Source organism: Porites lutea, chromosome 1 (assembly GCF_958299795.1).
Source record: "Porites lutea chromosome 1, jaPorLute2.1, whole genome shotgun sequence".
NCBI lineage: Eukaryota > Metazoa > Cnidaria > Anthozoa > Scleractinia > Poritidae > Porites > Porites lutea.
Genome location: NC_133201.1, coordinates 50,861,696 through 50,933,784, shown reverse-complemented (window position 1 = coordinate 50,933,784; position 72,089 = coordinate 50,861,696). Strand labels below are relative to the sequence as shown.

Sequence of the window (72,089 nt, the reverse complement as noted above, 5' to 3'; positions counted from 1 at the left end):
AACTCACAGAACCCTCAAAATTTAACGAGCGAAGTTTATTTTTTGCATGCGATACAATACATCACAGAACTACTTTCTAAAACCATAAGATTTGTTAAGCAGCCACGGACAAGACTAAAATTTTCTTATTTTATCTGACCTAAACTCAGTGTCTGCAAACGAGCAAAAAATCGAGCATTTTTTAATTGATCTACAGCGCACAACTAAAACGACAGAACAACTCTGACAGCCAAATTGCAGTCTACTATCATCCATGTAACCAAAACACTAATAATCATTTTGGGCCATTGAAACAGGAAGAAATTAGAAAACTCACATTTGTTATAGTTTCCAAGCTTTTTCTTGCAAACAGGCCGATCCCTTCGTGTTTGTTTTAAGTCCTCTTCGTGAATTTTCCTCCATATTTCGCTGTAAAGTATGTTGAGCAGCTGGAGGAAATATCAAAAAGCTCGAAATACTGCCTAGGTTACTTGTTCAAAGGGTAAAAAGTGCTGAACGATAGGATGAAACTAGAAAATAACAAAGCGACGCCATCTTGAAAATTCAGCACTCAGGAGGGACTGGCACTAGTAGCTGCATTCGATATCTAACAAAAATTGCAAATTTTACACGAGCACATAGAAAACTAGCCTCCCCACAGACAGAAATAAATGCGTGACAAACGAACCCCAAAGGACGTCTGCGGGGAGGCTAATAGAAAACCAAACCTAATATAGAAATGTAACCAGAAAGCGTCGAATTCATGTTAGAATTTTTCTTTATCGAACGTGGGCTATTACGAACTATTACCAGGAGCCTATGGGCTCCTGATTACCAGTTAGATAAAAAACAAAAAACAAACAAACCAGCTTATCAGCGACCTACTCCAGTCTTATTCCTTCTTCGATTACTTCTTTTAGTTGAATTTAGCTTTAGAAGAACGCCTGATCGCAGGTTAATTGGTGATTAACTGGCATTGCTTCATTCCCTCCTCATTTAGAGGTGTCCCGTGAATGTAGGTAATATTCAAGATCTATTTTGTCCCTTTATGAATCACTTAACTTCGCTCTCATGCGAGCTAGCTAGACTTGCTATGTATTAACCTCGCGAGTTTCGAAGCGTGCGGGCTAACCGCGGGCAGTGGATATTGCTTGCTGTAAAATTTGTAATAATTTTTATTACCAACTGTTTATTAAAATAAACATAGTACATACAGTTGAATCAGTTCTGCGGAGAGGGCATTTTAGGCCGCGAAGCGGCCAAGAGAGCCAGTGGACGAAGTACTTTTTTGAAAGTAAGCCTTCTAACTGATGATCCCATCACTGTCACTTCGCATTTCCATAAGGCAATAGACCTTCGAATGTTGACAAGAGCTGTCAAAATAAACTATTCCTAGCGTTTACCAGAATAGAATCTGGTATACCGGAAGGATCCCAAAGGAGCTTTTGTTAAAAAGTACCATTAAAGGAGTTTTTACGACTCTCACTCCGCACCCCTTCCCCTCATTGTTTTTCCTGCTCACTTCTTTTTCAGAATGTTCTTTGCACAGTCCACACAAGATAAACGCCACGTGTAGAGGGAACGCGCAAATTCTCTTCCAGATTGCGGTACTGTTTGCAGCTCAAAAACTTCACGGTTCCGCCGGTCGCATGTAAAGAAAAGGTGGATCCGTGCAAGTCTTTGGCCGTTCAAAAATTTGCAAAAGGGGTCTGAGTGTTAACTCGAGTTGGAACTTTTTCCATCACCGCTGATATTGATCATTGATAGAAGTCGTACACCAGGACGTTTACAGCCACTACGTTCCTTTTAGTTTACTGGTGTAGCTGTGAAAGAATTGACATCTCCTGCATCTCTTCGTCACTGGATTTGTCAAAAACACTCTCACTACGTTGTTTAACATAAGCAGTCCTTACATTTAGAGAAATTGTCAAGGTCTTGCCTTAAATTCAGGGGAGGCAATGATGACAGAAATGGAATTTATTCATCTCCTAGGGAGATATTTTCCAACGCCATTTCGATTGTTAATCTTTTCCACGGCGCTGTTGCAAAAAATGCGCGCGATTCAAACGAGATAGCACAAAATGTGCTAAAATTAGCAAATTTAATGGCTATGACATATATTTCAGGGGCAACCAACGACAATTTTCGGAAAATATCTATTCGGAAGACGATTTGCGATCTAGAATTTACGGAACATTTCATTGTAAAGTTCCTTGCTTGCCTGCCTCTCCTAGGATTTTCGAACATGTAAAAAATGGTATAATTGCCCATTTTTAACGGATTTTTACCCTTAAAAGGTCACCTAGAATTTTCGGAAGCCTTTTTTCTGGCTGAAATTTTCGAAAAGATAAGTTTCGATTCCTATAATTTTCGGATCACTAGACTTTCAGCTAGGAAATCCGAACAGATGAAAAATTTCTAGGGGATAAAAATATGCCTATATCTACCGTTTAAATACTAAAATACGTTTAACAATGCTATGTTTAAGTGGTTTTGAACTATCTTCTCGTTGGGTGCCCCTGATATTTCGATGAAGTCAACCCCATCCCTGGAAAAGGTATCCAGTTACGGTCTACTACCCCGATTTAGATAAATATGGCTCATGGTAGAGTATAAAAACGTAATTTTGTGCTATTTCGCAGCGTAATTAGCGTTGCTAGATAAGTCTGTCCGCCATCAGGAGCCCGTAAACCACAATTAAAACCAAAAAATGTATGAGTAAAGACTACACATCAATATTAATATTAATCTTGTAAAAATTCCAGTATGAGCCATTAAAATTGTTGAATGACCTTCTTCACCTCAGACATTCGTGTCAGTCAAGCGTGAATCGAAGTCCCTCATTTTGCCTTTTTGTTCAAAAAAACCTCTGACCTAGCAGCCCAGCTGCATCTTGCGCCCATCATCTGCCCCCAAAAGGCGAGGATCTGCCTCCTTTTTCATAGGAAATTCATAAATTGTCTACTAAAACACTGTGCAATATGGAAGCAAGGCTAATCTAAGCACTAAGAGCTGCTCAGATATCTCATAATTGGAAAAAAAAAACTAGTAAGAGAAATTGCTCAGAAATTATGCAAAAACTTGCTTGAAACGCAAAAAGTTGCTCGAAATACTAGAAGCTGCCAAAAAGTTGCCGAGCAACTTGTGGAAAGCCCTAGGGAGAAGCGGAGGGGGGGTGGGAGGCTACTCAATAAAGCATTGTTCGGAGAGGTTTCGCCCCGAGGTCCAGTCCCTTACCCTTATATATACTGTTTTTGACAAAAGGTACCCCTTTCGTGTATCTTCCATTAAAAAGTTGTACCCTTTTCATATATATGCTTCGTGAGAATAAATCGGTAAGAAAGGAGGTCTTCGGGCCATTTTCGTGTAACCTTTAACTGAATTAACATGTAAATGATATTGCCATAAGGCGTGTTTCTTCGAAGTATTTAATAAAAGGCCCTTTAAAATACTTAATGAAAGATTTTCCTCTCCTTTCACATACTTCAACTTCTGATTTCCCTACCCTTTGTTACATCTGATGCTTGAAAGAGGTACCATTCTGGCGAAGCCTTCCGGACTGTGAAAAGCGCATCATGAAATCATGAACAGGAGATGAGTGGACCTTCAGACATGGACGGTAATTGAAGGCTGACGCAAAAATAGATGATACTATAAAGATTCCAAAGAAAGACTTATACTGGATAACTCAAAAGGAAGTGAATGAAGAGTAAATGAAGACTGACTAAAGTCATGCCAGTTGGTCATCTTCACCACACCCTATCACTCCACCCAAAAAAAAAAACGACAACACAAAAAAGCTAAATTTAAGTAAAAGTAGTTATTGAAGAAGAAATAGGACTGTAGTAGGTAACTGATAAGCCGGTTTGTTTGTTTGTTTTTGTTTTTTAGCTATTTGGTAATTCATCACGTTGCGGACAAGACAGCTACTATATTCTAGTGCCAGTCCCTCCTGAGTGCTGAATTTTCAAGATGGCGTCGCTTTGTTATTTTCTAGTTTCATCCTGTTGTTCAGTACTTTTTGCCCTTTGTACATGTAACCAAGGCAGTATTTCGAGCTTTTTGATATTTCCTCCAGCTGCTGAACATACTTTACAGCGAAATATGGAAGAAAATTCACGAAGAGGACTTAAAACAAACACGAAGGGATCGGCCTGTTTGCAAGAAAAAGCTTGGAAACTATAACAAATGTGAGTTTTCTAATTTCTTCCTGTTTCAATGGCCCAAAATGATTATTAGTGTTTTGGTTACATGGATGATAGTAGACTGCAATTTGGCTGTCAGAGTTGTTCTGTCGTTTTAGTTGTGCGCTGTAGATCAATTAAAAAATGCTCGATTTTTTGCTCGTTTGCAGACACTGAGTTTAGGTCAGATAAAATAAGAAAATTTTAGTCTTGTCCGTGGCTGCTTAACAAATCTTATGGTTTTAGAAAGTAGTTCTATGATGTGTTGTATCGCATACAAAAAAGAAACTTCGCTCGTTAAATTTTGAGGGTTCTGTGAGTTTCAGAAAATGGTGAAAATTTGCTTATAAAAATGGCGTCCAAGGGAGTCGAATAAAGTGATGCTCGTATCTCTAATACAAGAGCAGTGAAGAACCTATGTTTATTATATTTGTCCATTACTCCACCAGACCTATCTATGATGTTAGTATGAACTTATTCTGTTGACCCCCCTCCGTTGACATTTTTAACATTTTGCCCGGTTTTCTCTGACAACCACTCTTAATATACGCGCGAGTTACTAGAGTGCCTCCTCGGGATTTCGCCTTCTGGGCGAAATCCCTGCGGGGGTAACAAACCATCTGGGTGGAAATCTTGTGCATAAAAACGAGACTATAAAATTTGACATCTTGGGAGAACGACAGGCTACACGGCTGTTATTTCCTGAAGCTTCCCAAACGAAACGGTGCAAACCATTTGATTTTCCAACCGCAATTTCCATTTCTTCCATGTACGGTAAGGGTAAGAAGTATCCAGACTCGTTGAGACCCCGCGCGCGCCTCAACCTAATTCCCAATCTTCTCTCACCCCAAAAAACACTTAAATAGCGACTGGGTACGAGTCTGAGGAGTATAATTCCCAAACCCGTAAGCACTGGGGTCGAGAGTGGCGGCCGCCATTGATGAATGGCGTTGACAACGAATGCGCAAGTCTAGGGATTTATATCAAGCATGGGTTTTATCAGTCGCATTTCTTACCTGTGGATATTTCTTTGTTCAGCCTGTTTTATTTATGTATACTTTGTTATTAATTACGAACTGTTTGGATCTCGTCGGCGGGCGACCCATTATTTGAGGTAAGTACTAGATTTAACATTTTGTTATATCATACATCGAGAATACCGACCTTAAGTTTAGGTGGACCGCTACATTGGGGACGGTGACTTTGGCCGCGACAGGTTGGGAAGGGTCCTCGTCGACATGGCGAAAGAAACAAGCTTTAAGTTTCAGTGGAGGTGACGGTCAAAGACTTTTCTTAACTTTATTGAAGGTTTGAGAATGAGTTCCCTGAAAGAGAAAGAGCTTTTGGTCGACTTTTATAATTATGATGGTGTCATATCACATGAGAAATTCGTTCTCCTGTACGATGAAATCTAGTTGACCGCTTTGTTGCTTGAAGGTGATTGTTCGTCGCTCCACTGAGCGTATTGGCGATCTACGTATTGCCAAATTTTCGCACGCTTCACAGTTCTTACGGCTGGAATTCGAGCCTACACAGCTCCAGGCTTGAAGCGGTAGGGCTCAGTTACAAGAACTTCTTTAGCAAGCTGAATATCGTGATCTTCAGTCCACTCCATCTTCATTAAAATAAGAACAAATTATTCAATAGGATTGACAAGTTGCGCGCAAAAATAAACAAGTTCCTTCATCCTGCTTTATAAAGGGCTTTATTTTGTCGAATAAATGTTAAGCAATTAACACGTAATTTCATTTTGTCCTTCAACTTAAGCAGAAAAAATGAACTAAAAACTTCGTGAATGGAAAAAAGGGTAAAAGTCGATGTTCAGATGGTGAGAGAATACCTAAATGTGATTATTTTATCGCTGGGAATTCTAATCCTGCAGTTGTGCCACTTTCTGCTGTTATATTTTGATTATATCATAAAATATTGTTTAAGTAAGTAATTGAAAAAGGTTTACCATTTGAAGTAAACTAGACACTCTAGCAACAGATTAAAGCGGTATTCTGTTAAAATGAAGATGTTTTGAAGACGAAAACAGGAAGAAAAAGCTCACATTCTCGAGACACCGCCGCACTCAGCTTTTTCACCGTCGCGACGTGCAGACGACGTACAGTCGGGGGACATAAGTATTCGTCACCTTCAATATGGCGGCGTTTGTTTACATTTTGCGCTAGTTTTAACACCATTTGCGGCAAACCTAACTTTAAAATCACCTTAATATTTGGTGAGATGACCCTTCATTTCAATTACATGATTTAGGCGGTCAGGTATGGACTGGTAAAGGTTTCTTATATAATCCAATTCGATGTTCCGCCACACGCTCTGGATTTCAAGCAGGAGATCATTTTTGGTAGTGATATCTACCGCGGACTTTTGTAGCTCTCTCTTCTTGTAGAGACAGATATTTTCTATTATATTTAAATCTAGTGATTGTGCTGGCTATTCCATTGAGGTTACTTCGTTTTGATCGTTATAATTTTCTACAGTGTGGCCTCTCTGAACAGGCGCATTGTCATCCATGAACAAGTAGTCTTTTCCTTCAAAATACCAGACAACTACCGGCCATAAGTTCTTGTCTAGGATTTCAATGTACTTGGCAGAGTTGATGTTGCCTTCAACTGCAGTCAGAGTTCCAACACCATCATAACAAATACATCCCCAGATCATCAAACTTATCTTTCGTTCAGAGCGAGAACAGATAAGATGTGGGTTGTACTTTTCGTCGTCTTTTCGCCAAATGTCAACACGGTTGTTTGTACCGAGCACAATCTGACTTTCATCTGAAAATATTTCTTTTTTCCAGTAGTTGTCTACTGTCCGACCTCTTCGCTCTTTACACCACTTAACCCGCTTTTTTCGATTCGCTTCCCGAAGCACCATTTTCTTTTTCGCTCTTAAACCTTCTTTTATATCCTTCCGAATGCAACACCCTTTCCACGGTTTTCTGGCTGAAAGTATTTGTTTTGCACTCGTTTAGCGTTGCAGTAATGTCCTGTAAGGTAAGTCGTCTGTTACTTTTAACCAAACGCTTTAAAGCATTTCTGTCTCTATTTGTGAAGCTCCTTTTCCTGCCACTTCGCGTCAAAGTCTCCACTATGCCAATCCTTCGGTACTTGCTTAGAACGCTCGTGATAGTCGTTCTTGCAATGTTAAGGTGGCTCCGTAATTAATACAAGAGCATTTTGCTGTGACAAATTTTCGGTCATAACTTTTTGGTTTTTAACGCGATGGCTGCGAAACTTTACAAAAAGCAACAGATATCATTCGGCAATAATACGAAATATTCCGATTTCATTGATGGTAAATATTTCTTGAGAAATTAGCGCTTAAAAGAACCCTACTGTTCAAAGAAAATCGCGTCTAGTAAAAAAATTTGCTGATATTTTTTAGTGAAATTTCTGGTATCGGCTTTAATTGATACAATAAATATGCCAGAGGAATTTCAGAAAAATCGTTGAAGCAGAAGTCCGTAACTAAAAGTCGCTCAAAATTCAGCTCTGAAATTGTTTTGGAATTTCAAAAATAAATTACTATCAGGTAGAAGGAGCCACCAGTTTGAATTTTCGGGACAAGTAAATTCAACGTTTGCTAATTCTTAAAACAAAAGCCGATTGCCTATCGTGCTATTCTTTAAAAGGTACTTTTTAGTTTTAGAAGATTTATAAATTGCTCCCAAACTTGGTCTGAACTAGAATGACTTGTTCTTCGACAGTTTTAAAATATCCCTTGGCAGTTTTGGCTCAAACTCCCGCTGCATACATTTTGATGTATTGCAATGCATTTTCAACGACTTTTACTGCTGTTCGTTGCTTCCAACTCAGGAAAAAAGTATTGACATTGGACGCTACCTCGTATCAGAGCTCAGAAAGAACTGTCCAGCACCTTTGTTTATGACTACAAAATGAGCACGAGCGGCAGTTCTGCGAGGAATTCGCACCTCACCCAGGGGGGACGAACGACAGTGATGACCATGCCTGTAAACCGAATAACATCACAGTGCAAAATAAAATTATCCCTAAAATACTGCCCGTGAATAAATTTACAACTCGGAAATTTTTGTCACTCCTTCCTTCAATGAATGGGTATTTTTTTCTTGATTATTATGTTTTGGTCTGCAATACATGTTTATACGGATCGGTTCACATACATGGGCATCATTGTCATTCGTCCCCCCTGGCTGAGGTGCGAATTCCTCGCAGAGCTGCCGCTCGTGCTCATTTTCTGGTCATAAACAAAGGTGCTGGACAGTTCTATCTGAGCTTCGATACAAGGTAGCTTACAATCCCAATACCTTTTTCCCGAATTGGAAACAACGTACAGCAAGAAAAGCCGTTGAGGATGCATTGCAATACATCAAAATGTATGTAGCGGGAGTTTGAACCAAAACTGCCAAGGGATATTTTGAAATGTCGAGGAACAAGTCATTCGACGTCAGAGCAAAGTTTGGAGCAATTTATAGTGCTTCTAAAACTGAAAAGTACCTTTTAAAGAATAGCACGATAGGCAATCGGCTTCTGTTTTCAGAATTAGCAAACACTGAATTTACTTGTCCCGAAAATTGAAACTGGTGTCTCCTTCTTCCTGATAGTAATTTATTTTTAAAATTCCAAAACAATTTCAGAGCTGAATTTTGAGCGACTTTTAGTTACGGACTTCTGCTCCAACGATTTTTCTGAAATTCCTCTGTCATATTTATTATATCAATTAAAGCCGATACCAGAAATTTCAGTAAAAAATATCAGCAAAATTTTTTACTAGACGCGATTTTCTTTGAACAGTAGGGTCCTTTTAAGCGCTAATTTCTCAAGAAATATTTACCAGCAATGAAATCGGAATATTTCGTATTATTGCCGAATGATATCTGTTGTTTTTTGCAAAGTTTCGCAGCCATCGCGTTGAAATCGAAAAAGTTATGACGGAAAATTTGTCACAGCTAAATGCTCTTGTATTAATTACGGCGCCACCTTAAACATTCTTGACAGTTCCGCTTTGTTTTGCACGGTGCGGTCCGGAAAAAAATCTTGTCGAGTCAAGATGACAGTTTTATTGTCTTTTGAAGAAAAAACAGATGACGCTCCAGCGTGCTCATAATCGGGACACTGTCCCTTTAATGTTGAATGACTGAATAAGCGAGGTGTCAAAACACAAACAGCTCTTATTTCTTTTCTTTCGGGAACTATGCAGTGTTTTTCGTGCTCTTGGTCGGATGTTTCTTTCTTTCTATTTTTGCTAATTTAATCCCGCCTTTATTGACCAAACGCGCGCCCTACATCAAGCTTTCCTGTTGACAGTGCGCACAACGGGGTTAAAATTTCGCGCGTCTTTTTTGGAAGTGACGAATACTTATGTCCCTTGACTGTAGGTTGGATGGCTGAGATGTATGCTAATTAGCCCCAAATCGGGCAACTTTTATTTCCGGTTGCTGTCCTCCACCTTACCGTCCACCCTAACTTAAGGTCCGTAATAGCTTATGTACGTCATATGGGAAGTTTGACTAGAACCAAGATTGTGCTTAGGGTCGGTCGCCTTTTCTCGCGTGGGGGTAATTTTCTCGCGCGCTCGCGTTTCGCTCGCTCTACTATCCCTGAGGAAAAATGGGGGACTACTCGTAGTCTATAGCGCGTGGGTCATATCGCGGGTACTCTGTTGGAGTTTCACGCGTCTCCTCAAGCAAGGGGAAAACAATACATGTATAACAATAATGCACTGTTGACATTCCTGAAAGGTCAATGTGACGCAGTGTTCGATTAGATCATTCGTTGCATGAATGATGCCCTACTAGTCAGTAAAAAAAACCACTTCTTATACTAACAAGACGCCTAAAGTCGTTTCCGTGGGATGCGTTGGTCTATGGAAGAATAATGGCGTTCTATCTGAATTTGGAAAAATTAGGGAAACCGGAAAGATGTGTCATGTTATGAGCATCGATGAGTAGGTTACCTGTATGGGTTGGTTTAATGTGCTTATGACTGAATTTATAGTAGCCTGCGTGGCAGGCTACTATTTCTCCCAAATCCACATCCCCTTTTTGCTTCATCCCTATCCCCTACCCCTTTCGACACCTGCTACGCAAGCTAAATTTATAGTTGTCAGTGAGTCGCAAGGATGGAGTTGATCTTGTTTTGATCTATCGCTATGTAGTTATTTTCATAGCACGATTTGGATAAGAAAAAGAAGTTATTTTGCATCAAAACAAGGTCACAAAGGCCATAAAATGTCACGGATGGAAGAGGGAGAGAATTGGAGTAAACTGGGTAGCTTGGGAGGGCGAGTTTCAACATTGACTCTAATATTGGAAGGTGAGATGTAGTTAATCGCCTTTTGGTTGGAGTAAATTTCAACCCAGTGCTCTTTTATTAAAAAGGATTTTCCGGGATTGAAATGGGGTTGGTATTGTTAAGGAAGGGTAGTCAATGTTTCATAGGTCCCGTGTTCACCCCATTTGACCCTCCAACATGTGTAATTATAGTAAAAGGCTGATAGGTGTGATAGTGAATAACTGAAGGCGAATATGCAGCTAACACATGCTTTCTTTAATGTGTAATAATAATTACTTGTGAAGTTTGTCTCCATATCTAACTCACCATTTTCAGTGAGAGCGCACAATATAGAATTTTCAAAAAATGAATCCAACGGCTCCCATCAGTTAAAATGACGGTAGGTCAAGTTTTCGTAGTGAAATGCTAGGGTATAAATAAGCCCGTTCGTAAACATTTTGCGGACGTGTTCTAGGCACACTGAACCAAAAATCAAAGGACTAAATCAAACTCAACTTCAGAGGAATTCCCTATATAGAACGACCCCAAAGGCTTACATGTCCAGTTTTTGTATGCGAGGTAAAGAGAACTCTGTGTCATGACTGGAATGTTTTGTTTGCGTGTTCTGTCGTTAGTCATGCAACATGTGAGTTAGGGTAGAAAAAAATGACGACCACTTTTGCGCCGATTGCTGTAAAAAATATAAGTGATTTAGGCATTCAGTTAGTGATTCGAATAGGTCTATTTGTTTTCCAGGCCTAATGTACTACTAATGTACACCATTCTTGGCTGGCCTGAGAAATTTCACATTTTCCATCCGCTCCGTATGTTTGGCAAAGCTCCTGATATACTCTGCAGTCATGCAAGATTTAATAAGAAACCAATAAACTGGCTTTTTCCACGAAAAACTAGCAAGTACGTCACAATTCTTAGAAACCCTGAAGACAACTACGAGTCTGTTTTCAACTTTGCTCAGCTGGGAAAATCGTTTGGTTTGGGAGCTGCGCCCGATTCCTTGGAAAAATTTCTAGATAAACCAATACAATCTTATAACCATTCTCGCAAGGATATGATGATGTATTTGGCACGAAATCCCATGATGTTTGATTTGGGATTTAGTTTTGAGTATTTCCAAAATCTCACAGCCGTTAAAGAGTACATTCAGTTCCTAGACAAGGAATTTGATCTTGTCATGATTATGGACTACTTTGACGAGTCGCTGCTGTTAATGAAGAGATTGCTATGTTGGAAGATAGAGGACATTTTGTACGTAAAGCTCAATGAGCGACAAGACAAGGAAAAAGCTACTCGTTTAAGTGCAAGAGTTAAAGAAAATATAAGGCGATGGAATAAAGCAGACGTTTTGTTATTCGATTATTTTAACGCAACGTTTTGGAGAAGAGTCAAGAAAGAAGGACCAAACTTTTATGAGGAACTGGGTACTTTTCGTCGGAGAAAACAAGAAATACAGCAATCATGCTTAATCAACGGTACTCGAATCCAAAGAGCTTATCATAACAAATTTGTAAAGGGCTATACAGTTAGAAAGGATCTTGATGAAAATTCAAAGCGCCTCTGTGAAAACTTAGTCAGAACGGAGAACGATTTCCTCGCATCTCTGAGGAGAAAACGTATGGCGAAACTAAGGGAAACTGGGATTGACAAGCATGACAAAATTAAAAGCGAAACTGGATGGCAAGTGGCAAAGGATTTGCGATATGTTCCTGTTCCTGCACTGCCTTCAGTAGAGGAATAGAAATCTGTGAAAATAAGAAAGACAGAGCGGTATATGTTTTGTATCAGCACCTACTAGCAGTTGATTGAAGTATATTGTGATGAATCATTGACAGGAACGTAGCTGTAACACAATTCTTTTCTCTACTGACGTTTCATAAACTAATGTCTATCAGCTAATCATCGTAGCGAAAAAACTGTTGGCTCCAAGTTTCAAACGCGATCATTAAGCTAATCCTTGTTTACAACACTTAACTATTTATTTTCACAAAGAAGAAAAGAAAACTAGTAAAACAACGCTACAGCCACACTTGCAAAAATAGTTCAGACACTGTACCTTTGCGCGACTGACCTGTTTATGATCTTGTGCTTGTGATCCCCCTTCCACCCCGCGCGTATCAAAGTTGCCAGCAATACAAGTCCATGGAGGAACAATTTTAATGACTTTCAGTTTTTTTTTCTGATGAAGACAAATAGATCGTGTTCCATCTGTTAAGTGTCTAGGGGTAGTAGTGGATGATATGGAAATGGAAGATGCATATCAATAGCATCTTACAAAAGCGAGGGCATCGACTTTCAGTGTTCAACCGGATTTATCACCTCAGTGCTGGACGAGAGAAGTTTAATGGTATACTTTGATGGCCTTGTCCTACCACACCTGGATTATGCAGATGTGTTCTGGGGAGATCAGCCAGGTTTTACAACACAGATGAAACAGTTGCAGTCTTTTCAAAATGGCTTTGCAAAGAAGATTGTAAAGGCAATGTGACATCAACTGAGGTTTCATCGCTTTGACCCGCTTAATTTCTATGTCCAGCTTTATGAGAACTTTCCCGGTATTCCTTTTCTGCTTCTTCTGCTCCTTTTTTTTACCACGCAACCCGTTAGATCTGTACATCACAAAGCGGATGGTGCATGGTACTCAAGTTCTTCTCATTTTCGCACTTCCTGAGATAAAATGGCATGTGGGACTTAATCTTGACAAAAACACCACAAGGGTACATACGGGTAACCGTATACGAGTAGCACACGGGTACATACAGGTACATATGAATACATAGAGTAACAACATACGGGATTTTGATTTTGATCTTGATTGTTATGTCATTTACACAAAAGGCACCGATAAAAGCAAAGCTGTGATTAAAGCAGTCACTGTACCGTAAACATGGCGCGAACACCTTCCAAAAAATGGGAGCTGAATTCTAATTGGCTAACCGCGCGTAAGGAATGTGGTTCGATTGTGGGGAGGCACGTTGCGTGACGACACTAAAAACGGCTGTGTAGCAGACTAGCTGCAGTTGGGATCAATTAGTATGTCGTCAAATTCCTTTTCTGAGGAAAGTGATAAAAATGTTCATCCTTTACCGTATGCCGAAGTCATTGTAGCAAGACCCGAAAATTCCCCACGAATAGAACTGTTTTTAAAGCAGTAGAACACTGAGTTTCCCGCAGAATTTTCAGTCGTCTCCCGATAAATAAAAGGGAACTTAAGTACCACGTCTAAGTTCACGACGACGACGACGTCTGTTGATTGGGAAAAGACTGGAACGAGAACGTCGGTTTCGGCGGGAAAAAGGAAACTTTTATGCAGTCTGTCGGTAGGTCGAAGACGACGTCACTGGATGTAAACACAGATGTAAAACTGTGATGTTCGTTCGCAAAAAAGTTTTTCGCAACGGCGTCTTTTAAAACAATGCAAGATCTTATTTTTAAAGTCGTACATCTAATTTCAATTTTTTGTGTTGTCTGACCTTTTCGAGTGGAAAAACACCTGCTTTCCCTACGAAGATTATTCAACTTTCAACCTGAATGAGCTGACCGAGTACGAGTGTCTGTCAGAGTTGAGATTTGGAAAAAGAGACATTCTGATGCGATAGCGGTTTTCCATATAAAGTTTACTTCCTTTATATTAAAGATATATGATTTACCTCACCTAAACACGTTCAAATAAATTTATCACTTACGAGTTCGCTCGCTCGGCCTCCAGAGCTGTTGTCATTCTTCGAAGCAAAATCAATTCATTAGTCGAATTTTCAATCAACATCGCTTGTTAGGAGAAAAAAGGAACGATACCTGGATTTACGAGGATACCGTATTTATTCGAATAAGCGCCCAACCTCGAATTAGCGCCCACCTCGAATAAGCGCCCATCCTAAAGGCAGAAAAAGTTAATAAGCGCCCAGCCTCGAAAAAGCGCCCACCCCACCCCACTCCCTCCCACAAAAACTCCAATAAGATATAATAAAAGACCCTCCCGAAGACGGAGTTTACTTCAGGGTAGTATTGTACAGAAACCTTGCTTTGTTACATCTTCGCTTTTTGTTACTAGCATCTACTGTTTTGTTGCAAAATATACTACTACAGTTGCTGAGAATGGTGAAAATTTAATAAGCGCCCAGCCTCGAATAAGCGCCCACAAGGTCCAAAAATTTTATAAGCGCCCAGGGCGGTTAATCGAACTTCAAAAATCGCTTAAAACAGTGGATTTATACCTGCCGAAGCTTGTGGATTGCAGGACGACGTGATTCTACTTTATTTGGCGTCGTCGACGACACCACGACGATAACCACGACGATTCAAAAACCACGACAACGGAATTTACTGGTCGCGCTTGCGCAGTACACTGTAACTCACTTCCGGTCGTCGTTGACAAAGTCGTCGTCGTGGTTCTTAAGTTCCCTAAACTCGAGCCCTCGCTAACACCGCGGCAAAACGTTTATGCATGCGCCAGGTTGAGCATTTCCGGTCTCTTTTTTAGTCACACTTTCCAGTCAGATCAAAGTCTTCCGCGCGGTCTCGACTTCATTCTGTGTGCAGCGTGTGGTTCAGTTGTTTTGCTTCATGCTGCTCGTGTTTTTGACTATTTTGTAGTTATTGAAATTGCTTTTATGGATAACCAGGCACAGATCACTGAAACAATTAGTCGATTAGATTCAGAAAAGGTAAGATGATGATAACTCAGTGTGTAATTTTGGCTAGAGCGTCAGGTAAACTGATTTTTATTCACGAAAACAAAGGTTTTGACTGGTATTTTTCACTTACATGTAACCTGGCTGAAACTGAGACATAAAAAGTTATCATTGCAAGCTTGTACACTGTAGTTCTAATTTTCAGTTCTTCAGTTTCTCAGTCTTCATGTCTTAAGGCCGATTCGAGCTTTATTTGGACAACGAAAACACACAATCGCTTTGTAGTTTTATTTACCAGTGAGTTTTACCGTGTTTTGAAACGAAACTCTTCTGATTGCCATGAAACATAACCCTAATTATACTGTTGAGGTTGGCAGGAAGTTGACAACTCTATTAATTTCTTTCATTCTCAGAATCAGAGAGCAAAAGCTGGTTCAATGGCTTTTAGATGCCATGTGTTTAGCAGCTGGAAGTCTCGTGTTTGCATGAGATGCAGCCCAGCCGCACAGTCTGAAATTATTGAAGTCTTCAACCAAAGAACAACCATGAAAAAGAATTAAATAGGCATTTTCTTGAATGAAAGTCATTTATAGGCATGTTTAGTTTCCCGGTACTGAAAACTGCGGGTGTTCGTGACAGCACTCATCAAAGTCGAGGTTGTTATTATTATAAATTCCGCCCATCTTTTGTTTTGAGTTCTTGTTTTCTCTGATAATAAAAAAAGTATTCAATGGAGTAAAATTTTATTTCCTGGTTTTAGTGTTAATGATAATGATGACGTCTTTATTTTGGTTTCTTTCATAAGTATTGTTATTCTTTTCTTTTTTTTAAAAAAAAAAAGATTTAATGTATCAGTTGAGTTTATTTCTTTGCAACAAAACTAACTTAGTTATCGCCTTCTCCCAAATTAACTTATGCCAAACCAGTAGCATGCAAGAAAGTCAGTAAAACAAATTCGTCTTGTCAAGCGCTGGCGACCTGCAAACTTCTACATCATTTTCACCGTTGGTGCAAACAGATAACTTAATATTTATTTTTTTTACAGATTCACTCCACTACATTACAAGCAAATAATGAAATGAAATAAGCTAACGTTACTATAAGAAAAAAAAAAAAGTTGTGGAGAAGGAGACAACTAAAAGCGCCAATGCCCCATACTAGGGATGTCCCCACTAATTAAAATATAACAAAAATATATACAAATAGAAATATAAATGTTCTAGTTATCCTTAATAAAGCTTAAAACATTTCTTTTAAAAGTTGCAATACTGTTTGATTCTCTAATATGATTGGGTAAACCATTCCATTCATCTACAACACGGTTAAAAAAAACTATATTTAAAACCGTCAGTTCTACTAAAATTTGGAATAAGGTCCTGTGTGTCATTTTTTCTCAAGTTATAACCTGTACTTTTGTCCTTACAAAATATGAGCTTATTTGAAAAGTCAATATCATAATGCCCATTAATTACATTAAAAAATGTAACATCTCTAGTGAACCTCCTATTAGATAATGACAACAATTTTAGCTTAGATAGTCTAGTATCATAATCATCATCAGACCTAGTGATCCATCTGGTAGCTCTTCGCTGAACAGCCTCCAATTTATCAATGTTACGTTTAGTATGAGGGTTCCAAGTTTCGCATGAATATTCTATTAAAGGTCTCACAAGACTACCATAAAGTGTCTTCATGGTATCAATATCCTTTAAGTCCCTACAAGTCCTCTTAACCAAGCCTAAAACCCTTAGCAGTTATTTTATCTACGTGTTGGTTCCATCAAAGATTACTAGCAGTAAATAATCCTAAATCTTTATACACATTAACACTTTCCAAAGGTTGGCCTTCAATATTATACTCCCCAACTAAGGGTGGCTTTTTCCTGGTTATTCGCATGATCTTACATTTCTTGGTATTAATTCTCATCTTAACCATTTGGTGCAAAAGTTTGAGGCTAGAAAAATATATAAGCTTTCGAATGAAGTGATTTTTTTCGCCCCCTTTTTGGTCTGTTTCTCCCTTTTTGCTTTTTTACTTGGTGCGACGGCAATATTATGCTTACGCAATTGGTTTATATACTAGACCGGAAATAAAAGGCGGACCGGATGTTAAATTTTGTGCTCATGCGCAGTGCGTTTTGCCCCGGTGTTGCCTTCGCTAACCCCGTCCTAACTAGAACCAGACTCTCGGGACGAGTTATTTGCTTCGAACTCCCGATAACTCAAACTTTTGTCGATTTCCCTAGAAGGTAGTAATTGGGAGGGTGACCATCAATAAATATCCTGTTGTGAGGACTCTTATTCCTTTAGTTTTTCTTTTCTTCTCTACCTTTTTTATTTAGCCTATTTATTGTTTTATGTTTATATGAAAAGACATATTTACCATTATTTCTGTTTATATTTTTTCTTTAGTTTAGATTAATTTTAATTCCAGACCTATTTATATTCACTTTCGACGAATTGTCCATATTCGTCGTATTCGAAGATTTTTAGCTGATGAAAGTGTCAAAACACTTGTGCGAGTCAGGTGTAGACTTGATAATTGTAATTCATTATTATACGGGCTACCCAAAACCTTCAGAGTCCAAAACTGTGCTGCACGACTTATCATGAAAGGGAGAAAATGTGACTGTATCACCCCGATACTACGACATGAGAACTTCACTAGCTCCCAGTTAACGAACGCACTTTAAAGGGACAGTGTCCCGATTATGCGCACGCTGGAGCGTCATCTGTTTTTTCTTCAAAAGACAATAAAACTGTCATATTGACTCGACAAGATTTCTTTTCGGACCACACCGCCGACGGAGATTTGTTGTTTATATTCTCAAGTAATATTTTAGACTTTCGAAGAAGTCTTTCGTCTTATATAAAAATTTGGCTCGCGGTTCGAAGACTCATCGCGACTTTCTCGCTAAGTGGGCCGCCTCGTATCAGAGGTCAATTGTTCCAAGTCCAGTAATATCTGCCTGATTTGCTCGCGTTCTAGCCTCAAACGTTTGAAATACATAAATAAAAATGCAATCCTATGAATCATCACAAAGGTTAGTCAAAAATTATATTATGATTTCATGGCACTAGTTTTTCTAAACGTGTAGCGCCTCTTTTTTGATTTTGTCGGCCGTACGGAGATTCATTTAAAAGTTTAACTAACGCGTCGTTGCAAAACATTCGGCTTCACGAAGCTCCCCTCCACAAGATCTCCTCAGTCACATCAATGTCTCAATGGTTTCTTTCTTACAGTCTTTATTATTGCTGTTTCATTTCTACGTATTCCTTTCACAATTATCTGAGCTTGTATGGAAGCTAGCAGAAGAAATAAGCCTTCAGTCGGCATTAAAGTGCTTCCAATCTTTTGGTCCTCCGGCCAACGGCAATAAAAGTAACGCCAAAAAATCCAGATTTTGTCCAAATCGAAACTTAACAGGAACAATATATCATTGATCTGTAATCCCGAGAAGTTTTAGTGTCGTATTGAACCCGGCCAAGCGCGATGCAAACGGATTTTTCAAGGTTCTCTTACTCTCCTCGCATCTTTTGATTTCGCGACATCCTGTCCAAAAATCAAAGTTTGGTGCATGCGCAGTAACGGGTACTGTTCCTTTAAAATTCTGCTTTTCACCCATAAAGCTTTACATCACTTAGCACCTCTTTACATTCAAGACCTACTAACTATTCACTCTCCGACACGCAACCTGAGGTCGTCCTCGTCAAATCTACTCGCTGTACCTTTCTCTAATTTGAAGACATATGGTGACCGTGTGTTCTCACTCTGTGCTCCAAAATTATGGAACTCTTTGCCTCTTGACGCCATCGTGAAAATGGCCTCAGTATTGATTTGTAAAAAGTTTAGACGTTACCATGCCTAGTCCCTGTACGGCGTCTTCCCAGGCCTTCTCGGTCAAGGCATTTCGGTGGCGTATCCGAGACAAATCTCGCTAGGACCACGTGACCCGAAACGCATTGGCTAAGCAGAATACAAGGCATCGGCAGTCGTTCTTTACAGACCTATAAGCTTGACGCCCCACAGGCGTAATACAAAACTACAACCTTTACACTACTCAGGCAACATAACTACAATCTTGCCGCCCCAGAGGCGTAATAAACAAAACTACGACCTTTACGCCACTCAGGCAACAAAACTACAAGCTTGACGCTACACAGGCAACAAAACTACTAGCTTGCCGCCCCACAGGCGTAATAGCGAGTTTACACAACGACGACGACGACGGCAACGAGAACGGCAAAAAAGAAATAGGTTTAGACAAGCAAAAAAACAACTTTGCACCTACATCGCGCTTTTTTTTTTACATTTCTCTGCCGTCGTTGCACAACTACAACGTGAAACTGCGTAATTTCACGTTTTGTGGAGGACGGGAACAAAAGAAAACAACTTTCTTTTTGCTATTCTAGCTTATTCAGAACTTTGATGCTGAGTCCTTTAGAATTCAACTCCAAAAAAATTTGCCAACATTTGACGAATTAAAGGAGATGGAATAAGTGCGATAAAGTTTGAGACAGCGCAAATTCACTTTTTAAGTGACGTTTTCGAAGCCGTAGAATTGTTCGTTGCGTAAACTCCCTAATATTGACCGCCAGAAAGGCGTTATACAAAACTACAAGCTTGCCGCCCCACAGGCGGACTGTACAAAACTACAAGCTTACCGCTCCACAAGCGTAATACAAAACTTCAAGCTTACCGCCACACAAGCAACAAAACCTATGTTGGAATTACCATGTTGAACAGACAGTGAAGGAAGCCGGCAAGAGATCACGGTATTTTTAAGGGAATGTAGGAAAGCAAACCTACATACAGAGATCGGCATCACGATATATTGAACCAAAATGCGCCCACTTCTCGAATATGCGTCCCCAGTGTGGGGCGGTTTGCCGAAGTACCTTGCAGAAGAGTAGCAGTCTATACAAAACAGGTGCCTACGGTAGATATCATCGGGATAAAAAGAACATCCCTTCCGACTTAAGAGGACAGATGCAACGTGGCGACAAAGCGTAAATTAGAAAGAATTGTAAATCGCATATTAACCACCCAAGTCAAATTTTTCTTACTAAGCCAAATACCAGCCACCGCTTTAACTTAAGATTCAAATCAGGTTCAGTAGCAATACCAAAGTCGGGAACGCAAAGACAATTCGTTTATAGCAAGAGCCGCAAGACTCCTTTTATGATCTGTATTTTTTTTACTTACTTTTGTTTTATTAGAACAGTCACTTAGTAACATTTCATAATATACATTTTTTCACTTTAAATGTATTGACAGGAGTGCTCAGTGGAGCCGATATTCAAAAATGCTGTTTCTCAGGCATCGTGATGCTGGCTGGGAAGTATGGCATCTTAGATAAAAATTGGCTGGAAATTAGTTAAGAATAATAGCTTGCTGGCGATTTTTCTACCTAAATTATTTTTGGCTGGGAGATGACACACAACGCCCACTTCCTGGCTCATACACTCCTTTTTTATCGCTTTGCTGGGAAAAACTTCAAGCAGTTAACGCCCAGTACAACGCCGATCATATGACGTGCAGATGACATCTGAAACTGTTTAAATGAAAACTCTTCGACGCCCCTCTATTCAATATCTGACAACTGGCTGTCAATCAGTGTAAAATCAACTGTTTCATTCACTTTGCGCATAGACCGGTACGTCTGGGTACGTCCAGAGAGAGAGGGAGAGAGAGAGAGAGAGAGAGAGAGCGGCGGAAGTTTTGAGCTGGCTGTCCAAACTGGAATGCTTTAAAGCTATTTATTCCTCGTTCGGAATCGTGGTACGCATTTTCTGGGGATCACAGCCTAGCATTGTTTTGTAACGGTAAGTGCTTACTAATACTTGCTCACTAACTCACTTTTTGCTAGTGACCGACAAAATAAGTATAGTTGTCACGCATTAGCACAGTTGATAAGGTTCTTTTATTGAAATATTCTAGTGTAGCTGATACATCGTACACCAGTTTTGTATTTGCTTGTGTTGTGTGAGCGGTCTGAACGAATACTCGAATTAACCGGAGTGAACTAAGCATCGGATGACGAAGAGTTTTCCGCCCATTAAACTGCGTTAAATGTTAGAAAATGTGGCAAATTATGCCTTCTTTGTTAATTCGCGCTGAGCTTGCCACTTTTCTTGCCTTTGTTTATAACCTTTATTAATAGCAATTTTTGAGTTCTTAAGTGAAATATTTATCAAGTTTAGTGTTTCTTATTCACTAAAATTACATGTATTCCCATTCAGCTCAGACCTGGTGGAGCTTCAAATTGAATCATTGGGGGAAAAATTGGTCCAGCAAAGGAACTTACTTTTAGCTTTCTGTTCAGTTTCATAGTGAAAACTGGGCTGTACAATCGAACTGCGTCCTGCCAACTAGTCGAGCTAGAAAGGGAGATTTTTCTTATCAGTAGTGACAGCTGGTACTGACGAGGAACGGATACCATATTTTTTGACCCGTCGATATTCTAGTGCCCGCGATAGTAGTAACGTGTGCCAGGTCAATTGCTTCAGATAGCATATGACAGTTGTAGTCACTGGCAATTACTAAATATTGACTGTTTTTCTTTTATATCGATCTAAATTTCGCCTAGTAAATTAGAGCTCATTAGAGGAGACAGGGACAAACGAAATAACGTTCTCGTCTCTTAGCTGCCAATATTTGAGTTACGGAGTCTCCCTGTGCAAAAACAAGGCTTTCCCTCCTAGTTGCTTGCATTTATACAGTGCATTTTCATGCCAGCAACATTTTTAACTTCATCGTACTCGAAACTCGAGCAAAATTTCGCAGTGGTATTTTCGGTCGTTTACATCAAGGTGTTCCGCCAAAACCTTCAGTGACGCAAGATTGTTTATATACTTCATGTTGATAACCTAGACTACGAGTAGTCCCCCATTTTTCCTCAGGGATAGTAGAGCGAGCGAAACGCGAGCGCGCGAGAAAAAGCGCTTTTTCTCGCGTGGGGTGATTTTCTGCTTAGAACTTGCAAAACATCGGCGAATTATATTGGTTGTGAGTTCTGTTGAGAACTTGCAAAGCATTCTCGTTGGTTGACTTGTGTGGTGACGTCTTTGTGACTTCTATAAAGATCTTGCAATACATCGGCGATTGGCTACTCTTTGTGACGTGTGACGTCTGCTTAGAACTTGCAAAACATCGGCGAATTATATTGGTTGTGAGTTCTGTTGAGAAGTTGCAAAGCATTCTCGTTGATTGACTAGTGTGGTGATGTCTTTGTGACTTCTATAAAGATCTTGCAATACATCGGCGATTGTCTTTGTGACGTCTGTTAAGATCTTGCAATACATCGGCGATTGTCTTTGTGACGTCTTCTTAGAACTTGCAAAACATCGGCGAATTATGTTGGTTGTGACAGTTCTGTTGAGAAGTTGCAAAGCATTCTCATTGGTTGACTAGTGTGGTGATGTCTTTGTGACTCCTATAAAGATCTTGCAATACATCGGCGATTGTCTCTGTGACGTCTGCTTAGAACTTGCAAAACATCGGCGAATTATGTTGGTTGTTACAGTTCTGTTGAGAACTTGCAAAGCATTCTCATTGGTTGACTCGTGTGGTGACGTCTTTGTGACTTCTATAAAGATCTTGCGATACATCGGCGATCCCCTTTGTGGCGTCTGTTTAGTACTTGCAAAACAGCATCATTAGTTAACTGGAGGTGGCGTCTTTGACTTCTGATAAAATTCTAAAGAAAGTTATGTTGGTGTTGAAAAATGCTGACAATTAAGTTAAGTTTGAGAGTTGGAAAGTGTTGACTTCCGTGTTTTTTTTTTTTTTTTTTTTGTTGCTTTATTACAGGTTTATCTTCGACTTAACCTTGGACAACCTTGAATGCTTGAATGAAAAGAAGTGACTGACATTGAATCAACTCTGTACTAAACTTTCTCTTGCTGATTACAGTATACTGAATGTAAGGTAAGAAAGACATGAAGCATTTATTGTATTCTATAAAATAACTGAGATAGTACGCGTGATCTGATTGGTCAAAAACCTATGGTTTATTATACCGGTAAACCCATAGAAAAAGGCATCCGGACCACGAGCCATAAACAAAACCGGATTGATCTGCGAACGACGATTTAGAAGGGCCAAAAAACAGAACAAGTTACTTACCCAGCCCTTCTTAATATTAAAAGCGTTGGTTTCCACATTTTATTACTGAGCCTCACAATTCGCTACTGCCATAGCTTTAGAAGTTATAAAGTACAAAGCTGGAAAACAGTTTACATTTCACGACGATGCCAAATCGTAGAGAAAGACAACAACTGTGTGAATTTCTGGTGTAGAAAGTCTCTAGGAAAACTTAACCATGTGCCAACCAGCAACAAAACGGATAGTTTTAGCATTCTTGATTTATTTTATGTCAAAATTAAATTCCTTAATGAAAGAAATTGTTCCAAAAAGAGATCTCTGATCAAGATATGGTACAAAATCGGCCGCTGTAGGTTGTAAACAAGCTGCCAACGATGATGAAAGATGTCAGAGTTTCGGGCTGGTTTTTTCCAACATTTGCACAAATTATTCGGTGATATCGATGCCATAACCTACCTCAAACCACCTGACTTCACGAATCGACAAATATTAGCGCCAATATGTGGCTACGGCAAAGAAACCTTTCTCCACCACTGACATATTTCCATCGGTCGCTGTATTGTACGTGCATATAAAGTTACATGCGACAACTTCGCAAATGCAGCCACGTCGTTACCGCAGCATTTCTTAATCATAATAAAGTCCAGAAAACAGATCTTAAGCCACTGCGGCTTGTAAAAAGTGAATGAAGTTCTCCATTATGATAGCTGTCAGATCCGTCGGATCGACTCAACAAAATACAGCTGCGTACAGTCTGATGTTCAATTAATTTCTACTTCTGTAGTAAACAAACCATGAACGTATTCTTCCATTCTACGTTCGCATGAATTTGTGTTGACTTTTCCTGTAAAACAGCTTTCATAAGTTATCATGTAATGAGTGCAAAAACTCGTGTTTTGAAGAGCTGCTGTTTGTTGTTTGACTGAACTGAGTTTTCTGAGTTTTGAGGAAGTTCAACGCTATTAAATCGTGAGTTATGATTGGCTTATGATGACTTTAGAGAGAAGACGTGACTTGATCACGGTACTAGAACCATATTTTTTACCTAAAAGACTCCATTCTACTAGAAGTTATTTTATAAATGCAATAGACCACACTCTATGGGTTTACCGGCGTGATAACCCACTTGGGATGTTGGGAGAACACTCGAAAAGCTTGTAAATCACTCGCCTTCGGCTCGTGATTTACAAGCTTTTCTCGTGTTCTCCCAACATCCCGCGTGGGTTATCACGCCGGTAAACCCAAAGAAAGTGTGGTCTATTGCTTAAGTAACCGATTAAAAGCATGACTTTTTGTAACGATATCAATGCAGGCATACTTATGACGCCTTTTTGTGTCTTTGTATTTGTTCTCTTCTTTACAGGTTCCGTTTTGGCTCCATTTTGTGTAAACGTGCATGCTTGAAGCAGACTTGTTCTTTTGTTAAACCAATTTGGAATGAAGTTTCTCGTACTAAGGACAGTATATTGAATGTAAGTTGGGTAAGAAATATGACGCATTATTCCTTGTATGGCAACTGAACAGTGGAACCTCGATATAACGACCCTCTTATCAAAGGCCTCGATATAACGACCCTCTTATCAAAGGCCTCGATATAACGACCCTCTCATCAAAGGCCTCGATATAACGACCCTCTCATCAAAGGTCTCGATATAACGACCCTCTTATCAAAGGCCTCGATATAACGGACGATTTTCTTTACCTCAGTAATACTAAAATGTATGGAAAAGAACCTCCACGAAGCTTTGTTACTTTTGCCATTTCCTTAGAACTTCGAGACGTCTAGGTTACTTTGCTTACCTTTGCTACGATGTTTTTATTTTAAATTTACATTCACTCAAAACATGGAGCTAGCGCCCTAAACATACTTAAAAATGAACGTATGTTTTAGGATCGGAATGTAATGCAGGCATACTCATGACTACTGCTTCTGTTTTTTGTTTTGAAGATTACTTATTTGGACGTTGAATAAACCATGGACCAAAGTTTCTTGTACTGAGGACAGTATTTTTAATGTGAGGTAAGAAGGGTCAATTTGTGAGGTATGTATTGTTAAAGCATTTTTGTGACTGGTCCTTAATGGCTTTACAGTGATATTAAAAGGAAGAAAAGTTGAATTAGCTGATTAAATCTTGTTAAATTTAGTTAAAATCACTTTTCTTCTTTCTCTACTTGCTGGCTGGAAAAGTATATTCATCCTACATTGCTGGTAGAAAGCAATGACAAATAAAATATTCCTGGCTGGGATTAGGGTCCTCAATGAATTTGCTTGCTGGCAAAAGGGATCCCTTGGACTTTGTCTTGATGGCTCTGAGGAGCGGCTATTTTTTTCCCACGAAAGTTACTTATTAACCATAAACCCCTTCAAAGGTGCCACTTTGTTGTTCGGAAACGAAATAAACCTTATTTGAAAAATTGGTCGTTGAGCACTCCTGTATTGATGTAAATTCATTGTACATATTTTTAAACGATGGATAAATAAAGTTAATTATTATATTACTGGGAGTAAATAATATTGTTCGCTATATCGAGGACTTCGTTATATACAGTTGCGTTATATCAAGGTTCCACTGTATCAAGCATGGAAATTTCCCATCGCAGTTTTATCAATCGCATTTCTTGCCTGTTGATATTTTTTTGTTCAGCGTGTGTTGTTTATGTATACTTTGTCATTGATCATGACCTGTTTGGATCCGGTCGGCGGGCGACCTATCATTTGAAGTAAGTACTGGATTTAACATTTTGTTATGATCATAGTTCGGGCCAAGAGCTTTAATATATCTAGCCTGTGCTTACAGGGATTTAGTGTAGGGATCGCGTGCACTCTGTTGGAGTTTCACGCTTCTCCTCAAGCAATGGGAAAACAGCGAGTTGTCAGTTTATAGTCTCACCTTTCTAACAGTTTGATTTATCTTTATCCTTTCATATTGGAAGTTAAGTGCTGCCGCATGCAGAAAAATCAGGGGTTCAGGGGCACCCTACGAGAATATAGTTCAAAATCACTTAAACATAGCGTTGTTAGAAGTATTTTAGTACTGATTTAAACAGTAGATATAGGCATATTTTTATCCCCTAAAAATTTTTCATCTGTTCGGATTTCCTAGCTGAAAGTCTAGCGATCCGAAACTTATGGAGATCAAAAGTTACCTTTTCGAAAATTTCAGCCAGAAAAAAGGCTCCCGAAAATTCTAGGTGACCTTTTTAGAGTAAAACTCCGTTAAAAATAAGCAATTATACCATTTTTTAGATGTTCGAAAATCCTAGGAGAGGCAGGCAAACAAGAAATTTTAAAACAAATGTTCCGAAAATTCTAGATCTCAAATTGCCTTCCGAACAGATATTTTCCTTATGAGAGGTTAGGCGTCCTCGAACTATGAGCTAGAGCTGTTTCACATCAATTGAAGAAAAGAAGGCGAAAAGTCGAAGATGGAAAGATTTATGAACTGTTTTCATACTTACTCAATAATTTAATCTTCAGTTTTTTCTTAAAAGAGGAGAGGGATTGAGAGTTGATGACCTTGTTGTCAAGTGAATTAAAAAACTTAGGCCCTTAAAAAAAGGGCGAGAACTTCTTCGTGTTTGTACGACAATACAGTAGACGGTAGGCCTGGGAATTTCTTGTATTGTAAGAGTGGAATTGATTGCTTTGAGAGAAATTGTTATTAAACTTTGGAGGTAAGAATGAATTTTTGCAAGAATACATAAATTGGCCCAGTTGAAGCAAATGGATATCATTAAATTTTACTATACCGAGGTCCTTAAAGATGGGTTCAGAATGAGCATTGAAATGTGATTTATTAATAATTCTAATAATGCGCTTTTGCAGGATAACAAGGCGGCGGAGATTGGTTTTATAGGTCGAAACCCAAACGATATTGCAGTAGTAAAAATAAGGATAAATTAAGGAATAGTAGAGCATACGTAAAGACGATTTAGGAAGAAAGAAGCCTGCATCTAGACATTATACCGATTGACTTCGCAACTTTACTTGCAACGTATGATATTTCGGACTTCCAATTTAGGTTTTCATCCAAAATTACGCCTGGAAAATTTGTCTCCTTTACTTCAACAATATTTTGATTATCTATACTTATTTGAATATTACAAATTGAACGCTTTTGTCTTGGTTTAAAGACCATAAATTTAGTCTTTTTAAGATTTAGAGAAAGCTTGTTTGCTTTAAACCAGATTGACAGTTTGTCCATCTCCAAGTTTAACATATCAGAGAGATAGTTCAGATCTTTATGTGACATGAATACATTGGTATCGTCAGCGAACAATATCAGATTTAATAGATTAGAAGCATTGTTGATGTCGTTAATGTACAAAAAGAAAAATAGAGGTCCGAGGATAGAACCCTGAGGGATCCCACAAGAGATTTCATTTCTTAACGAACGGTGGCCATTATATTCAACATATTGCTTTCTGTTTGAAAAGTAACTTCTTATCCAGTCCAGCGCTAAGCCACGAATACCGTAATGTTCGAGTTTATCAAAAAGGACGATATGATTTACAGTGTAAATGGCTTTTGAGAGGTCAAGAAAAATACCTACGGAAAATTCACCTCGGTCAAAGGCCGTGGAGATCTTATCATGCAAGTCGATTAGCGCGGGTGCAGTGGAATGATTTTTCCTGAAGCCGTATTGGTTACTACAGAGGATGTTGAAATTCATCAGATATTGCATTAACCGATTGTAGATAACTCTTTCAAAGAATTTTGAAAAGCTGGGAAGCACCGAGATAGGTCGGTAGTTGGTGAAAAGCGACTGATCATCAGATTTAAAAATAGGTATCACGCGAGCGATTTTCATTTCATCGGGAACAATACCATGCTGGATTGACAAGTTTATGATATGGGTGAGTGGTTCAGAAACAAGTAGAATGGACTCCTTAATGACTGTCATTGGAATCTGGTCGTAGCCAGCTGCTTTGCCTGGAAGAAAAATTTTCGCAATCTCAGCGATCTCATCTTGAGTTGTAGGGTTGAAGAATATTGACTGTGTAAAGGAACCATTAAGAAAACTACGGTTTAAAGCTGACGACTGTATACCTCTTGCTAAATGACCTAAATTAACTCATTGTACCGAACGCTTCCGTTGTAGACTCATACATGTTAACACCAAACCAATCAAAACAACCATTTCAACTTCGGTTCGTTCCACAACACGGATTGTATTTTCATAAGCCTTTTTAATACTACAAGTTTATAACCTTGTAACAAGCTGTTTAAACCGGTCCACCTTCTAACACAGACATTTTGTGACATGTGCATTACGTTGCGTGACAAATTCGCTCGCCCTTTGAAAGCAAGCACTTCGTCGGGAAGCCTATGAAATGAATTAAAATTGCTTATCGAAGAACAAATAATATAGGAAAATCTGTGCTGTTATCTGATTACTCGGGCAGCGCGAGAAAAAGTCGTAAAAGTAAAATTCGATGAGAGACAAGCGTTGCGGCAGTTGCAACAGTACGGGTACCAAGGCTCACAGCAGTACATGTTTAAAATTTTGATGTTCAGTTCTCCCTTGTTCTGAGGGATTGCTGCAAACTGTTTACGTGAAATTACTTACTAGCGTGTTTTCCATTTCATCTATTTTAGTTTCATTTGTTTGGTGTAGTATATGAATGTATTTCTCGTCGAGCAAACTTTGCACAACCGTACACCATCGTTACAAAAACCAAAAGGTTTTATCTTAGGGGGTGAGGGGTGGGGACACAACTGCGTGCTCGAAGGTCGATATATATTGAAGTCAATGTAAAGCCGGCGCGGGGGGAGGCAGGGCATGGGGTGGGGATTATATATTTGGCTTACCAAAGCATCAGAGAGTTCAGAGTTGAACTTGCTCCTGGAATAACCAGAAAAGTCTCAGCGTGTTTGCTTTCCGGGTTTTGGCCCCTGAATAAAATTGTGAGAAATACAGAATTGTGAATAGTGATCACTTATGTCAGAGATAATATTTCCACTCGTAATTTCAACATCAACTTTGTTTGTTAGAATATTATCAATTAGGGTGGCTGAGTTATTGTAAACACGCGTTGGTTTGTCAATAGTTGGGATAAATGAAAAGCTTTGAAGAGAAAGTAAGAAGTCCTGAGCATAACAGGAAGTTTCGGCATGAAGGAGGTTTATGTTGAAGTCGCCCATAATATATATTGATTTGTTTGAGGTAATTAGTCTTTCAAGTTTATCATCAAAGTATTCTTGGAAACGTTTGGGAGCGTTATGTTGTCTATATATCATACCACAAATGATGTTACTTTTCTGCGGAAGTTGGATTTCGATCCAAAGTGACTGGAAGGCTTCATCAGATACTTTTTCAATCATATTTCAGGGAATCATTGATATACAAGCCAACACCTCCAGAAGCTAGAGATGTCGGCACATCCAGGTATGCTTGGATTAAAATCCATCTCTTTACCGCTGATTATTTTAGTTTCTGAGACTCCTATAATGCTAAATTCGAAATTTAACTCGTCCAATAGATGAACTTGAAAGTTTTCAAGGTTTGGCTTAAGACTCCTAATATTATTATGTAAAAGAGAGAATCTCGAATCACTGACACGGGGACTGGGAAGTTCTCTTTTAAATTTGTAGAAACTATATGGGGAATAGTATCGACTATGAATACGATGATTATAGAGACTATCACCCGGATTGGGCTCTTCAAGTGCGTTTAGCCTGAAAAGATTAAGGTCATAAATGCTAGAGAGTTTTTCTAGGTATTCTTTGGCGGACAAATGGGAAGGTAAACAATTATTAAATTGACCATGAGCTAAGTTTACATTTATTCAAAAACACGGGACCTCACGGAATAAAGATAGAGTATCGCGAGAGTTTTGATCGTTAGCACTCATGAATAGAACTAACTAAAAAGTAGATCATAGTAAATACTTATCGAACTGATGATGTCAGGTCTCCGAGAAAAATCGCTGTAGACTACCAATGTCCGTCATCTTTATTGGTCGGGAACCCTTACTCTTGCGTAAATAAATCGTGGAATTCTTGGCCCAGCAGAAGCGGTATTGGACTGGTTCTGTTCTTTAAATCTCTTCGCTTCAAACAACAGGTGTTGTTTTTGGGGGTGAGGTGATCGAAGATTCTGACTCTGTCAAGAACACTAACCGCAGACAAACTGATATTTGATGGGTTGACTTGAGAGGCACTTTGTCGAGTTTCCATGACACTTGCTTTTGCAAGGCGTCTTACAAATTTACAGATGATCGGTTTCGGAGCGCCATTTTGCTGCCTCGAGGGGACGCGATGAGCAATGTCAATGTCCTACAGAAACACTTCTGCCCCCATCTCCTGGAATAATTTTACGCACAGGGCGCTTGTTTCAGCTGCGGTTTCACTGCTTTTCTCCGGCAGGCCAATTAATATTTTTACATTAAATTGGTAGCTATATTCCTCAACCTCGTCAATGGCGTTGCGAACACCTGTGACTTCAGCGCTAAGCTTATTAAGACGACGGCTTAATGCCTTGAGTTGATCAACGACACCAGAATTAGACGCCGACAGGTCGTCGTATTCGTCGCTCAGATATTGTAGACTACGAGTCACGGTTTCATCATTCGAAGCATTATTATTGCTATTACCAGACGTAGCAGCTGCTTCAGCACCAAAGGTAATGGCCGAATGCACCCGAACCTTCGCTTTCAGCTGCTTTATTTCCTTTGAAAGGGCGTCTACCTTATCCTTTAAATCTTGATTTTGTTGCTTTAGTGAAGTAACTGACTCTTTTGGCATTATTTCAGTGAAAATTATTAACAAAAGGACAGTAGAAAAACGACTCATTAAGGTAAGAAGCGGGAGCTCAAAATTAAACGTCCATCTTGGCTCCTTTAGAAAACCTCCAGAAACGTTGAGGAGAAAGTCCACATTTTGGAAGTTTAAATGTATCGTTCTTACTAAAGGGTACAAAGAAAGTCAATTTTATAAGCTTACAGTGATTGTAGCGAATGAGCCATACACTGATCAATTGTACTTGCAAAAATCGACTTGGCTTCTCTTTACTTCCTTTTACTTTGATACCACAGTATCTTAAGAGGTTCAATTGATCAAAAACACGCTAAAACAAACGAAATTTGAAGACCAAACAGTGAAATCCACTCAGCTTTCGCTTGTTCTCGTTGGCCTCCATGATTTCCAGACTCGCAGATCGTACGGCGCATGCGTGAAGCGTGGAAGTGGGAGACATATGTTCGGTCTCAGTCTTTTTCGTCCACGTCGGGGGAAGGAAGATTCAAATGTCCCCTCCCCTGGGAGAACAAGATCAGTCAAATGCCCTACCCTAGGGCCAACAAAGACAATCAAATCCCCACCCCATGCCCTGCCTCCCCCGCCAGCATAACGTTGTTAGGTGCATGAGACAGACAAAATTAATAATTTGAATTTTTCTCTCTCAGCGCCGCGTCTCACCTTTCTCGCGTGGGTTGATTTTCACGCACCCTTGCGTTTTGCTCGCTCTAATATCCCTGAGGAAAAATGGGGACTAGGCGTAGTCTAAAGTTAACGAAAATTAGCCTAGTCGCTCACGCGCTTCAAGTGGGGTAACTAAAACGTCCAGAAAAAAAACTGGACTAGTTTGACAGCCTTTTGAAAGAGCAAGCAAAGTTCTGTGATATATCAAAAGTACATTGCTTGATGTCATCGCGCACTAGAGGCATACCAATGTAAAATAGCTCAATCATCAGGTATGGCAACACAAATGCAACTCGAGGTTATTTTGACGGGAAGTCGCATAGCTACTCGCGTCTTGTGAAGCAGAGACAACCAAAAAGTCAATGAAGACGAAAACGGAAAGCGGAAATTGTCTCTGTATCCGTGTTTTCTAAAGTATTAAGCTTAGATTAATTGTCATGTCAACCAATTTGGAATATAGAGCAAGAGAAAGACCGAGAAAAAGAGAAAGTACGCGGCAGGCCACCGAAGCTCAAAGAGAAAAAGGGCGACTGAGATCTAGAGCGAGAGAAAAAACAAAGGAGACATTTTTTGTTGGAAGAACAACATGAAAATTTTGTAGCGTCGGTAACAAAATGAGAAATGTAAGCGGCCACCAATGCAAGGTGAAAATGAGCGACAGTGAAAAAAAAGTGAACAAGAGAACGTGCTGTTTTGTGTGACATTGACCTACATAAAACGTGTAACTAAGACGTTCCTGGAAGTTTCACGTTGTAGTCGTGCAAAACAACGGCAAAGAAATGTACAAAAAAAGTGTGCTGCATGTGCAAAGTTGCTTGTTTGCTAATTAGACCTATTGTTGTTTTTCACCGTTCTCTGGCGTTGCCTTCGCCGCTTAGCACTACACGATTTTATATTTTGTTTGAGCAAACTATAAGCTTCGCTTTTAGCCCTGGCTAAATCTATATATTAATATAATACGTGGCAGAGTGTCTGAGGAATGAATAATTCCTTTCGATTAGATAATCCGTTGCATGAATAATAGGAGATGTCCCACTCGAGTCGCTAAAAAGAACATTTCTTATAAAATCTCTTTATATGTTACTCACCATTTTCAGTGAGAGCGCACATTGCAGAAGTTTCAAAAAATAAATCCAACGGGTGCCATCAGTTAAAATAACGGTAGGTCAAGTTTTCGTAGTGAAATACGAGGTTCAATAATCCTGTTTGAGAACATTTTGCGGACGTGTTTTAGGGACACTGAACCCAAAATCAAGGGATTACATCAAACCCAACCTCAGCGGAAATCCAATATAGAACGACCAGCTGACGACCCCAAAGGCTTTCATGTCCTGTTTTTGTATGAGAGGTGAAGAGAACTCTTGGTGATGACTGGGATATTTTGTTTGCGTCTTCTGTCTTCGCCGATTTCTGCAAAAAATAATATAGTGATCTAGGCATTTCTAGTAATTTGTGTTCTGTAGATATTACTGGCAGTGACATTCGGCGAATATCGGTGTCATCGGTGGATACTCGGCCAAATAGGCAAGAGGAACCGAATGACCGAATATTTCCCGATACGTCAGAAGTGTTCCCGAGTGAAATTCATCCGATTGCTTCGAGTGGTTTTTTCCTCTCAACAACGTCTGAATCGACCGGCCGTTAATGCCGTCCAGTAACGTCACTCACTACCCAAAAATCGGGTAGTGATTTTGATTGGCTGATTGTCTAAATATTCGCATAATTATGTATAATCATGAAAAATGTTAGCGGGATTGTCGCTTGATATTCAGCGGATCGCATCCTTGGCATTTCTTTCGTGTAGTTCAAACATTTCGATAAGCTTAATCTTTATATTATCTTAACCAGCAAAATTACCCTTGTCTTCGAAACTGAAATGCTAAATTGAAATGCGAATGAAGAATCATTGCGGAGAGTCGGTAGGTTTTTCATTTAGAGCCGCTTTGTGGTTTCGGCGGCCAGTGATTTTGTTTACGCGAAGTTTTCTGAGATCAATGTTATAATTCGACCTTGTTTCCATTTTCACCGTCAAGTGTAATGATTCTGTTAGCTTTTCTTTCTTGTTTCCTTGTTTTTTTTCTTCGTTAGGGACCAAATAGCTTCTTTTCAATTAAAGCAAATAACTGTGTTTTTGAACTAAGTGTTTCTTCTGTGTGTATTTATTTCATTGTGTGATTGCGACCGACTTTGATTATAGAATTCAGTACACACTGACCGGTTCAGAGTTGTACTGCATGCAGTAGATAGTTTGAACGTTAAACATGAATTACGATCGAAAAAATAAAACAATTCTGTATCATGCAGACATTTCCAAACGATATTTCTCGGTTTGCGACTTGAAAATCGTGTTTTACTTTTTGCATGAGTTTAAGCGAAGGTCAAGGAGTAGTGAGGTCACTGGACGGCATTAACGGCCGGTCGATTCAGACGTTACTGTGGGAGTAATAACGACTCGAAGTAATCGGATGAAATTCAGGCTAGAAGTGTTCCCGAGAGTCACAAATGGTTTTACCTATGCTTTAGAAGCCTGTTTGGTAAATTTGAACGATCAAACGTATTTATTTGATCGGATGTGTTATAAGATTTTTGATCGTCTCGAAACTTCCAGGTTCCCTCTTTTTTCTCCTTCGGAACTGTTCAGGCTTCCATGATTGGTCCGGTTGAAAGTTCTAGGACATGGGATACCGGGGGAATAGCCTTATTTTCCATCAGGAAATACTAAGCACGTTTTGCCTCTGGGCCTCAGTTTTTCGAGGAGACTTTTTACAACAATAATCGCAATATCTTGGCACTGAAAATTAAAAACAAAACCTCGAAAAGAAGAGAAAAAACTGCGAATATCTTAGACGAATGGAGGGGTTATATTTTCTCGAGCTTTAGAACTTTTTAGGCAATATTTGCTCCTTATAGAACAGATTTTTGACCAATAAAAGGTCTTGGGTGTTCCAGATAGTCCTGATAGGGAACCACGCTGGAGTGTCCACCGATAGCTCGACCGATATTTCGGTGTATTCGGACACTACCTACGCACTCAGACCAATCCATGGTCAAGACTGCAGAACAGTCCGTGTTTTTGCGTATTCAAGAGGTCTGAACCGATTTTGAGAAAAGAAAAAAAACAACAACAACTGACTGCTTTGCGGTCTACCCATGGTCCAGTAACTTTGTTTCTTTCTTTTTCTTAGCAGGAGCAAATACGTCAACACAACTGATCTTTCGTCGGTGGCTGTAATTGAAGCAGAATGTTTTCCACAAAAACGGATTCTGTTTCTTAAAACGCACAAAACTGGATCAAGCACCATGGCTAACATCTTCTTTCGTTATGGAGACGCCAGGAATCTTACATTTGCTCTGGGGGATGACACCATTCTTGGCTGGCCTGAGAAATTTCACATTCTCCACCCTCTCCGTACGTTTGGTAAAGCTCCTGATATACTCTGCAGTCATGCAAGATTTAACAAGGAACCAATGAACTGGCTTTTTCCGCGAAAAACTAGCAAGTACGTTACAATTCTCAGAAACCCTGTAGACAACTACGAGTCTGCTTTCAACTTTGCTCAACTAGGAAAATCGTTTGGTTTGGGAGTTGCGCTCGACTCCTTGGAAAAATTTCTAAATAAACCAATACAATCTTATGACCATTCTCGTAAGGCGAGTATTATGATGTATTTGGCGCGAAATCCCATGATGTTTGATTTGGGTTTGAGGTTTCAGTATTTCCAAAACCTCACAGCTGTTAAAGAGTACATTCAGTTCCTAGATAATGAATTTGATCTTGTCATGATTATGGACTACTTTGATGAGTCGCTGCTGTTAATGAAGAGATTGCTATGTTGGAAGATAGAGGACATTTTGTACGTAAAGCTCAATGAGCGACAAGACAAGGAAAAAGCTACTCTTTTAAGTGCAAGAGTTAAAGAGAATATAAGGCGATGGAATAAAGCAGACGTTTTGTTATTCGATTATTTTAACGCATCGTTTTGGAGAAGAGTAAAGAAAGAAGGACCAAGCTTTTATGAGGAACTGAGTACTTTTCGTCGGAGAAAACAGGAAATACAGCAATTATGCTTGATCAATGGTCCTCGAATCCAAAGAGCTTATCATAACAAATTTGTAAAGGGCTATTCAGTTAGAAATGATCTTGATGAAAATTCAAAGCGCCTCTGTGAAAACTTAGTCAGAACGGAGAATGATTTCCTTGCATACCTGAGGAGAAAACGTATGGTGAAACTAAGGGAAAGTGGGATTGACAAGCTGGACAAAATTGAAAACGAAAGTGGATGGCAAGTGGCAAAGGATTTGCAATATGATCCTGTTTGAGCGTGAATAATGCGTAAAAGTTTTATTTCACCTTAAAACCATTGTTGTCAAAGTATAGTGTGTGGCAGAAAAATGGATTTCACAGAGCTCACATTCTCATGCCGGTGCCCATTCATACTACAGTTCTATTATCGCGCTGTTTATTTCATAATACTCTTTAATTAATATGACATCACCATCATCATCTCTTTAATTTATTTGGCATCACTGACGCTGCTCTCCCATGCTTCTTAGCGTATCTATCTGGACGTAGCCAGCGCGAGTCGGTAAATGGAGATAGATCAAATTGTTATCCCTTGCCATTTGGTGTTCCTTAGAGTTCGTGTCTAGGGCCCCTACTCTTCAGTGCCTATGCAAGCAAGCTGTTCGAGGTCATCAAGCTGTACCTACCCAACACACTCACATTCGCTGACGATACTCAGCTTTATCTTTCCTTCAACCCAGACAACTCCCTTAATGAAGCAGAGGCAGTACATGTTATGGAACAGTGTATTCCCGCCATAAGGGCGTAGATGCAAGCTGACAAACTGAACCTTAATGAGAACAAAACTGAGGTCATGTTAATCGGAACCCGCCAACAACTTAGCAAAGTTAACCTAGATAGTCTGAGTGTTGGTGATACTTGTTGCTATTGTAAACAAGGCGCGAAATCTCAGAGTTTGGTTTGACTCGCAGCTGAATTTTAAAGTCCACATTACAAAAACATGTAGTCTATCCTTTTGTTTACTATACAAAATTATACGCATTAGAAAGTACCTTTCGTACAAGAGTGCACAAACACTAATCTTAGCACTAGTAATTGGACGCCTAGACTACTCTAACAGTCTGCTGTACGATCAATAGTAGTAAGATTTCAACTCATCGTTTTATTGCGACATCGCTGTTTCGTGTGGTCAAAGAATGGCCACACTCATCAGGCAATATTCACGAATGACCGTTAAATTACAAGAACTGGCAATAAAAGCTAACTTGGGGTTGCTATGGTATTTACAAACAGTTTCTATAGTAAAAGCGACGTTATGGTTGCTATGAGATATAAAAACAGTAAAAAATAGATGCTACGTGACATTTAGTACTGGCTATGAAAGGCGTAATAAGGTGATAAAATAAATCGTGTGTTGCAAAAAGATTGTGTTACTTGACAACAAAGTTCTTGAGTAGGTATCTGGTTCTGTGTGGACATGAGCTTGCTAGCTCATTACGTTTGTTTAGACTGCACAAATTCTTCTTACAGATGATTACATATTTCTCAAATAGGCATAAATTGAATTTGTTGCTAATACTGTTATAAGGTTTGCACTGCTTAAGGACTCTCCACTTGATGGCGAAAGGTTTGTTGTTGTCATGTGCCATTCTTTGACCACACGAAACAGCGTTGTCGCAATAAAACGATGAATTGAAATCTTACCACTATTGATCATTATAGTCACTGCTCCTCTCAGAGTTGAGCGCTGTCCAAAATTTATTCTATTCAAGTTTAGTCTATATATATATATATAATATTTTTATCTAGTGTCCATTTATTAATTATTTAGAAGAGCTGTAATTTTTTATCCATTTCATTGTAATATTATAAGCATTGTAATGTAAAGCGCATCAGATCATATACCCATGTATTTTGCGCTATATAAATAATAAAGCTATGTTATTATTCATTCAAAATATTTTCCGTATTCTGATTGGCTAAAAGCACACGCATAATTCACCATAACCAGTTACTGCTGACCAAAGTTGGAAGAAGTTTGTGTTTAACGAGTTAATGACGTCAAAAATGCAGCCCGCGACAGGTTAATACACCGTTAACCGAGAAGACCTGGGGACGAGGTTGAGTCGTTTTGGTTGTGAAGGAAAAAATGGCGGACACTTAACTCGTTTCAAGATTTCAAGAGTAAGAACTACAGCTTAAACAAAGCAATATGACAGCTAAAAACATAGCAAAAACAGCAAGAAGACAACTCGGAAGGCGACATCTGCTATTTGGATAACGTTTGCGGATCTGGACAAACCTAAACGTACACTATCGAAGATGAACTTAACATCGATGCAGGTAAGCATGTTTTAGCTATGTTTTTAAACTAGGAATTATTTGGAATGAATAATAAAGCAATTAATAAATTCGGCCTTCGTAGGATATGAAGAATTAAGCAGATCTCGGAGGGTGTTATTCACCTCGGCCTACCCACCTCGATCTGCCTAATTCTTCATGTCCTACTCAGCCTCAATCATTAATTGCTAATTATGTTATGTTATTAAGTGACAGTAATTGTTAATTCCCAGTCCCCAAATCTGAGCTCACGGCATTTGCACCAGTTTTGCTTCTATATTCAGTCAGTTAGGGAGACAAGTGATTAATAAGTTCATAGCGTCTTTATAACTTCAACGCCTGTCACGGCACTCCCTTTAGTCGAGGAATAGAAATCTGTGAAAATAAGAAAGACAGAGCAATATATGTTAGGTATCAGCACCTACCAGCAGTTGATTGAAGTATGTTGTGATAGTTTATTGACAGGAACGTAGCTTTAACACAATTCTTTTCTTTACTGACGTTACATAAGCTAACGTCTATTTACAGTCAAGCCAGGTCAAGCGTACCCCCCCCCCCCCCCCAAATTCCATTAATGAATTAATTATTCGAAAGTTGAGTCCGTTGGCAGTTGTAGATTTCAGATGCATCTCTACATTCTTGCATGCGTAATGAGCCGTAAATTCACACGCGATTCACTTACGAAATTTCTACCAGCTCAGTTTCCCTGAATTTGATGTAAATGCCTTCTAAGTATTTTAATTCATTCAAAGATTTTCAATCTGACCAAATACAGACAAGTTCTCGTAAATTATTCACTGTTCGTTACACATGCAGTAATTCCGATTTGAATTTGAAACTAGTTACGGGAACGACTAACGGATTCATTTTTCAAATGATCAATTCATTAATAGAATCTTGGGGAGGGGGGGGGGGGGGTACGCTTGCCCTGTTTTGACTGTAACAAATCGACTACAATTTTCAATGGTCTACACTCTTATAAACGATAGAAATGACGTCATGACATGGTTAAAACTCAAGTGGAACCATGAGCCACAGGCGAGTGGTTTCACTGCAAAGTTTTAAACATTTTATGACGTCATTTCTATGGTCTATAAGAGTGTAGACCATGGAAATTTGTGGTCGATCTGTTTTTTTACAATAACATTTACTTTTTTAAGAAGAACCAAAAACAAAACAACCGGCACTGCGTGACATGTTACGTGATTTCCACCAATCAACGCACGAGGATTGGCTCAGTTATAGTAAAGCAGCTAATTAGCTTAGTGGGAAATCTGTTGAGTGTTCGCTCCAAGTTACAAACGCGATCCTCAAGCTAATAAATCCTTGTTTACTGCACTTAACTACTTATTTTCACAAAAAGAAAAGAAAACTAATATAAGAAAGTTACAACCACTAGCAAAAGTAGTTGAGACACTGTACCTTATTTTGGCTCGACTAGCCTGTTTGCTATGATCTTGTGCTTGTGATGCCTCCACCACCCCTTATCAAAGTTGCCTGCAGTACAAGACCATGCAAAAAACCTGGAGGAACAACTTTAATGACTTTCAGTTTTTTATTGATGACGGACAAATAAATCGTGTTCCATCTGTTTGAGATGGAAATGGAAGATGCATATCAATAGAGTCTTACAAAAGCTAGGGCACCGACCTTCTGTGTTCAACCGGATTTATCACATGCTGGATAAGAGAAGTCTAATGGCATACTTTGATGGCCTTGTCTACCACACCTGGATTATGCAGATGTTGTCTGGGGAGATCAGCCACGTCTTACAACACAGATGAAACAATTAGTCTTTTCAAAATGGCTTTGCAAAGAAGATTGTAAAGGCAAAGGTGACATCAGCTGACGCTCCATCGCTTTGACCCGCTTAATTTACCAGCTTTATGAGAACTTTCCCGGTATTTCTTTTCTAACGTACACTTTTCTGCTTCTTCTGCTTCTTTTTTTTTTTCCACGGGACCCACTAGATCTGTGCATCACAGAGCGGATTGTGCATTGTACTTTTCTTCTCATCCTCTCACTTCCTGAGATGGAATGGCTCGTGGCACTTAATCTTGATTAAAACACCACGATGGTACATACGGGTAACAGTATACGAGTAACACACGGATACATACAGGTACATGCAAATACATACGAGTAAGATACGGGATTTTGATTTTGATCTTACTTGTTCTGTCATTTATACATGGGGCAACGATAAAAGTAAAGCTGTGATTGGAGTAGTCACCGTACCGCAAACGTGGCGCGAACACCTTCCAAAAAATGGGAGCTGAATTCTAATCAGCTAACCGCACGTAAGGAATGTGGTTCGATTGTGGGGAGGAGCGTTGCGTGACGACACTAAAAACGGCTGTGTACCAGATAGGTGCAGTTGGAATCGATTACTTTGCCTGTTTTTAAAGCAGTAAAACACTGATTTTCCTGCAGAATATTCAGTCGTCTACCTATAAATAAACGAGAGCCCTCGCTAACTCTGTTCTAACTAGAAAGAAACTCTCACGACAAGTTATTTGCTTCGATCTCCCGATAACTCGGACTTTTTCGATTTCCCTTGAAGGTAGCAACTGGGAGGGTGAAATTGTAAATTGTGAATATCTTATTATCCACTCCCCTCAGGACTTTTCAGGGATAATTAACAACACTGGTTGGGGAACTTTGCCAGACTATTTAAGGTGCCGTTTACAAGTAATGAAGAAATGAGTAATGATGCCTTATACTTGAGTGTGAAATGACATAGAGCACTACTACACCGGGCACTAAGTGCCCTACTCTTTACGAAGAGTGTGTGGGTTCTTTAACGTCCCACAGATTTATTACATGTGAAAGAGCTCGCGAGACGGGACCTACGGTTTATCGTCCTTATCCGAGAAGACTAGAAAGTCTAACCATTTGCAGATGTCATTACAAAGGCAGCACTTTCTCCTCAGTTATTTAAAGACCCTGAGTGTTGGTTCGGCCGGGGTTTGAACCTACGGTCTCCCGCTCAGCAGACCGCCGCTTATCACATTGAGCTAACCGGGCGGCGGCGGTGACCATCAAGGAATATCCTGTTGTTAGGACTCTTATTCCTTCAGTTTTTCTTTTCTTCTCTAGCTTCTTTTTTTGGCCTATTTATTGTTTTATGTTTATATGAAAAGGCATATTTACCATTATTTCTCTTAATATTTTATATTTTTTCTTTAGCTTAGATTAATTTTAATTTCCGACCTATTTATATTCGCATTTTTCCTTTTTGTCATATTCGAAGATTTTTATCTGATGAAAGTGTCAAAACACTTGTGCATGTCAGGTGTAGACTTTATAATTGTAATTCATTATTATACGGGCTGCCCCAAAACTTCAGAGTCAAAAACTGTGCTGAATGACTTATCATGAAAGGGAAAAAAATTGACTACATCACCCCGATACTACTGGCTCCCAGTCAACGAACGCACTTTAAAACATTACAATGCGCGAGGCAGAACCCTGAGGTTAAACAAATTTGGATTGAGCCGACCAGCACATAGTTCAGCTGACAGTTAGTACACACAAACCGGCAATAATGCCGGGCCACAATTGGCGAACAAAATGACTTAAGCAAGGCCTTTGATCTAGTCGATCACTCGATTGTTTTGTCCAAGCTTAAAGGCAAGAACATCAACGGGTTTTTGTGACAATGGATACAAAACTTTCTCCAAGGCAGAATGCAACAAGTTAAGCTTCCAGGTGTACTATCAACAACGCGGACTTGCCCGGCGGGTGTACCACAAGGATCTGTCACATCCCCTTTACTGTTCGGAATCTTTATAGATGATTTCGACGATTCTATACCTGTAGAAATGCAAGGACGCGTAAAGATGTGTAAGTACGCTGACGACTGCACAGCGTCAGAAAGTATACCAAATGGCGAATTATCAAATATGCAGAAGGTACTTGACGGCCTTCAGAACTGGGCAACTACGAATAACATGCTATTGGACTTAAAGAAAACCAAGGATCTGTGGATCCCGTTCTGCGAAAATTCTATTGAGCCGGATCTTTTACGAATAAATGACTAATGGTTGGAGAGGTTATCCAAGTTTAAGCTACCGGGGCTATGGCAACAAGACAACCTATGTTGGAATTCCCATGTTGAACTGACAGTAAAGAAAGCCAGCAAGAGATTGTATTTTGTAAGGGAATGTAGGAAAGCAAACCTACCTACAGAGATCGGCATCACATATATTGTACCAAAATACGCCCACTTCTCGAATATGCCTCCCCACTGCGGGGCGGTTTGCCGAAGTACCTTGCAGAAGAGTTGCAGTCTATACAAAACAGGTGCCTGGATATCATCGGTCATCATCGGGAAACAAAGAGCATCCCTTCCAACTTTAGAGGACAGGTGCAACGTAGCGACAAAGCGTGAATTAAAAAGAATTATGAATGTAATATCATAGGTGACGAATTACTCCTTAATTTTGGCGCGAAATTTCAGCGTTAATTTGTAATTTCACATGTGAAATTACAAAATTGCCATGGCAACCCTTCCGTACGTCTCAGTGTCAAGATGGCGACGAAGCTTTAAAATGCCGTGAATGAAGATGTCAGGGCACAAAAAGACGCTTTAGAAACCTTGAACACACAAGAGACCATCAAGAAGGATTTAAGGTCTAAACATTTGAGAGAGTGGAGTTCTCAATCGATACCACACAGAATGAACATGTCAAAAAGTCAAGATTGCTAACGTAATTCGTCACCCATGATATTAACAGGTAATCAAATGGTACACTCGTGAAATTAGGGAATAATTTCACTTGCGCTTTGTCCAAATCCTAATAATTTCCCTCGCCTGAAGGCTCGGGAAATTTTTGGGATTTGGACAAAACGCAAGTGAAATTATTCCCTAATTTCACTTGTCACCATTTGATTACACATACATATTAAGCACCCAAATCAAATTTTTCTTACTAAGCCAAATACCAGCCACGGCTATAACTTAAGATCCAAACCAGGTTCCGTAGCAATAACAAAGTCAGCAACTCAAAGACATACTTATTCGTAGCAAAAGCTGCAAGACTCTTTTTATGATCTGTATATTTTTACTTACTTTTTTTTATTAGAATAGTCACTTAAGCGCATTTCATAGTATATGTTTTTCCACTTTAATTATGCAAGAGGGTCTGGATGGGGTTAACTGACAACTGACATTTGCCTTGGGTTTTACTGACAACTGACAAAGTACCTGATTGTCCGTTATCTTCTACAAAACCCTTTTTTAAGGCCTTAAATATAATAGAATTATATTGTTCCACTCTTTTTTTTTCTCAGGTGTCAGACAATGTGATCAAATGTGCGTTTTTATGGGTAATCTTAGCAGCAAGACGCTCAAGAGTCATATTTCGTCAATGACCTATGATCTCAAATTTTTACCCCTTTGAGAACGCGCCAGCATACGATGTCTGCTAATGAGGGTGTTACAAAAGCAATTGCAAGTTTTTACCAAGGTGATTCAGATACGGCCTTTCTTGATCTTTCTTACTATTATACCTGCCAACTTTTTCTGAGTCAAATGCGTGAGATTTTCACCCTGTCATGACCGGGATTTCCGGAAACGTCCTTGCGACTTCCGACGATTTCCGACGACTTTCCGAAGACTTCCGAACTTTGCCGAAAATGTCCGCAGATGTTCCGAAGGCGTTTGAGCACTTCCGAAGCTACTTAAAAGACGACAGTTTTAGGGTGCTTTGATTTCGTAAGAACACAAAAAAGACACAAAGTCATCATTTAACGCCTTTTAGGATTGAATTTTCGTTATTTATCATGTGTGAAAGAACAATTTGTCGGGATTTGTCAGTTAGGCGCGAGAAATTGTTCTTCCAGGGTGAGATCGATGTCTTTAGTCCACAGCTCTCACGCATAATGCATGAGAGTTGGCAGGAATACAATAATCTGAAGGTATAAATTTTTATTGGCTTAATGGTTGGAAATGTTGGACTCTAGCCAGCAAAAAAGCTCGAGTGGAGGAGAGTAACACAAGACTTGAGAAGTGGAGGGCCATTTGAAATGCTTAAAATAGCAAAACTGAAAAAAAATTAAGGCACTATTACATTAATTTTCGGATTTAACATCTAATTTAAATGAAATGTACCTTAATTTCGGTTCAAAAATATACAAATAAGTTTCATAGTTAATCATTAATAATCATTTAGCTGACAACTAACAAAAAGCCTAAAATTTAACTGACAACTGACAAATGGCCAAAATTTTAACTGACAACTGACATTTGTACGCCCCCATCTAGACCCCCATGTAAATCCATTGTATATATTTTTTAAAATAAAGCTTATTATTACTGGAAGTATAAAAATATTGTTTGTTATATCGAGGACTTCGTTCATAGAGGTTCGTTATATCGAGGTTCCACTGTATCAAGCATGGAAATCCTTCATCGCAGTTTTATCAGTCGCATTTCTTGCCTGTTGATATTTCTTTGTTCAGCATGTGTTATTTATGTATACTTTGTCATTAATCATGACCTGTTTGGATCCTGTCGGCGGGCGACCTATCATTTGAAGTAAGTACTGGATTTAACCTTTTTTTCATGATCACGATCGGGAAGGGCTTGTATATCTCAATATCTAGCCGAGCCTAGCCCTCGCTTACAGGGTTTTAGCGCGTGGATCACGTACACTCTGTTGGAGTTTCACGCTTCTCAAACAGCGAATTGTCAGTTTACCGCGGAGTTAGTACGCGTGCTTTAGTGCTTAAATTGGTATTGTACCTGGGGGACCCAACGAGGGTTTCGTCCTAACTACATTGAAAACGCTTTTTAGACCATCCAGAGTACTTTTTGATATCTAGAAATGTATGCTGGAAACGGGGGTTCAGTGGACGACAGTATAACGTGTTTTCGTTTTGGAAAACCCTCCCTCCCCGCCTCCACGATTTATCTCTCTTGCTCGAGGATTCTGAATGTTTCCTAATGTAGTGCTAGTCTGAAGGTTTTGAATTATATTCTTGAAGATCATCTGAAGGAAGTCTACGATTGTGTCCGTTTTATACATTGATGCCGAGACCCGGGAACTCTTGGAAAACTGAATTTCATCGGTTGAAAGACTGTCTTGCGCTGCCTGTTTACTAAAATTAAGCAATGAAACGTGGTCAGGTCGAAGAAGAAGACGTTAAAGAATCTTAGAAAATTTCGTGATGAGACGTCATTTTGCAAATTTTTCTAGTCAGGGGAATACTTCAAGCGTGTAATATATTTCATAATTATTTTATATTTACTTAAACAATTGTAAATAATTAATGATCGTAATTTATTTTATTATAAGGAAATAAACTGGATAAACTAGAAAGAGATAACCTCCTTTATCCCCTTTTCAATTTTCCATGGATTTAATTTGTGAATAAATAGTTATTATTATAAAAAAAAATTGAAGGCCAAGGCTATGCAGTTCCTCCTCCCCCTCCTCTGCCTGGATTTCGGTTAAATGATGATTTCCCCTTCACATGTGTTGGAGTAGTTTTCGCCAAACCCTTGTATGTCATGGATGTATTCTCAGCTGAAGAAAAAGGGGATGAATAAGACTTACGTAGCATTATTCAAAGCTACATCACGATCTGTTCATATTGAACTTGTGCCGAACCTAAGTGCAGAAAGTTTTGTAAGTGCTTTGATACGATCATGAGAGGACACAGAGGCTTTTTACTGGAAGTACAATCCCACGCAGGGATGTTTTCTCCGCGGGCAGCTAATCCGACTTAATCCCATTTAATATGTCGCTCTCCTCGAAAGTGCGAAAATTTTCTTGTCGTGTATTAGATTTCAGATACATTTTCTTAATCTTCATTTCGCGCCAGAATAAATCAGTTTGCGCGCAAAGGGCTCCTAAAAAAATCACAAGGTTTGTCCCACCTCGAGTCCACCTTCTGGAGATACGCCGACTTGGTAGCTGGAATACATTGCCGAGGCGAAGATCTGGCATTTTTTCCTCCTCGTCGTATTTTCACCACGACAAATGTTTATATTTGTACTGTAGTGAGAATGCAGCGCATATCGGTGGATTTTACTTCATGCGGCTTGCTACTTCTGATTTCATCGTTTTGTTCATGTTTACTAGTGTTGGCGAATGTAAGGTAAATGAACCGACAACTGTAAGGTAAGAATTGAAGTTTTAAATTTGTTACTCGGCTAAAAATCGTGGAATTGGAATTCGTGAAACCCGTGAGTATTACCTCTGTTACCTAATGTCATGCGATGACTCCTCGCTTTTTCGATGCGTATCACGGATATAAGCGATAAATTTCTTTCGAAAAGTGAAGTATAATTTACCTAACGAGACCATTTGACGAATATTTCTCGTCATATGCTTTATTTGCTTGGCTTATTCAGGCTACATGCCAGGAGTTTGATGACAATGTTTGTGTGCTATGCTGTAATTATGCTGATAAGTTTTTGCACCTTTGTATTGAAACTCATGTTGGCCAAACGTTTGTTAACTCTAGCAAAGCACTCTTCTATTATGGAGGAACTTTTAACGTCTTTCGGGGCCCAATATGGGGTCAAATGTTTAGGGGAAACAAAGCTTGATTCTTGGCCAAAAAGACTACAGCTTTTTTGTCTTTAAAGAGAGCGCGAGGCAAACGTCCGTGAGCGCGGTGTAACCCAGTGATTCTTTAGGTAAAGCTAACAAACATAGGCTGCACTTTAGGTGGCACACCCATGGGTGCAGTGTAACCTAGTGATTCTTTAGGCAGAGCTAACAAACATAGGCTGCACTTTAGGTGGCACACCATGGGTGCAGTGTAACCCAGTGATTCTTTAGGTAGAGCTAACAAACATAGGCTGCACTTTAGGTGGCACACCCATGGGTACGGGTGCATTGTAACCCAGTGATTCTTTAGGTAGAGCTAACAAACATAGGCTGCACTTTAGGTGGCACACCTATGGGTGCGGTGTAACCTAGTGATTCTTTAGGTATAGCTAACAAATATAGGCTGCACTTTAGGTGGCACACCCATGGGTGCAGTGTAACCCAGTGATTCTTTAGGTATAGCTAACAAATATAGGCTGCACTTTAGGTGGCCACCCATGGGTGCAGTGTAACCCAGTGATTCTTTAGGCAGAGCTAACAAACATAGGCTGCACTTTAGGTGGCACACCCATGGGTGCAGTGTAACCCAGTCATTTTTTAGGCAGAGCTAACAAACATAGACTATACAGGTGTACATCAGATGGAAACAAGTTTTCCAGTTAAAACTTCGACTATTTCTTTATCGCGCGCTTGATACATTTTTTTGACGCACAAGTAATATTCAGGAGAAGTCGTATTGTCTAAAACCATAGCAAAAGACAAATTTACACACATCACAGAGGTAAGGTAAGGTTATTTTCTAAACTGCGTACCGAAAATAACTTATTTATGCTCTAAACTCTGAAATAATGAAACACACACAAGCAAATACACAATAATGAATTTATTGTATAGGAGGAATAGGTCGGCAGTGGTATAATACGACCTCCTAACAAACACAACTTACATGATACAAAAGTATAAATGATAGGAAAAATACAAACTGAATCTAAACCCACTCGTACAAAAATTGAATAAATTAAATTCCAATGTGCAAAGGAACATAAAGACGCGAGTCGACTTTATCGTGGACGTAGCCGTCTTTAGCTGAATCTGACCTCCACCTTCCGTGAACTTTGAAAAGCCGATCTGGAACATTCAGATTAGCAGCGGAAGTAGCTCCTCCGGACCTAAAGCTGTGACTACTAAACTTAGAAGGGTCTAATCTAATAGCTTTCAGCTTCCTCTTAAGAATTTCTCCCGCCCTGCTAGCACTGAGGGGCTTTGAAGACAAGACATTGCCCTTCAAATCCTTGTCGTACCGTAAGGATCTGAAAATGAAATTCTGAGAAAAAGAAGGAATCCTGGCAGCTTCTAAGTACTTAATAAGGTATGTATAAGGGCAAGTAAAATTGCCAGTCTTGGCAATATAAACCCAGGAACCCTCTCTGTACCTATTAGTCTTGCTAACTTCTACGAAAATCTTATGATAGAGATCTTCAGTTACAATATTAGATCTCCTAATGCTTAAAAGCTCGGAAATGCGGAAAAAGCCAGCATATGCGAGTAAACACATACAGACAAACCTGATATCAAGTAAGTTACTACTTTCCCCATAATGCTGCAAAATTAAGCCAAGGATCTCTGGGGTAATGGGCTCCGCCTTCCTAACAGGTTTACGAGGAGCACGACTGGAAGCCTCAACAATAGACCTGACGAGAAAGTTGTCACACGGATTGGGATTCTCAAATCCTGATAACTTATGTACCCAGTTAATAGCGTAAAAAACGCCGTGAATGGTGGAACTACCTAACGAATTTTCTAATAAATGATGCAAATACAAGGAAACTGTGAAGGAAGTAGCTGGGAGAAAAGAAACCTCCCCAGTGCTCTGCAAGCACCACGCTTTAAACTTACATGATGATTTACAATAATTAATAACTGTGTTATCAGCTCGAGAATTAAAGGCAGAGAGCCAAAACTTCTCACAAAGTAAAACGCCAAACGTCCGACTGGCAGCTGCTTTAACATCTGAAGCAAAAAATAGAGAAAATAAAATGACCAAAATGACCAAAATATATCAGAAAAATACAACACGCAGTGAAACAAGGTAAGGTTGGGTCCAAGTGGTCCCAAGAAAAACACAGAAAAATATTACTACTAAGGGCCAAAGTGGCCCTTGCATAATAAAAAAGACCAAGTGGTCCACAAAACAAGGATCCAAGTGCATCCCAAAATACTCGGATACCATGTGGTATGAGAGTAAGAACTCTATAAACTGCAGAGAAAAACCTCCTACAAGACTGAAAAAAGTGGGGGGGAGGGGGGGTTAACTAAGGTCTCTCTAGGAAAACCGCAAGAACAAAACCCCTGAACGAAAATTAGGTGATCCAAAAAGGGAATTTTTATAGTTACCCAAAACGAAAACATCAGTACCTAAGGGGATCTAAAAAATATCAGAGAATATGGGAGACAAACCCTCGTCAGTAAAAATTAAAGGCCAAAATGGGGCGGAAGGCCAAGCAGGAACAACAAGTGTAGCGCGACGGCCCAGGGCAACCATGTGATTAATGACCTTGGGGATGAGAAAAATAGGTGGAACGAGCCAATTATTCTCGCCCGCCCAAGAAACAGAAAAGGCATCAACCGCCTCTGTACCAGGACACCAAAACCTGCTATTAAAACGGGGCAACTGAGTATTCTCATGATTCGCAAACCGGTCCACAGAGTGAGGACCCCATTTCTCTTCGGCCAAAAGGAAATAGTCCCTGTTGACCCGCCAATCATCATAATCCACAATTCTGCTCAAAAAATCAGCTCTATCATTAGCCGATCTCGGAATCCATTCCACTTCCAATGTGATGCAACTGAGCAAGCACATACTAAAAATACGCAAAGCTAAGCATTGCAAATCTTCGTTCATGCTTCCTACTTCAACGATTCTAGCAACACTCTGATTGTCAGTATACCACTTAATAGTGCGCCCTTTAAGTAAAGGCATAAAAGATTCTAGACCCAGGGAAACGGCCTTAAGTTCCCTGTAAGAGGAGCTCTTCTGCGCCTCATCAACACTCCACAACTTGTGAGAAATGGTGTTGTGAAGATCTAACATATAACTGGCGCAGCCTGTAGAACTCGCATCGGAATAACACACACGGGAATAATGGAACTGTGTAATGTTCTCTTTCCAAAAACATAATTCTTTCAGAGTTGAACCCGACAGGGAAATTTTTCCGTCCCATGTAGGGCTTCTTAAAATATCAAAATGAGAATATCTTGTCTTAAGACGAGTAATGTTACCAAAGACGAAACCCATGGAGATAACCTTACCGACAAGCTGAGCCAATTTTCTAGCAGTAGTAGAAGGATACTGAGAACGAATTGAATCAATAACCTGTACGACACTGAGAATCCTAACTGAAGGAATGGAAATAGTATGAACGGCTAAATCAATACAATAACCCAACCAGACTAGACAAGAAGTTGGTTGCCAAATCGATTTACTGTCATTAGGCAGGAAACCAGAAAGCTGAAGCGAAGTCTTAACAAATAATGAAGCAGCTTCGCAGCGAGCGAAATCACGGGCGGAACCAAGCCCGTCATCAAGGTAAACTGTTATTCTCACAGCATGACTTCTCCAATATCGGACGAGAACACGAACAACCTTAGTGAAAATATAAGGAGCTGAGGACAGCCCAAAAGGAAGAACTGTAAACACAAAAAACTTCCTTACGCCATTAACAACCCAAGAAAACCCTAAAAAAGTTTGATGATCCTGCAAAATATCAATATGGTGGTAGCCAGATTTGAGATCAAATTTAAACATAAAATGATCGGAAGGAAGATAAACACAAGCGTCTCTAATATCCTCAAACTTAAACTTTTCTTTCCAAATATGTTTATTGACATGCCTGAGGTCTAAAATCAACCTCTTCTTGCCGCAACTCTGTATGGAAACAGACAAGGGATTGACAACATGAGGAGGACTGAGATACTTGAACAACTGAACCTGACAAAATAAGCTCTTGAATAGCCTTCAAAACAAAATCAACGTGCGTAAGTGCTGAAAGGTTATTGTCGAAAAACGCATTCTGAGGAAATGTAATAAAGGGTACGGCATACCCCTTGTCAATAACCCGGAGAAGGAAATACTTTGCACCTAACGTATCCGCCCAAAAACTAAAATGAGCTTTAAGCCTACCCTTAACCGATTGTATACTATTGGAAGAATTCTCAAATTCAAAACACTCCTCTAAAGCTGGACCTTCGTCAAAAATACCTTCAAGAGTTTCTTTTACTGCTTTACCATCAGCAATGGAACTACTGCTGCCCAGAAGAACCGCTGTCTTTACTTGACAAGCTTTGGATCTGTTTGTAGGTTGATCCGGGAGTGAAGAATAAGTTGGGGCAACTTGCTCTCCAATGGCCGGTCTTGCCGCAGGCGAAGCAGATGTCATAACGGCCTTTAACAAAGGCGCCCTTTGACGTTTGAGGACGAAAATTAGTAAAATTTCTTGGAGTGATAGAGGAGACAGCCGATGAAAACCCCGAGGAAGTCTCTGGACGCTGAATGACCTGTAAAGAAAAAAGGAAGAAAGAGAAAAACTAAGTGACGGTCGATTACACCCGCTGAATTGACCTAAAGTAAGAGCACAACACGTGGTGAACCTATTTAAACACAACCCAACAATAAGCGTGATGAACACGCCTGAATGCAGTACTCATTACGTAACCTCCAATCGCACGCATAATTCCCAACGCACCGAGCATAAAAACATTAATACACGGTATTTGTTTCAGGTACATTTACATTCAAGTATAGAAAAATAACTACTAATAACTAAGCTAGAAATAAATCTAAGATTAAAACTAAAATGATAACGATATAACAGTAAAAAACCAGCTTTACATTGAAGCCTTGTGTAAAGATACATATATCTAAATTAAGACTTTTTAATTTTCCTTTAAAAAAATTATTGCCGCACCCTCAGAGACAAGCTTTTCAACAACACTCTTCCGTTATAAGAAAGGCTTCTTTTTTAAAATTCAGTGCGGGGTTGTGGAACAGCGAGCTTGTTTGTATTCATGCATTTTCTGTTAGGTCATAAGCGATTAAATCGCATGCAGCGACGAACAAAACGCGAAGCCGTCAGATATTCTAGAACCGTGTTATTTCCCGGGGGGGTACTTGGATATTTTTTGGGTGGGTATGTGCCGCCCGGCACTCCAAATTGGCACCCCATTCTAAAAAAAATTTCCCCTAAAATTGATACCCCGTTCTAGAAATGGGCCAATTTTTTATACCCCGTTCTAGAATTCGCCCTAAAACTGATACCCCGTTCTAGAAATGGGCCAATTTGTTATACTCCGTTCTAGAAAGTTTGTAAATTGAAATAGCCCTGTTTTTTTAAAAAGATATTTCTTTATCTGTTCGACTTATACATCAAATAAATGCTTCTTCATAATCAGCAACAATTTTAAGCAGAAGATAAAGCCGTGATCCACAATTTTTTATACCCCGTTCTAGAAAACGCCTCTGAAATGGATACCCCGTTCTAAATCAGGAGCTTCAAAATCACGACCCCGTTGGGCGGCACATACCCGTATAGGTAATGTATGGGAGTACCCCCCCGGGTGTTATTTACAGTGCTATGCATTATTATTGCTTAACTAACTAACTAACTAACTAACTAACTACGCGCTGATGGAAATAAGTTTCGGCCGCTTTAAATCTTGAAACAATTCACTGGTACTGTGTAGTCATAATTGGAGCGGAAAGTTAGCACGCGAGCAGGGCGACTCTGCTGTAGTTTCTGCAATATAGAAGATATTACGGCAATGAGGCTCCCGAGGTCCGTTCCAGAAATCACAGCTACATGTAAGATGAAATGTATTCTGCGTGCAGACGTCTTACCAACGCTTTGTTTGACAAAGCCCCTGCGAGACAGTTTTTTGGTGATTTTATAAATTTTTCCGATCCATTTTTTTTATCTCTATTTTCGCGGCTTTTGCGATACAAATTAAATTCGGTTTTAGTTGTGATGGCATTACACTGCTTAATCATGATGAATTTGGAAAAAACTGAATATATTGCGCTTCGCGATTTCGCAAAATCGCTGCGGGAATTAGAAAACATTTTCTTCCAAAAGAGCGTTTTCACGCGTCATTGTCGAGTCAATTATCTCGTTTATTTCGTTTTCTAAAGGTCCTTGAGAACTGAATAAGACAATATTTTATTACCTACAACCTAAAAACCTGATTTATTTTGACCAGATCGAAACAAAACTGACCTCTGAAATGGAAGAAGAAAAGCCTTTTATTTTATTACACGATCGTGTCTGGTTTGCTTTCATATGATGACGTTTTCCCGACAGAAGGGTGTCGGGAAAAACACCTCGCGCTGATCATACGTGACAAAATCCGCCGCGCCTAAGCTAATGTTATAGCAAAATTATAAGGAATTGTATGGAGCTCTCCGGGATACTTACAGTGCAAGCATTGTGTGTCTATTCATGAACTAGTGTCAAATTCAAATCGGAATTATTGCATGCGTAACGAGCAGTGAATAATTTACGAGAACTTGTCTGTATTTGGTCAGATTGAAAATCTTTGAATGAATTAATATTCTTAGAAGGCTTTTACATCAAATTCAGGGAAACTGAGCTGGTAGAAATTTCGTAACTGGATCGCGTGTGAATTCGCGGTTCATTACGCATGCAAGAATGTAGAGATGCATTTGCCTAGTCCCTAGGCCTCATTTTTGCTCGCGGCCAAAGCGTTTCGGGTCACGTGGTCCATGCGAAAATGTGTGGCCTAGACAAAAATCCTCAAAAGTGAGACAGCTCAATGGCGATGGTAAACAACATCAGTGTTTCGAATTTCAAAGTTAAAAATACATCGCTAAATCACACAGATGGGAAAGGAATCTTCAACAGAATCCTTAGTTTTCTTCAAGTTGACAAAGAAAGGCTTTTCCGGCTTTATAAAATTGTCCTTCGCGGAATTTAAAATACACGGAATTTTTATCACGGCCGATCGGAGCGCTTTGCTTGTTTTGAAACGCCACCAAGCAGCAAAGTTTTTGAAGAATTTTCAGGTACATTTTGAACTCTATAGTCAAGAAAATTACGCATTTGTGAATATTGTATCTTTAACGTTTTATACATTTTGAAATCGGCGTGAGCGCCCTGATTTGAGATTTGTGTTGAATAATTTTTGCCACGTGCCCAGCCGATTTTCCTTGCGTGAACGGATCCACGAGCCAAATTTGTGTCACGCGAATTGCTTTCATGGATTAATTTATGGGCCTTTGAGTAAAAATTTTCGAGAATTAATTTCTCTGTCTATTGTCGTGTGTCCTTTCATTGATTAACATTTGCTCAAAACACGATCCTGAGACAACGCATGCAAGTTGAATTTAATGCTTCTCACATTTATAATACACGCATCACTTCTGTGAATGTCGGCGAATTTTATAGGATTTTTACTTTTAGATTCAGTTTCTGGGCACTTTTTGATACGCAGCTAATGAATTTTATTTGAAAGTATGGTTTTTCTAATTATTCAAGATCTGAGGTCTAAGTTTACAACACTGCACGGGTCATTATTGTGTTTACTTTGAAATTCGCGAGCGGCAAACTCCGATAGCTCAGCTGGAATGATGAGATTGAAGGAGCAGTATAAATCTTCATTGGACTATGAATAACATTCTGATGACTTTTCAAAGCCGGTCGGCAAAAGTCGATCCTACAAATATACACAAGAGTGGTTAATAACCAAACTCTCGTGCTGCCTGCTTGCTTACTGCTCACAACATTAACGTCATCTTTGAATTTCAAAAAGTAACGCACGCATGCGCATTCTGTTTTTGTCTAGGCGTTTCCCGCCCGTTCGCCTCGGATACGTCACCGAAACGAATTGACCGAGAGGGACTGGGAAAACGCCGTACAGGGACTAGGCAAGAGATGTATATGAAATCTACAACTGCCAACGGACTCAACTTTCGAATAATAAATTCGTTAATGGCATTTGTGGGGGGGGGGGGGGGGGGTACGCTTGACCTGGCTTGACTGTAAATAGACGTTAGCTTATGTAACGTCAGTAAAGAAAAGAATTGTGTTAAAGCTACGTTCCTGTCAATAAACTATCACAACATACTTCAATCAACTGCTGGTAGGTGTCGATACGTAAAATATATCACTATGTCTTTCTTATTTTCACAGATTTCTATTCCTCGACTAAAGGGAGTGCCGTGACAGGCGTTGAAGTTATAAAGACGCTATGAGCTTATTAATCACTTGTCTCCCTAACTGACTGAATATAGAAGCAAAACTGGTACAAATGCCGTGAGCTCAGTCAACTGAGCTATATGTCAACGATGTGGGGATTGGGAATTAACAATTACTGTCACTTAATAACATAACATAATAAGCAATTAATGAATGAGGCTGAGTAGGATATGAAGAATTAGGCAGATCGAGGTGGGTAGGGCGAGGTGGATAACACCCTCCGAGATCTACTTAATTCTTCATATCCTACGAATTTATTAATTGCTTTATTATTCATTCAAAATAATTCCCAGTTTAAAAACATAGCTAAAACATGCTTACCTGCATCGATGTTAAGTTCATCTTCGATAGTATACGTTTAGGTTTGTCCAGCTCCGCAAATGTTCTCCAAATAGCAGATGTCGCCTTCCGAGTTGTCTTCTTGCTGTTTTTGCTATGTTTTTAGCTGTTATTTCGCCTTGTTCAAGCTGTAGTTCTTACTCTTGAAATCTTGAAACGAGTTAAGTGTCCGCCGTTTTTGCTTTCACAACCAAAACGATTCAACCTCGTCCCCAGGTCTTCTCGGTGTATTAACTTGTCGCGCGCTACATTTCTGACGTCATTTCCTCGTTAAACACAAAATTCTCGCAACTTTGGTCAGCAGTAACTGGTTATGGTGAATTATGCGTGTGCTTTAAGCCAATCAGAATTTGGGAAATATTTTGAACGAATAATAACATAGCTTTATTATTTATATAGCGCAAAATACATGGCTATATGATCTGATGCGCTTTACATTACAATGCTTATAATATTACAGCTCTTCTAAATAGTTAATAAATGGACACTAGATAAAAATATTATATATATATATATATATATATTATATATATGCATGCAAAAATCTGTGTTAAAATACTGTAGGTTATAAGCTAAAAGCGAATTTAAAATAATAAGTTTTTAGCCGTGCCATAAACGTTTGGAGATTGTCCAAAGCTCTTAACTCGTCTGGAAGGGCGTTCCACAGGGTCGGCGCGGCTGCAAAGAACGCCCTGTCTCCTGTTATGTTCTTAGTCTTTTAGGCAGATCGAGCAGTAAGTGTTTTTTATTTGATCACAGGTTATAATTTGACTGTGGCTTGAGTCCAATTAATTGATGAATATGTGTGGGAGCACTACCATGTAAAGCTTTGAATGTGTATAGAACCACTTTAAACATTATACGTTATTTAACTGGTAGCCAATGCAAGTCTTTCATAAGAGGAGAAATGTGATCATGGTATTGGAGATGAGCCTTGCGGCAGCGTTTTGAACCCGTTGCAACTTAATAATTTAACTGGCTGGTAAGCCGTACAGCAGACTGTTAGAGTAGTCTAGCCGTCCAATTACTAGTGCTAAGATTAGTGTTTGTGCACTCTTGTACGAAAGGTACTTTCTAATGCATTTAATTTTGTATAGTGAACAAAAGGATAGACTACATGTTTTTGTAATGTGCACGTTAAAATTCAGCTGCGAGTCAAACCAAACTCCGAGATTTCGCGCCTTGTTTACAATAGCAACAAGTATCACCAACACTCAGACTACCTAGGTTGACTTTGCTAAGTTGTTGGCGGGTTCCGATTAACATGACCTCAGTTTTGTTCTCATTAAGGTTCAGTTTGTCAGCTTGCATCTACGCCCTTATGGCGGGAATACACTGTTCCATAACATGTACTGCCTCTGCTTCATTAAGGGAGTTGTCTGGGTTGAAGGAAAGATAAAGCTGAGTATCGTCAGCGAATGCGAGTGTGTTGGGTAGGTACAGCTTGATGACCTCGAACAGCTTGCTGGCATAGGCACTGAAGAGTAGGGGCCCTAGACACGAACCCTGAGGAACACCAAATGGCAAGGGATAACAATTTGATCTATCTCCATTTACCGACACGTGCTGGCTACGTCCAGATAGATATGATAAGAAGCATGCGAGAGCAGCGTCCGTGATGCCAAATAAATTAAAGAGATGATGATGGTGATCCCAAATTAATTAAAGAGTATTATAAAATAAACAGTGCAAGAATAGAACTGTAGTACGATTGCGTTTCTCGTATGGGCAGCGGCGTGAGAATGTGAGCTCTGTGAAATCCATTTTTCTGCCCCACACTGTACTTTGACAACAATGGTTTTAAGGTGAAATAAAACTTTTACGCATTATTCACGCTCGAATTGGATCATATTGCAAATCCTTTGACACTTGCCATCCAATTTCGTTTTCAATTTTGTCAAGCTTGTCAATGCCACTTTCCCTTAGTTTCACCATACGTTTTCTCCTCAGATATGCAAGGAAATCATTCTCCGTTCTGACTAAATTTTCACAGAGGCGCTTTGAATTTTCATCAAGATCACTTCTCACTGAATAGCCCTTTACAAATTTGTTATGATAAGCTCTTTGGATTCGAGTACCATTGATCAAGCATAATTGCTGTATTTCTTGTTTTCTCCGACGAAAAGTACTCAGTTCCTCATAAAAGCTTGGTCCTTCTTTCTTTACCCTTCTCCAAAACGATGCGTTAAAATAATCGAATAACAAAACGTCTGCTTTATTCCATCGCCTTATATTTTCTTTAACTCTTGCACTTAAACGAGTAGCTTTTTCCTTGTCTTGTCGCTCATTGAGCTTTACGTACAAAATGTCCTCTATCTTCCAACATAGCAATCTCTTCATTAACAGCAGCGACTCATCAAAGTAGTCCATAATCATGACAAGATCAAATTCATTGTCTAGGAACTGAATGTACTCTTTAACAGCTGTGAGATTTTGGAAATACTGAAACCTCAAACCCAAATCAAACATCATGGGATTTCGTGCCAAATACATCATCATATCCTTACGAGAATGTTTATAAGATTGTATTGGTTTATCTAGAAATTTTTCTAGGGAATCGAGCGTAACGCCCAAACCAAACGATTTTCCTAGTTGAGCAAAGTTGAAAAGAGACTCGTAGTTGTCTACAGGGTTTCTGAGAATTGTAACGTACTTGCTAGTTTTTCGTGGAAAAAGCCAGTTCATTGGTTCCTTGTTAAATCTTGCATGACTGCAGAGTATGTCAAGAGCTTTGCCAAACATACGGAGCGGGTGGAAAATGTGAAATTTGTCAGGCCAGCCAAGAATGGTGTCAGCCCCTAGAGCAAATGTAAGATTCCTGGCGTCTCCATAACGAAAGAAGATGTTAGTCATGGTGCTTGATCCAGTTTTGTGCGTTTTAAGAAACAGAATCCGTTTTTGTGGGAAACATTCAGCTTCAATTACAGCCACCGACGAAAGATCAGTTGTGTTGACGTATTTGCTCCTGCTAAGAAAAAGAAAGAAAGAAAATTACTGGACCATGGGTAGACCGCAAAGCAGTCAGTTGTTGCTTTTTTTTTTCTCAAAATCGGTTCAGACCTCTTGAATACGCAAAAATACGGACTGTTCTGCAGTCTTGACCATGGATTGGTCTGAGTGCGTAGGTAGTGTCCGAATACACCGAAATATCGGTCGAGCTATCGGTGGACACTCCAGCGTGGTTCCCTATCAGGACTATCAGGAACACCCAAGACCTTTTATTGGTCAAAAATCTGTTCTATAAGGAGCAAATATTGCCTAAAAAGTTCTAAAGCTCGAGAAAATATAAATAAAAAAACTTTCTGAATAACCCCTCCATTCGTCTAAGATATTCGCAGTTTTTCTTCTTCTTTTGGAGGTGGCGATTATTGTTGTAAAAGGTCTCCACGAAAAACTGGGGCCTAGAGGTAAAACGTCCCTAGTATTTCCTGATGGAAGATAAGGCTATTCCCCCGGTATTCCATGTCCTAGAACTTTCAACCGGACCAATCATGGAAGCCTGAACAGTTCTGGATGAGAAAAAAGAGGGAACCTGGAAGTTTGGAGACGATCAAAATTCTTATAAGACATCCGATCAGATAAATACGTTTGATCGTAGCTTCAAATTTACCAAACAGGGCTCAGTTGTTCGAAGGCCGATTATCGCTAACCCAGGGTTAAATTTTAACCCCGGTCTCTTTTTCTTTTCATCAAAAGCATTTTCTTGGACAATTTTCTCTATTCTTTTTAGAGTAGCCAATCACCAAATTGTTGACAAAAAGAATTAAACTGAATTTGCTTTTTGAGCGTTCATATCTGAATTCAAATTTCGAACTAACCCTGGTTTATCTTAACCCAGCTTTGAACAACTCGGCCCAGGCTTCTAAAGCATAGGTAAAACCATTTGTGACTCTCGGGAACACTTCTAGCTTCTACACTTCACTTCTTGAATTTCATCCGATTACTTCGAGTCGTTATTAGGGAACTTACGATTGAGACGTTTTCGGGGCGACGGCAACTTCAACCGGACGTGACGTCATGATTTGTGCAAAATTGCGCATGCTCTTGCTCACCACATTGCCGTCGTGCTCCCGTCGGCGACGCGAAACTGGTCTGTTTGGCGTTGTGGCGAGAACGTGAGTATTTAACTCTCATTTCAATCAGGTTTGTTGCATTTAGCAACCAGAATTTTGCAGATTATCGTCCTTAAATTGTCCTTGTTTTCTTTGAGTCACATTTCAAGCTCGATTTCCAAGCTCTGTTATCTAAACTTACATCTTTATAATGTTCCTATGTTTCATGTCACAGAGTCAAGATGCTATATGATCCAATATGGCAAACAGGAAACCGTAAGTGAGCTTTACATGGACAGAATTGTCCTACGAGCCAAATGAAAGTATCCGGACAAAAAAAATGAACTCCGATATTTTAATTGTGTGTTTTTAGCTCCCTTTTTTCGTTAGAGTATCGTATAAATGAAACGTATGTATTAAAAATTGTTTAGAATAGTTGGTAATACCTCGTACTAGCGTGGGAATACTGAAATAAAGTTGTTGTTGTTGCGTGCAAGCAATTAAGCATTAATTCTCTTAGTTCTTTATGTGAAGCCATGTTTTCCTCTTCGGTAGTCTTCCAAGGCGCCGTCCTCCTGAGTTCACTGCGATCTTAATGTTCGAATTTTGGAGGGAAGCGGCGACGGCTACCTCTGTTCCAGGATTGCTCTGCCAGTCCGGTCGCCGACGCCCCGAAAAGGTCTCTATCTTAAGTTCCCTATTACTCCCTCAGTAACGTATGAATCGACCGGCCGTTAATGCCGTCCAGTGACCTCACTACTCCTTGACCTTTGCTTAAATTCATGCAAAAAGTAAAACACGATTTTCAAGTCGCAAACAGAGAGATATTGTTTGGAAATGTCTGCATGATACAGAATTGCTTTGTTTTTTTCGATCGTAATTTATGGTTAACATTCAAACTATCAACTGCATGCAGTACAACTCTGAACCGGTCAGTGTACTGAATTCTATAATCAAAGTCGGTCGCAATCAGGCAATGAAATAAATACGCTCAGAGGAAACACTTAGTTCAAAAACACAATGATTTGCTTTAATTGAAAATAAGCTATTTGGTCCTGAACGAAGAAAAAAACAAGGAAACAAGAAAGAAAAGCTAACAGAATCATTACACTTGACGGTGAAAATAGGAAGATGGTCAAATTATAATATTGATTTCAGAAAACTTCGCGTAAACAAAATCACCGGCCGCCGAAACCACAAAGCGGCTCTAAATGAAAAACCTACCGACTCTCCGCAATGATTCTTCATTCGCAGTTCAATTTAGCATTTCAGTTTCGAAGACAAAGGCAATTTTGCTGTTTAAGATAAAGATTAAGCTTATCCAAGAGAGGATAAAGAGGACAGAGAAGGCATCCCCCATACATACCCTATTCCATAGGTAATTCGTCTCGAGTTATTTTTAGAATCGGGATAAAGTTGCCTCGCGCGCTGCGTGGATGTTTCGTGGAGGTTTCGCATGACTAAACGGCGTGCAAAACATGTCGGGGGAAAGGCAATGAAAGCTGAATATTGAAGCGAAATGAGGCGGCACTCACCTGGGAAAAGGGAATCGCTGGACTCTTTTACAACCCGTGAAATCAGTTAAACTCGAAGTTGTCGTAACCTCAGTGCTTTAATAAAATGAGAAATTTTGCCGGTCTATTAATGAAACCGGTCGTTTGTACAATAAAGCAAGTAGGACGCCAAGTGCTATTTTTGTTGAATAATTAAAGACTGATAAAAGAATAAATACCAAACCAGAAATTGCTCTCTTCAAACTGTAAATTACAAAATCCTGAGAAAATATTAAGTGTGTTAAGGATTTCCCTGCTGTACTGTTAGCTCTATACAAGAGAGGAAGGGCGATTCTTTTTTAATTTCCGTTTCGCTGACACAGCTTTAGCAGAAATATATCTGTAGTCGTTTTCGTCGACAAAACGAATAGCAATATCGCTCTCCGCGTCTTCCGCCATTTGTTCAGGCTGCGTCAATTCGTGAAGGACGCGTGGCTCTAAGCGTGGGTCATCCACGCGGAACACATTCGCGCTATGTGATTGGCTGTTGTCTAATCCCCCTTGGGATTTCTGGTCTTAAAAATAACTCGAGACGAATTACCTATGGAATAGGGTGTGTATGGGGGATGCCTTCTCTGACCCCTTTATCCTCTCTTGGCTTATCGAAATGTTTGAACTACACGAAAGAAATGCCAGGGATGCGATCCGCTGAATATCAAGCGACAATCCCGCTAAAATTTTTCATGATTATACATAATTATGCGAATGTTTAGACAATCAACCAATCAAAATCACTACCCGGTTTTCGGGTAGTAAGTGACGTCACTGGACGGGATTAACGGCCGGTCGATTCAGCCGTTGTTGAGAGGAGAAAACGACTCGAAGCAATCGGATGAATTTCACTCGGGAACACTTCTGACGTATCGGAAAATATTCGGTCATTCGGTTCCTCTTGCCTATTTGGCCGAGTATCCCCCGATGACACCGATATTCGCCGAATGTCTCCGCCAGTAATCTCTACAGAACACAAATCACTAGAAATGCCTAGATCACTATATTATTTTTTGCAGAAATCGGCGAAGACAGAAGACGCAAACAAAATATTCCAGTCATCACACAGAGTTCTCTTCACCTCTCATACAAAAACAGACATGAAAGCCTTTGGGGTCGTCAGCTGGTCGTTCTATATAGGGAATTCCGCTGAAGTTGGGTTTGATTAGTCCCTTGATTTTGGGTTCAGTGTCCCTAAAACACGTGCGCAAAATGTTCTCAAACGGGCTTATTGATCCTAGCATTTTACTACGAAAACTTGACCTACCGTTATTTTAACTGATGGGACCCGTTGGATTTATTTTTGAAACTTCTGTAATGTGCGCTCTCACTGAAAATGGTGAGTAACATATATAGAGATTTTATAAGAAGTGTTCTTTTTACCGACTCGAGTGGGACATCTCCTATTATTCATGCAACGGATTATCTAATCGAAAGGAATTATTCATTGCTCAGACACTCTGCCACATATTATATTAATATATAGATTTAGCCAGGGCTAAAAGCGTAGCTTTCGATAATATTTATAGTTTGCTCAAACAAAATATAAAATCGTGTAGTGCTAAGCGGCGAAGGCTCCTTGGTTGTCTCTGCTTCACAAGACGAGAGTAGCTATGCGACTTCCTGTCAAAATAACCTCGAGTTGCATTTGTGTTGCCATACCTGATGATTATGCTATTTTACATTGGTATGCCTCTAGTGCTGATGGACGGTCGGGCGGGCGGTCGGTCGGTGTACGGTCACGTGATTACCAAATTTTCTAGGATGGGTAGTTTACCACATTTTCTTACCGATGGTGCTCCGCTGAGCTCGCTTCGCGCCCGAGATCTCCGGTATTAAGATCCAGTTTCTGTAAATATCGAAAATCCGGCAACAGTTTCGAAATTTTCAATTTTTTCATATTTTGTCCATTAAAGCCTTTAGTGAGGGTCTCAATGGGGTGGTGGCTTTTACGGTTATCGGCTAAAATTTTGGTTCTTTTACGGCTATTGGTTAATTTTTTTCAGTTACGGTTAACGAAAAAGTTGAAAATTAACTTCTTTTGTTTCAAAGAGTTAAATATTAATTAACCTGTATTTTTTGTATCTTTAAAGCAAAATAGAGGTCTTCGGAACATCTCGGGATAAAGTAAGCTTTTCGTTTGAAAAATTTTAACATTTGATAGATCATACTCTTTATAAAGTATTCCACTTTAGACATAGAAATGTCAATAGTCAATTTACGAATAATCTTTAATTTGTGAAAAATCAAAAGCAGACACGCGAACGCCCATTTCAAGGCCTGGGCGCGACATTCATTTTTAACAGAAATGGCCGTTTTCACACTAGAGACTGATTATTCGTGTGAGTCGGGTTATCCGTTTGATGATTCGCGCCGGATAGGTAATATGTCTTAATTTGAAAATGAAATAGTTTTAGTTTTGAATGAACAATCCGCCTGACGTTATCCATCAATTTTGACGGATAGTTTGAAGATGGATTATCCGTTTCAGATAGCCTGTGTACAGCCGCCTCAGAAAAAATCGGAGAAGGGGTGTCTTTGGGGGAGGGGGCGACTGTACACAGGCTAGTCTCGGACGGATAATCCATTTCAGAGCTCTTGTGTGAAAACGGCTAATAACAAAAGTCCCGTGTCCGGTGTTTATAATGATAGCGAAGGACTCTACGGAACGACTGTCTACCGTTGCCTTGTCCGTAGGCCTCATTATTCCACGCAGCTAATGCTTTTCGGGTCACCTAGTCCGGGCGAGTTCGCCCCCTAAATGCCTTGACCGAGATTGCGTGGGAAAGCGCCGTACAGGGACTAGGTATGGCAATGTCTACCATAGCGTCAGAGAAAAACATGGAATTGTCGTTTGTCGGTTACATGTTTTGCAAACAGTGACATCTCTGCGTATTGTTTCACTGGTGTTTCGAGGGCACGACCTTCTGAAATTCGCAAATATTAATCCCCAGCAAGAAGCCACACTTTCGCTATGGAAAAAATTAGTTCCCCGAGAGAGCGGCGGAAATGGAGCCTAGGTCGTGGTCAACACCTTAACAGCGCTTCGCCTGACGTGTGTACAGAGTCACAGTAGCCGGGAAATAAAAAAACGCAACCATAGCTGAGTTTAGCACCTTCCTTAAAATTAACAAATCTCGGGAAAAATTTCTTTTACGGTTAACTCTTTTTTACCGTATTTACGGCTAACGGTTAAAATTTTTCAATTTTTACGGCTATCGACTAAATTTTTGGCCGTTTTACGCCTATCGGTTAACCCCATTGAAACCCTCTTTAGTGAGTTATTTTTGAAATACAATTAAAAGATCCTAAAGCGCTCGAGTTTTTTCAAAATCGAGGAAAGTTTGAAAATCGCCATTTTGGCCTCCCGCCGATGATGAAAATTGACAAAAATGATGCGTTTTCTTTTCGCTCGTGCTGGTAAACGCGATAACATCTAGCAATGTACTTTTGATATATCATAGAACTTTGCTTGCTCTTTCAAAAAGCTGTCAAACTAGTCCAGTCTTTTTCTGGCCGTTTTAGTTACCCTACTTGAAGCGGGTGAGCGACTAGGCTAATTTTCGCCGATTTTAGACTACGCCTAGTTCCCATTTTTCCTCAGGGATAGTAGAGCGAGCCAAACGCGAGGGCGCGTGAAAATCAACCCACGCGAGAAAGGCGAGACGCGTCGCTGACAGGGAAAAATTCAAATTATCAATTTTGTTTGTCTTATGCACCTATCAATGTTATGCCGGGGGGGGGGGGTGGGGAGGCAGGGCAAGGGGTGGGGATTTGATTGTCTATGTTGGCCCTGGGGTAGGGCATTTGACTGATCTTGTTCTCGCAGAGGATGGGATATTTGAATCTTCTTTCGCCCGACGAGCTGTAACCTTTCCTCTCCGCCCGCCTCGTCTAGCTTTTACTATTTGCGGGCGGAGATGGCAAAATGAGTGGTGGGACAATTCTACGCAAGGGAACACAGATTATGGTTACAACGTATAATTGCAGCTGTAACAGGAAGGGTATCTTTGGTGATGCAGAAACGTAATGTAGATAAAGATTGCAGAATTTTATTTGGAGATATTTTTATTGTGCCTTTCTTGGGTTCTGCTTTGGGATTGACAACAATGTGCAGCTCGGGGAGGGGAAATTTGGTTGCAATTGATTGGAATGATTTGCCCATGGGAATTTGACTGCAAATTTTTTAAAAATGTCAAATCCCCACCCCATGCCCTGCCTTCCCCCCGCGCCGCCTTTACATTGACTTCAATATATATCGACCTTCGAGCACACAGTTGTGTCCCCACCCCTCACCCCCTAAGATAAAACCTTTTGTTTTTAGTCACGATGGCGTACGGTTGCGCGAAGTTTGCTCTACGAGAAATACATTCATATACTACACCAAACAAATGAAACTAAAATAGATGAAATTGAAAACACGCTAGTAAGTTTTTTCATGTTAACAGTTTGCCGCAATCCCTCAGAACAAGGTAGAACTGAACATCAAAATTTTAAACATGTACTGCCGTGAGACGTGGTACCCGCACTGTTGAAAAACTGCAGCAACGCTTGTCTCTCATCGAGTTTTACTTTTACGACTTTTTCTAGCGCTGCCCGTGTAATTAGATAACAGCATAAATTTTCTTATATTATTTGTTCTTCGATAAGCGATTTTAAGTCATTTTATCGGCTTCCCGACGAAGTGCTTGCTTTCAAAGGGCGAGCGAATTTGTCACGCAACGTAATGTACATGTTACAAAATGTCTGTGTTAGAAGGTGGACCGGTTTAAACAGCTTATTACAAAGTTATAAACTTGTAGTATTAAAAAGGCTTATGAAAATACAATCCGTGTTGTGGAACGAACCGAAGTTGAAATGGTTGTTTTGATTGGTTTGGTGTTGACATATATGAGTCTACAATGGAAGCGTTCGGTACAATGAGTTAAAAAATCAAAAGGTAACGGTTGCATATGTGTACATTATCCGATATTCAAGCGCTAACAAACATGTGGAAGGTTTTCCAGGACAATTTTTCAGTTGTTAGCCTAGGTATGTAGGGAAACATGTTGCTCCTTAAATTGATTTAGGTGCCAAAACAGTCCTCCCGTTTCCGTTTCTCTACTGGGTACTTTTTGCGGGCCACGGATAAAATTTTCACACAACAAAGTATCAAGGATTTGCTTTAAGACCATTATAGTTTTGGCCTCAGAGTTCATGTACCAGTGAGCTCTATTTACTCTCTCTCTCTTTGATCTTATGATCTTATGAATATAATGTCTTGAATTTTTTGTATAGTGTAGTTTATTAGTTAGTTGCGTAGTCATTCTTATCTTATTTTAGTTTTTATCCTTATATTATGTTATTATGACAGGACCCCTTTGATAACAGTGCTATTGCACTGAAGGGCTCTATCCTGTATAAATATTCGTTATCATCATTATTATTATTATTATTATTATTATTATTATTATTATTATTATTATTATTATTATTATTATTAGTATTATTATTACCGGTCCAGCCCCCCAGGGGCAACCAACGTCAATTTTCGGAAAATATCTGTTCGGAAGACGATTTGAGATCTAGAATTTTCGGAACATTTGTTGTAAAATTTCTTGTTTGCCTGCCTCTCCTAGGATTTCCGAACATCCAAAAAATGGTATAATTGCCCATTTTTAACGGATTTTTACCCTAAAAACATGCTAAAAAGGTCACCTAGAATTTTCGGAAGCCTTTTTTCTGGCTGAAATTTTCGAAAAAGTAACTTTTGATCTCCATAAGTTTCGGATCACTAGACTTTCAGCTAGGAAATCCGAACAGATGAAAAATTTTTAGGGGATAAAAATATGCCTATATCTACTGTTTAAATCAGTACTAAAATACTTCTAACAACGCTATGTTTAAGTGGTTTTGAACTATATTCTCGTTGGGTGCCCCTGAACCCCTGATCTTTCTGCATGCGGCAGCGCTTAACTTCCAATATGAAAGGATAAAGATAAACCAAACTGTTAGAAAGGTGAGACTATAAACTGACAATTCGCTGTTTTCCCACTGCTTGCTTGCTGCCTGGTTCGAATTTGCATATCGGTGAATGGCGGCAGCATGGCGCATTGGAGGTGAACATGAAAGTGAACTGAACCTATCATAACCACTTAATTTCCGAGTTAATTCATAGTGATGGATGCGAAAGGTTATCTGAATGTCAATGACTTACGGAAAATTTGGAAGGAAGAATTTTTGCCTTGTATTAAGCGTGAATTGAAAAGCGAACTCGAAGCACTCAGAACAAGCATTAAGACCTTGACAGCACGTGTTGACGGGATAGAGAAATCTCAGTCCTTTATATCGGAAAAGTACGAGTCTTTTCTAAAAACGCTCAAGTCATTGAACCAAACGACAAACACGCCGGGGAAAAAGGATGCTGAGCTGACAAAGATCGCCTACAGCTTGGCCGAGCGAGCTAACCGTGTGGAGCAGGCAGTCTACAGAATTGATTGTGCAATCGACGAAGTCCAACAATACTCTCGAAGAGACTGTCTGGAAATAACGGGCATTCCAATACTGCCGGAGGAAAGTCCAAAGCTGCTTAACTTATCAAAGAGATTGGTACTTTAATCGATGTAAATGTTGAAGACGATCACCTAGCAGCAGCTCACCGGCTTCCGGACACCGAGAATGTGAAGCATCGGTTGATTGTCAAGTTTGTACATAGAGATAAAAGAGAAGAAATGTAAAAGAAACGTAGGAATCTAATTGGAAAGAATATTAACAACTTGCCCTCCGTACAAGCCGCAATGGGTCTCGCTGGTACAAGCAACAATAAAATCCACATCAATGAATCTCTCACAAGTTATCGCAGACAACTCTTTGGTCGTATCAATGACTTCAAGCGAAAGAACAATTAGAAATATCTATGGACTGCAAATGGGAAGATCATGCTGAAGGCTCATGATTCTTCAGAAACCAAATCTTTTGTTACACATGAGGAATTTGAAGACTACATCGAATAGATAAGCAATAACTCGTAATTCTTTTTTTCTTCCTTACACTTATGTGCCCTATGATAATATCTAACCTATAGACACATAAATGTTCAACCTCAATCATCCCCAAAATAGCCTGCAAGCTTTACCTTTTCCAAAATTGTCTCTGGGATCGTAATGGTAGATATCTCTGATCACCTCCCAGTTGTCTGTGTTACAAATATACCAGTTAAGAACCACAACCCTATTAACCCATTCGCCCCTGAACCGCCCGTAACCGCCCGTGCGGATCCAGGTCCTTTCTACCCATTGTGACGTCATCAGTTTTAACGGTCAAGGACAACTTTCTTCACTAACTTGTGTAGAGTGAAGAGATCTTTCAAACCATACCAGAATGAGCACAATTCAGTCAAGGGCACCGGAGAAACAAGCAAAAAAACCACGCGACATTGACCTGAAAATCTCCGTGAAAATCTTGTTCCATTACCCACCTACCTTTCCTTTCGGCTAATCCTAAGATCCTAAAAGCTTTCCTAAAAACTCTTCCCACCAAAATCAAGCCTACTAAATGCCCAGCAAGAGAAAAAAAAATGAGGCAAGAAAAGCAAAAAAAAAAAGGGAGGAGAGAAAGCGAAAAGTAAAAGTCAAGACTGCTGTGTCACTTTTAAACCCAAAAACTGTCGAAATTTTGCTTTCTGCGCATGCCCGAACTTCGCAAGCTGATATTTTGCATCTGGATCAGAAGGCCGCGAAGTGTTCGACCTGTAAACCAGTTTGTGGTAAGTTTTAGCTCTTTATAGCACGACAGTGACCAGAAAACCACTCGACTAGCTTCAAAACGCGTTTTTCGGCAAAATCTCCAGGAGCGAATGGGTTAAGTATTATCAGAAACTCATAAGGGGTTGAAACGTGTAACTCGCGTTCAATGCTCATGAATATTCACTTTTGCCATATTTGGAAACCTTAGTGGCAGATATTCATTTTAAACAAAAGGCTGACACTCGATCACCCCGCAGATGTTTTAAGACAAGAGTGCTGCATTTCAAGGTTAAAAATACACCGTTAAAAGACAAAAAATGGAAAGAGAAAGTTCAAAAGAATGCTCAGCTTTCTTTTTGTGGCGGAAGGGAAGCTTTTCATCAAGAAATTGTCCTTCGAGGAATTCAACCTTGTTTTCTTCACGACTGCGCGCATGGTATGTTTTGAAATGCAACCAAGGCAGTGAAGTTTTTGCTGAATTTTAAGGTACATTTTGCACTCTATGGCCAAGACAATTGCGTTTTTGAAAAGGAATTTATGTATTTTTAAATGTTTCATGGACATTTTATAAATTTTTCTCTTCGGCGCTAACGAAAAATTACAAAATGTGCCCCGATTTGAGATGGACTTTGTGTTGAATTTTGCCATGTGTTCAGCCTATTTCACTTGCGTGAACGGATCCACGATCCAGATAGTGTTTTCCGAATTGCTCTAAAAGACTAACTTTTTGGATTTTGAATAAAAATTTTCAAGAAACGGCTTCTCTGTCTATTGTTTTGAGTTTGTTCATTCATAACATTAGCTCATAACACGATCGTGACTAAAATATCCAAGCTGAATTTAAGCTTAAATGCTTCTCACATTCATTACACGCATCAATTTTTACGAAGATGTCAGGTACAGGTTTTGGACACTTTTCGATACGCAGCTAATGAATTTTATTCGAAAATATTTTTTACTGTTTATTCTAGACTTTTAATATAAGTTAGAAGCGTATTTGCAGTATAAGTTTACTGTGCAGATGGTCAACGAGGCATCGTTGTTTGAAGTGACAACTTCAAGAAGTTGCGAGGACGTCAATGGGTTTCATAAAGTTATGTTTGGCCCGGGTAGTGAGGCAATAATATCCTGCTCAGTGTTTCGGTACGATTCCTGGTTTCAACCTTTGAAAGCTTTCTCGGCTTTCGGGAGTTTTCCCCCCGTTTGTCGGCCATTTTTTCAAGCGGGCGCGGGAACCTGAAGTAAAATTACGTCACGTTGTTGACAAAGTTTGATTGGTCAGTCATCTCTTCTTCTCGTTCCAAATATGGTACTTTTGAAAATGAATAATCACGAGCATCGGACAAAGCAAACATATCAGAGTTACACGTTTCAACCCCTTATGAGTTTCTGGTATTATCGAGATTACAGCAATTTTGATCAAGAATCTTACTTACAGGATATCAATGAGGTCAACTGTAATGCTATCTATAGTAATGATCTGCATGAGACAGCTACTAAAATAACTGACCTGGTCAAATCAATTGCAGATAAACATGCACCAATAAGGCAATTGTCCCAAAAGAAACTGTAATTGTGTACTAAGCCGTGGATAACTAATGGTATTCTTAAATCAATCAAAACTAAGCATAAATTATACAAAACACACTTTCTTCCTAACAATCCAATTAAGGTGACGGAATATAAAAAGTATGCTAACAAACTGAATTGGCTTAAGAACATTTGCAAAAAGAACTACTTTTCACAATACTTTGACCTATTTAAAAACAACCTGAAGGCATCTTGGAAATTGATGGGTATGCTAGTTAAGCGCAACTCAAAGGGACAAACTCCTATCTCGAAAATTAAACGTAATAATAGAGCTTACACTAATAAGGCTGAGATTGCCGATCAATTTAATAAGCATTTTGTCAATGTGGGTCAAAACCTAGCCAAAAGAATTGAAAATTGTGATGGAAGAAAGTAGCTAGCTTTGTTATGTCCTGTGTTACTGAAACCCAAGTATGTTCACTATTTAAAGGTTTAAATGATCATAAGTCAGCCTTAGATATTCCTAATAAATTAATTAAAATAGCTGCCCAGCCATTGTCAATACCTTTAACATATATCTATAACCAGTCTATTGAAACTGGAATTGTTCCTGATATTTTAAAAGTCTCACAAATTTGCCCAGTGTATAAGGGTGGTGATGTTACAGACCCTAGCAACTATCGGCCCATAGCAACTTTCTCACCTTTTAGTAAAGTGCTCGAGCGTCTAGTCTATAATCAGTTATATTCGTTCATAGATAAAAAACAAATCTTGTATAAATATCAGTTTAGTTTTAGGACAGGATATTCCACTGAACAAGCTATTCTTGAAATTACTGACAATCTGAAGCTAGCTACTGACAAAGGTCAAATAACATGTGGTTTATTTCTCGACCTATCAAAGGCCTTTGACACAGTAAATCATAAAATACTGCTCTCTAAACTATATCTGTATGGAATTCGGGGTACATCACATAATTGGTTTGAAAGTTATTTGCATAGTCGAAGACAATATGTTAAAATTGACTCTACTAAATCTACCTATGAAAATATTACCTGCAGTATACCCCGAGGCTCGACTCTAGGTCCTCTTTTATTTTTGCCTTCATGTGAACGACTTACCAAACTGTGTCGACAAACTTTCGGTGCGGAGCTTTAATTTGCTGATGACACCAATTTATTTTACTCTAGCGACAACTTAAAACAGCTTGAATCCGTAATGAATCAAGAGCTTAAACAAATTTATAACTACTGTGCTCTAAATAAGTTATCTATTAACACTGCAAAGACCAATTACATGTTAGTCTCATCATCTAGGTGCCAGAAAGATTACATAAAGTACTTGGGAGTTTATACAGATAAACATCTCAATTGGCAACCACAGATACAACATGTAAATAATAAATTAGCTAAAAATTTAGGAATCCTTTCAAAACTAAGATATTACATGGATCTTAATATACTGAAACAAATTTATTATGCTTTAATATATCCCTATTTGAGCTACGGTATTCTTGCTTTGGGCTGTGCCAGCAAAACCAGATTAGATTGTCTTCGTATTAAGCATAACAAATGTCTCCGCACCATCCTCTTTGTACATCCTAGAGAGAGTGCTGCTCCCTATTTCAAACTCCTAACAATCCTTAAATTAGATAATATATATAAATTAAAAATATGTCGTTTATACATAGAATGAGAAATGAGACTGATAGCATTCCAGATATTTTCCTTGGTGTCCTGACTCCAGCATCGCGTATACACAATCATAATACAAGATTTGTCAGTAATTTGAATTATTTTAGGCCAAGAGTATCCACCAACTTAGGTGAGCCGTCCTTTAAATTCTCCGCTCCAATAATCTGGGAGACTGTACCGCCTGGTCTCAAGTGTCTGCCATATCATAAGTTTAAGAAAGAATGGAAGTCCTGTCTTCTAACCAGCCAAATCTGACCTTGCTTATACGTTCTATCACTGATATTATTTGAGATTTTATTCCTCTCTTCACTGCTGCCAATTATTTCAACATGACGGTGTTCAACAAGAAAGCTTTTGCTACTTTGGACACCGTACACAAATGAACTTCATGTCTTTTAGTTAATTATTATTTGTCAG

At 39.4% G+C, this 72,089-nt stretch overlaps 5 protein-coding genes and 2 pseudogenes across 6 annotated transcripts; 3 read left to right on the top strand and 4 right to left on the bottom strand.

Moving 5' to 3' along the window:
• Positions 1-6,602: 6,602 nt before the first annotated feature.
• On the bottom strand, positions 6,603-7,043 carry LOC140931797 (uncharacterized). The gene has a single exon (XM_073381533.1). The coding sequence runs from the start codon at positions 7,041-7,043 to the stop codon at positions 6,603-6,605; it is 441 nt and encodes a 146-aa protein (XP_073237634.1).
• A 3,501-nt stretch (positions 7,044-10,544) lies between these two features.
• LOC140931786 (galactosylceramide sulfotransferase-like) lies at positions 10,545-12,336 on the top strand. The gene is made up of 2 exons (XM_073381525.1): positions 10,545-10,549; positions 11,177-12,336. Exons 1-2 carry the CDS (start codon positions 10,545-10,547, stop codon positions 12,174-12,176), a joined length of 1,005 nt encoding a protein of 334 aa, XP_073237626.1. The 3' UTR covers positions 12,177-12,336.
• A 17,745-nt stretch (positions 12,337-30,081) lies between these two features.
• On the bottom strand, positions 30,082-30,919 carry LOC140939729 (uncharacterized; annotated as a pseudogene).
• Positions 30,920-30,930: 11 nt separating this feature from the next.
• LOC140939713 (galactosylceramide sulfotransferase-like) lies at positions 30,931-36,181 on the top strand. Its single transcript, XM_073388861.1, has 2 exons — positions 30,931-30,971; positions 34,783-36,181. Exon 2 carries the CDS (start codon positions 34,895-34,897, stop codon positions 35,912-35,914), a length of 1,020 nt encoding a protein of 339 aa, XP_073244962.1. The 5' UTR covers positions 30,931-30,971; positions 34,783-34,894; the 3' UTR covers positions 35,915-36,181.
• Positions 36,182-47,319: 11,138 nt separating this feature from the next.
• On the bottom strand, positions 47,320-51,277 carry LOC140954074 (integrase/recombinase xerD homolog). Of its 2 annotated transcripts, XM_073403486.1 has the most exons (3): positions 50,781-51,277; positions 48,088-48,532; positions 47,320-47,832 (listed from the first exon to the last, which is right to left on the bottom strand). In XM_073403486.1, exons 1-3 carry the CDS (start codon positions 50,956-50,958, stop codon positions 47,541-47,543), a joined length of 915 nt encoding a protein of 304 aa, XP_073259587.1. In that variant the 5' UTR covers positions 50,959-51,277; the 3' UTR covers positions 47,320-47,540. The 2 variants fall into 2 exon arrangements, with proteins under 2 accessions (XP_073259587.1, XP_073259581.1); XM_073403480.1 differs by having other exon boundaries at positions 47,320-48,532.
• Positions 51,278-56,958: 5,681 nt separating this feature from the next.
• On the bottom strand, positions 56,959-59,718 carry LOC140931777 (galactosylceramide sulfotransferase-like). The gene is made up of 2 exons (XM_073381519.1): positions 59,627-59,718; positions 56,959-58,093 (listed from the first exon to the last, which is right to left on the bottom strand). The coding sequence occupies exons 1-2, from the start codon at positions 59,716-59,718 to the stop codon at positions 56,959-56,961; spliced, it is 1,227 nt and encodes a 408-aa protein (XP_073237620.1).
• A 7,115-nt stretch (positions 59,719-66,833) lies between these two features.
• On the top strand, positions 66,834-67,734 carry LOC140931770 (uncharacterized; annotated as a pseudogene).
• The last annotated feature ends 4,355 nt before the right edge of the window (positions 67,735-72,089 follow it).

Bases quoted from the DNA above. Each gene is read 5' to 3' on its own strand.
- LOC140931797 (XM_073381533.1), bottom strand. From the start codon at position 7,043: ATGGTGCTTCGGGAAGCGAATCGAAAAAAGCGGGTTAAGTGGTGTAAA.
- LOC140939713 (XM_073388861.1), top strand. From the start codon at position 34,895: ATGGCTAACATCTTCTTTCGTTATGGAGACGCCAGGAATCTTACATTT.
- LOC140954074 (XM_073403480.1), bottom strand. From the start codon at position 50,958: ATGACATCTGCTTCGCCTGCGGCAAGACCGGCCATTGGAGAGCAAGTT. The intron at 48,533-50,780 runs GTATTTTTGACG...TTTTTGCTTCAG, and splicing joins AGTAAAAGAAACTCTTGAAG to ATGTTAAAGCAGCTGCCAGT.
- LOC140931777 (XM_073381519.1), bottom strand. From the start codon at position 59,718: ATGGCTTCACATAAAGAACTAAGAGAATTAATGCTTAATTGCTTGCAC. The intron at 58,094-59,626 runs GTATTACCAACT...TTTTCTTAGCAG, and splicing joins TATTCCCACGCTAGTACGAG to GAGCAAATACGTCAACACAA.